A 72,089-nucleotide genomic window follows, 5' to 3' on the forward strand; every position below is an offset into this window, starting at 1 on the left:
AGTTTATTTTTTATTTTTCCTCTTAACTCTGTGCTGTTAATTGACCAAATGGAACAAGCTGACTGACTGGGGAGGGGGAGGGTCATGTGACTGTTTTTTCTGTATAATACCAACACCTTTGCTGCATTGGTCAGGAACTGCATTAGGCAGTGAGGCATTTAAAGTGAGCTTTTAAGTGATAAATACAGTTAGACTACATTTTGACTAGAGGTGACTGGGGACTGGATCTACTGCACACTCTTTAACTCTAGACAACAAACGGTAAGCAATTCAGATCACACTATGATCCCAAGCTTGCTAATCTGCCTATTTCAACCCCCCACCCCTTTACAATTTATTTACTGCAGCCTCTCCCAAAACTGACTGCACAATACACTGAAACCCTGAACTGACTCTAGCATTGCAATACAGCTAAACATTTGACAAGGAACAGGCACACACCTGCTGTTAGTCTGCTCACACTCACTCTGCTCACAACAGCTCCTTGCAGCACTGCCTACCTCTGGCATCATGAACCTGCTATGTATTTTAACTCTTTTCTTTCTCCTGGCCTCATGGAGATGTTACTCCCTCTATCCACTACAAACTCCTCCATCCTGGCCCACACCCAACATCACCATACACCCTGGACTACTCAAAAGCCTTGCACTATCTACTGAATGTTGGTGGAGAACTCTAAAAACCAGCACACCAACCACTGCTCACTCTAATGGCAAACACCACAAATCTACAACTTGCAAACAACTAACCAAATTTCTACTCATACTATTTCTCTCTTTGGCAGGTGATATTGAACCTAACCCAGGTCCTCCCATTGACATTGCAAATGCATTCAATGATTACTTTGTGGGGTGTGCCACTAACGTATTAGCGAAACGCAGCCCAAACCACAAACCTGAATCTCATCCTGGGAGTACCCCTATAGCCCCACCCCCTCCCAACACTGCTCACAATTTTCAATTTAGCCCAGTATCTGAAGAGGAGATTACACAAGCGCTCCTCAAACTAAAACTAAGCAGCCAATGTGGACCCGACTTACTACAATCTAGGTTCCTACGACTTGGTGCCCCAGCCATTGCCAAACCAATTGCGTCCATAGTCAACTCTATCCTGTCTGCAGGCCATATCCCTAAGACCTGGAAAACTGCCAGAGTTGTCCCAATCTTCAAAAGTGGGGACAAAAACACTGTCTCAAACTACAGGCCAATCTCACTTCTCCCAATTCTATCCAAAGTTATGGAAAAATGTGTCCACTCCCAATTAAGCGATTTCTACACCAAGACAAATTTCCCTAGCCAATTCCAGTCTGGGTTTCGTCCCAAACACTCCACACACTACCCTGCTAAAAGTTTGCAATGAAATCCAGTGTGGAATGGAACGGGGACAACTCACTGGTGCAGTATTCCTAGAATTTGCAAAGGCTTTTGACACAGTTGATCCTGCTTAACAAACTCCAGAGCTCTGGAATAGGGAAACATGCTTTAAACTGGTTTCAGTCCTACCTATCAGGAAGATCCCAACATGTGTCCATCTCAGGCTCGAACTCCAACCCCCTGGATATCACCTGTGGTGTCCCGCAAGGCTCTGTTCTGGGGCCCCTACTCTTCTCAGTGTTCATTAATGATCTTCCCACAGCTTGTAAGGAAGCCTCAATACACATGTATGCAGATGACACAATCCTATATGCACACAGCCATAGCCTCTCTGACCTTCAACACATACTTCAGTCTGACTTTTTGAGACTCGAAAACTGGATTTCCCAAAACAAACTGTTTTTAAACACTGACAAGACTGTAACAATGGTATTTGGGACCAAGACTAAATTTGTAAAGCTCCCAGTGACTGAGCTCCTGATTAGAACCAACGCTAACACCACCCTAACACCTGTCACTAGTTTTAAATACCTGGGCTTATGGTTTGACTCCCACTTAACATTCGGGATGCACATTGATACCCTGACAACCAAGACCTATGCCAAACTAGGGGTACTTTACAGGAACAAATCCTACCTAAGTCTCCTGGTCAGAAAGCGTATTGCACAGCAGATGCTAATGCCAATTATTGACTATGGAGACATAGTATATGGCTCGGCTCCTCAAACCCACCTTAGCAAACTTGACACCCTCTACAATTCAATTTGTCGTTTTGTTCTCCAATGCAACTACAACACACATCACTGCGAAATGCTCAAAGAACTAGATTGGTCATCACTAGAGTCTAGGCGCAAAGTTCACCTTTCCTGTCTCACCCTCAAATACTTTCTGGGCAAGCTACCCAGATACCTGAACAAGCTCCTCACCCCTACCACATGCAGCACCTATCACCTGAGATCAGACTCCAAAAGACTATTCATGGTCCCAAGGCTCAACAAAGTATCCGGACGTTCCTCCTTCTCCTTCCGTGCACCCCCAAACTGGAACAACCTACCAGAGACTCTCATATCCACCACCAGCTTAAGTTCTTTCAAATCTAAGGCTGTCTCACACTTTAATCTGGTCTGTAACTGTTTCATACGCTCATAATATATATTTTCTTTAACTGTGCACGCAATGTCTTGTATATAATGTACACCTTGTTCATTTATGTAACTGTACTTGTAACCATGTATTATTTGTTTTACTCTGTGCCCAGGACATACTTGAAAACGAGAGGTAACTCTCAATGTATTACTTCCTGGTAAAATATTTTATAAATAAATAAATAAATAAATAATAATCACATCATTAGTGAAAAACGGAGGGTCACCGCACTCTCACCGCCTCCCCTGGGTCTTCTGAGCCTCTTCTGCGTGTAGTCTTCTGTCGGGGCCTGAATCATTGCGCCCGTCCAGGCGTGTGACGTCACGGCTCCTCAGCTAGAGAACTACGGATCGCCTTCAGGTCCAAAAAGATGCCACTCTACGCATTTCGCCCAGTCTGAATGGACTGTATCCGGCTTCGTCAGGAGTGTATGTGCTAAGGTAAATGGACCCCTTATATACCTTCATAAGTTAATTAAACAATTAAGCTAAAATAATTAGATCAGTCCTAATGGCACAGGTGTCTTTCTTACATAGAAAGGAGATATGAACATGGATATTGTATAAGTATATCACAAAATCCAAATGACTATAATAACAACCCACCCGGAATAATTCACATGATACATAGGATATGAACCGTCATTTAGACCATATAATGTTTGCAGAGAATAGTGTACTTATATCTTATATCAATATAGAGGTATACTTTAAGGTAATAACTCAATGGACAATTCTGTGTCCCTGACACTCTGAATGCTAAATGGGGCAGTGTCTCTGTCTAAGGGTCTGTCCCTGTAGTAGCCACAAACTGAACAGAGGAGTCGGGGTCTAGCTGGGGCCTATGGGGGGCTCTGGCCTAGTACAGGGGTCACAGACACTGCACACACAACCTACCCTATCCTGGTCCCAGCTCCGACTGGCATGGCTTGCAGCGCGTCAAATGTATCTATCTCCCGCAGGTGGAAGGCTGCAGCCCTATGTTTCATGTGTAGCCATCTCCCAGAGCATGCTGGGGCATGTAGTTCCCCCACAGAGCATGTATGTAATGGCCGCCGCTATTTGCATAGTCCTGCGCTCAGTATAATAATACTGAGTTAAGTTATGGTGAGTAAAAAAAGTGACAAAAACCCTCCACAGGAAAGCAAATATGCAAATACAACTGTATGCGCATCTGCATGTCTTAGGCAGGTCTGCAACCCCGCCTTTCCCCATTATCACCCAGCATACAGCACTTACACTGCAGCAAGGGATTCTGGGAAATGACATGCAAATGAGCACACAGTGTCACTTTTTGCCTCAAAAACCATTTTTAACATGGTTCCCTATAGGCTTAAGCTTGCTGCATGGTCACAGCTTTGAGCACAGCCAGGGTTAAGGTGCATACCCAGAAAACCACCCACAGACAGCTGTTTCGACCTTGATGGGTCTCATCAGTGTGGGGTTGATTTTAACTGGATATGCATAAGAGGCTATGGGATAGGGTATACCATAATACTGAGTTAAGTTATGGTGAGTAAAAAAAGTGACAAAAACTCTCCACAGGAAAGCAAATATGCAAATACAACTGTATGCTCATCTGCATGTCTTAGGCAGGTCTGCAACCCCGCCTTTCCCCATTATCACCCAGCATACAGCACTTACACTGCAGCAAGGGATTCTGGGAAATGACATGCAAATGAGCACACAGTGTCACTTTTTGCCTCAAAAACCATTTTTAACTTATTTGCTTTCCTGTGGAGGGTTTTTGTCACTTTTTTTACTCACCATAACTTAACTCAGTATTATGGTATAGCCTATCCCATAGCCTCTTATGCATATCCAGTTAAAATCAACCCCACACTGATGAGACCCATCAAGGTCGAAACAGCTGTCTGTGGGTGGCCTCTCGGCCTTTTGGCTAAGATCAAGTGTAGTGTCTGTCCTGTGAAGGACAGATTCTCCAGACTACACCTGGTCCTCTGGTCATGGCCTGAGAATGCGGATGCAAAGTAGCCGGGCCTATTTTCTCTGCACCCCAGGAGTGGTTAACCTGGGGCAGTACCACTTGCTGCACCTTTGGGTTGTGGAGGTTGAGGATTTGCAACCTCCACTTCAAGAGCACTTGGCACGAGCACTGATTATTTGCACCCCTATTTTTCCCGCACTTGGCCCCCCTTATTGCCTTCCGCTGAGGGGACAAGCCAATTATTTTTGTCACCGCCTGGCCTTGCAAGGGGCCGGGCGTGCACTCGTGCACACCTTTTTGTGTTTGTACGTCTGAGCACCTCCTGCACTGCATCACACAGAGCACTGGAGCACTCGCACTATGGATTTTGTTTCGGTTTTGTGTTGGGTTATCGTCACCCCTCTCTCCGGAGAGCAAAGACTGAGTGCTGGCTAGTAGTCGCCATCCCTTCGGAGGAAGATTGCGGTGGGTTAGTAGGCGTCAGCCGAACACCCTAAAGACTTGGACCCTCCTGCGGCGCCAGCTGCACTAGGAGGGAACAGGATGGACGTCGGAATCCTTCGATGTAACAGCAGGACTCCAAGGCTTCGGCTGGAGAGGACTGTCTATGGCACAGACTGGCCTACTCTCCGGAGCGGACTTTGTCACAAGTTTTGAGCACCTGGTCTCACTGGACCATGAGCACGGATTCAGAGGTGAATCACTTTTTTTCACCGCCCGGGCTACAAAAAAACAAAAAACAAACAAATGCACCTTAACCCTGGCTGTGCTCAAAGCTGTGACCATGCAGCAAGCTTAAGCCTATAGGGAACCATGTTAAAAATGGTCATTGAGGCAAAAAGTGACACTGTGTGCTCATTTGCATGTCATTTCCCAGAATCCCTTGCTGCAGTGGAAGTGCTGTATGCTGGGTGATAATGGGGAAAGGCGGGGTTGCAGACCTGCCTAAGACATGCAGATGAGCATACAGCTATATTTGCATATATATATATATATATATTTTTTTTTTCTTTTTATATATGTATATATACATATACATATATGATAAAAAATCACTGGCACTCCAATAGAAATTCAATAATGAATAGGTGCATGTCCCATATAAATAATAAAAGTATACATTACCGCATAGCAGCAAAAAGGGAGACAGCACTCAGGTGAATGAAAATAAATGTATTAAATACAGCACATAACTCCAACGTTTCGATCCCACAGGGGGATCTTCCTCAGGGTGGTGCATATACATATATAAAAAGAAAAAAAAACCAGGACAGACCGTTGTATTGTTTCTTAACTATCGACCTGTCAGGCGTGATCCCATGTCTGTTATCCACCGCTTCCTCCCCCTCCCCATCTCCCCCCCGTCCTTGGATCTGTAGTGACTCAGTCTCTTGTGACGAGGTCCCGCCCATCCTGATGTCGTCGCGATGCATCTCAGTTCTCGCGCTAGGATGATGCCCTCAGATGACGTCAGCATCCAAGTGCGCAAAATCCAGTAGAGTTCCCGCTCGATACGGGAAAGGATCGGGGAAGATGGCTGCCACTCCACAGTCGCAAGCGGATCTGCTCCTGATCTGATCAGGTATCAAGGGATTGAGGTGAGTCTCCGGGGTGTTCAAATGTGCTCGTGATCCGCATCGGTGCCAATCTTCTCCCTGTATGATTTGAGAGGGCGCGGCCATGTGAAGGAAAATCTCAGACGGAGCCCGAAGCCTCAGGAGCAGCTCCGTTCTTCGGTCGGGCGGTCCCCACTTTGCTACAGGAGGGCTTGGGGGCGCTCGTGCTGGCTGTTGTCAGGTGAGAAGGGCTTTGAGGAATCCCCATGAGTCCTAGCTTGGTGAGGAATCCTTCTCCGTCCTCCGGCCTCCTTAAGGTATGTGCCACTCCGTTCTTTATTATTAATAATGCGCATGGGAATAGCCAGCGGTATCTGATGTTGTGGTCCCTTAACGCCTTAGTAACGGGAGCTAGAGCTCTTCTCTTGGTGAGGGTGGCTGGGGCCAAGTCTTGGTAGATTTGGAGCTTGATCCCTTCAAACTCCAATGTTTTAGCTTCTCTAGCGATTCTGCAGACCTCCTCCTTGGTGCGATAGTAGTGGAATCGGGTCACAATATCTCTGGGGGGATCACCATTTTGAGGTTTCCCTCGTAGAGCCCTGTGGCACCTGTCTAGCAAGAGCTCTCTGTCGGTTTTCTCAGGGAAGAGGTGCTCAAGCCACTTGGCAGTGAATTCTTCAAGGTCAGTGATATTTTCAGGGACTCCCCTCAGTCTAATGTTACATCTCCTGTCCCGATTTTCCGCATCTTCAACCTTTTCCTCCAGGGACCTGACCTTGTCGTTTAGAGTAGTTACTAGATCTTGTGTCTGGGTTAGGGCAGCTATAGTCTCATCGGATTTAGATTCTAGGGAGTCTGTCCGCTCTCCGAGAGCATCAACGTCTTTTCCAAAGGCCCATAATTCCATTTTGAAGAACTTTTTCATTTGTGCACAAAATTCTTTAAGGTCCTTATGCCGTACAACTTCTTCGTCTCCGCCTTCATCAGCAGGGGTATCCATGTCGGGTTCCATATTGGCCGGTTGCGCGGGAATCTCCGTTTTATCTGCCTGAGCTGTTCCTCTTCTCTTAAAATAAGTCGAGACCGGCTGGCTTTTATTGCGGGATGTTTTGCCTGTGGCCATCGCTAGACTTTTTGGGATACTTTGCGGTATAGTGTTCCGCGATGATTGCGTCTCCACTGCTATTAATAGATTTAATTGCGCCGGTGGAAGCGGGGCTCAGTAATTAAGCCTCCATTCGCCTCACCGTCGCGCATGCGCCTCCACTGCCCTTTTAAATATTTGATTATTTGCATTCTACCTGTCATTTCCCATTGTGGGTTCACATAGGTTATTGCTATTGTTCACTTTGTCTGCTTGCACAAGCTCAATCACATGATAAATGCCTCTCCATTCATCAACTCTTTCATAGCTCTGTGTTGAGTTCTGTACGCATTTGCATATTGTTCTTTTATACAGTAGTGTCACTCTATTGCATGTATGACTATTATATTATATGGGAGAAGGAGTGGCTCAGTGAGTAAAGACACTGACTGGCACTGAGTGGCACTTCAGGCACCAACACATAGATTGTAAGCTCTACGAGGCAGGGACTGTCTGTAAAAATGTCTCTCTAAAGCTCTATCTAAAACTAGCAGCGCTATACAAGAATAAACCATTATTATTATTAATATATTTGATTTTATACAATCGACCTGTCAGTATTCATTGTGAGCTCATAGGTTGCTATTGCTCAGTTTCTGCTTGCATGAGCTCAATCACATGATAGTTACATTTTTATTCAATCTCCCTTCTGTTAACATGTTGGCTCTCATTATTATCTTCATATATTGTATTTGACTAGTGACATAGGTATGACTTTTTGTCATTATAACAGATGCATATTTCAATTGTGCGTTTATTGATTTGCTTTAATGCTTGCTCCCTTTCTCTCCCCCCCCCCCCCCCCTCGCCCCCTTTGCTCCTGTGATGTTTGACTACCTGGGTATTCCTGTGTTACACTGACACCCCCAGTCCGTCTCTTGGCATTGAGCAGTCTTCATGACAACTGTCGGAACATCACGGCCCCATCGACATCATCACACAAAGTAACGTGGAGACGTCATCATTCGAGGCCTTTATCATCAGCTCTGGAGACTGCAATTCTTACAGGCATCTTCACATTGTGACGGATGTTTCCGTTTACCTGTACACGCTGCTTTTCTGTTTTGCTGACGCTGTGTGTCTGATTGTTTAGGTAATTGGGGAAGTGGTTAAACTCTGAGGCTTTCTTTTCTGCGAGGGAAATACTTCAGGTGATATTAGAACCCAGAAGAATGGGCCTGAAGATGGGGTTGTCCCCTGAAATATTGCATCCCTTGTCCCTTATTTTGTAAAAATGTCTGTGTTTCCCCCCTTGCCCCCCACACTCGTGTGGTTGCTTATTTATTCCTTAGTGTTTGCATCCTCCTCTTGTTTTGCCTCCTTGAGTGTACCATTCCCATATACCAGCTTTATTTTTGTTAATTTTTTTTCTACAATTTATACCGTGGAACTCACAGATAAGTACTTTCAGAGATATTTCAGGTTTTTGTGTCTTTGAGTGAGTTCTCACTGTTTATTTTAGTGTTTATGGGCCTTATTCAGAAAGCCTCGATAAGGCCCTTATCGAGCACTTATCGACCAAAATGGCTACTGGTATTCAGATAGCCTCGATAAGTGCTCGATAACGGCCTGTATTGACGCAAAATTTTATCTCCGTCCGAAATTCGCTGACTGAGCAGCGATCAGGCCCTTATCGACCATTTTCGGAGGGTTGATAAACTGCCGCTATTCAGAGACCCGCGAGTCGGGTGTCGCGGCCTATCGCAGCCCATCGCAGCCCTAAAAAACGATTTTCTCCCCAAATCCAATTCCCCACAAAATTTTTGGACAATTGGTGGGGAGATGGCCTCGATGAGCTGCGATGGGTCGGGACTTAGAAGAAATCAGGCCCCTTTCCTGCCTCGGATTGATGCCGGGGGTCTCCGGAGCTGATAGCCATTAATAACAGCTCCGGATCCCCCCCGGCATGCATCCGAGGCAGGAAACATGAGTGTACAGCAACTTCATTACCTTAGCGGCTAACCGCTAAGGCAATGAAGGGGTTAAACACCCATGCCAGGCTTACAGTAATAAACATACAGTACAATGCAATACTGTGGCTATCGGGGGTGGGTGAAGGGGGAATTTGGCCCTTAGTGGCTGTTTAGGCATTGCAGGGGGGTTGCGGGGGGAGTTAACCCCTTCATTACCTTAGCGGTTAATACCGCTAAGGTAATAAAGGGGTTAACCCAACCTCTATCCCCCCGCAATGCCTAAACACCCATCCTTAGGGCTAATACCCCCTTCACTCACCCGTGAGGCCTAAGCTTCCACCCCAGACTGACTATACCCACCCTATACCCATTGAGTAGTATAGTGGTACATCATACCCATATAATAATAATATGGGCATGATAAGCCTCTATAGCACTCAATGGGCACCCTAATAAAAATACAGTAATACACAAGACACACAGTAATAAAACCTAACTATACTCCCAAAAAACACACTTCACTAAATAAAATCAGTAGCCAGCTAATCCAATCAATAGAAGCAATTACAACATCAACAATGAATTAATTAAACCATTACCCAATCAAACCAATTAATCCCTAAAGCAACTCAAAATGAATAGTAACACTAACCAATGTAAACAATGAATTAATCCTACATTAATTAATGTAACCATTAAAAGACAAATAAATACATTAAAACTATCTCTGAAGTATCCATAAAACACATTAGCTAACATAATATAACTTTAAGTACAAGCGAACACCAATCGCAAACCTTTTAATACATTAACCATAAACAAACAATCACATCCACATCATTAAATGCAATAACAAGCGAGAAATGCCCCCCAAATATTGGCATAATAATGTATTAATCTGTACCGAAAGAGATACCGATTAATATATTATCAGTCAATGTGCCTCCCCCAAAAAAATCAAAAAATAGACCTGTAAAAAGAGACATTTACAAACATAGAATATCTTACTTACCATTAGAAGCGGTGGCCCTCCGACTCCCGGGGTAACAGGAAGCTCACGTACCTTGAAGGCCTCCAACAGCATCCGATGCCATCATCCATCAGGATCCGGCTCAGGTACCCCAAACTTCTTTTTTCTTTCTTTACTCACCGTCTTCTATCTTCATCTGTAACCATTTCTTGTTGTTCTTTATCTTCTTTCTTCATCTGTCAATCCATAAAACCCCATGTTAAATCCCAGCCGATGCTGTCTCGTTGGCTTCTTGGGCTCAAATGAGGCGTCACGGCCTTAAATATGGCTTGTGACGTCACATTTACCCTCACAATGGTTAACAGCCACCTGATTGGCTGTTAAAACCATGTGCAGACTTAAAAAATTTTTTTTGCTGTGACGTCACTTAAAGGAAATGATGCCAGCCAATCAGAATGGCTGTGCTTCATTTACCTTTAACATGACGTCAGTAAATACAAGATGGCCGCTGTGTCACAAGGTATTTCAGCCAATCAGATCGTGGGAACCAATTCCACACGCTGATTGGCTGAAATACCTTGTGACACAGTGGCCATCTTGGATTTACTGACGTCATGTTAAAGGTAAATGAAGCACAGCCATTCTGATTGGCTGGCATCATTCCCTTTAAGTGACGTCACAGCAACAAATTTTTTTTTTAAGTCTGCACATGGTTTTAACAGCCAATCAGGTGGCTGTTAACCATTGTGAGGGTAAATGTGACGTCACAAGCCATATTTAAGGCCGTGACACCTCATTTGAGCCCAAGAAGCCGACGAGACAGCATTGGCTGGGATTTAACATGGGGTTTTATGGATTGACAGATGAAGAAAGAAGATAAAGAACAACAAGAAATGGTTACAGATGAAGATAGAAGACGGTGAGTAAAGAAAGAAAAAAGAAGTTTGGGGTACCTCAGCCGGATCCTGATGGATGATGGCATCGGATGCTGTTGGAGGCCTTCAAGGTACGTGAGCTTCCTGTTACCCCGGGAGTCGGAGGGCCACTGCTTCTAATGGTAAGTAAGATATTCTATGTTTGTAAATGTCTCTTTTTACAGGTCTATTTTTTGAGTGTGTTTTTTGATTTTTTGAGGGAGGCACATTGACTGATAATATATTAATCTGTACCTCTTTCGGGTACAGATTAATACATTATTATGCCAATATTTGGGGGGCATTTCTCGCTTGTTATTGCATTTAATGATGTGGATGTGATTGTTTGTTTATGGTTAATGTATTAAAAGGTTTGCGATTGGTGTTCGCTTGTACTTAAAGTTATATTATGTTAGCTAATGTGTTTTATGGATACTTCAGAGATAGTTTTAATGTATTTATTTGTCTTTTAATGGTTACATTAATTAATGTAGGATTAATTCATTGTTTACATTGGTTAGTGTTACTATTCATTTTGAGTTGCTTTAGGGATTAATTGGTTTGATTGGGTAATGGTTTAATTAATTCATTGTTGATGTTGTAATTGCTTCTATTGATTGGATTAGCTGGCTACTGATTTTATTTAGTGAAGTGTGTTTTTTGGGAGTATAGTTAGGTTTTATTACTGTGTGTCTTGTGTATTACTGTATTTTTATTAAGGTGCCCATTGAGTGCTATAGAGGCTTATCATGCCCATATTATTATTATATGGGTATGATGTACCACTATACTACTCAATGGGTATAGGATGGGTATAGTCATTCTGGGGTGGGTGCTTAGGCCTCACGGGTCAAGGTGGGTAGGTGATTAAGGGGTTAGGGACCATTAGAATGTATTTTTTTTTCAATATATGCTTTCTGGCAACGGGGACAGAGGGACCTGCTGTTGTGGTAAGTATAACTGTATTTATTTATTTTATTTATGTATGCGACTGCAGTGTTTAATAATGGGCAAATAATATATCATCCATATCTGGATAATAGTTAATTTGCCCATTACTGTACTGTATGGATTTGGGCAGGGGGGGTGGGTGGGGGGCGTGTATTGATGTGTTTTTACATATTAATTTAAATATCCATTTCTCTAATAGTGTAGAGGTGCAGGGGGTCTCCCGGAGCTGAACCACGTTGGTTTTATGTCCGGGGACCCCCTGCTTCCCAAGATACAGGCCTCTTTATGGGATGCCGGTATCCCTCTGCATTGAAATGTCCCGCGTCACGTGACCGGGACATTTCCTTGCATAGGAGATACCGGCATCCCATAAAGAGGCCTGTATCTCGGGAAGCAGGGGGTCCCCGGACATAAAACCAACGTGGTTCAGCTCCGGAGACCCCCTGCACCTCTACACTATTAAAGGAATGTATATTTAAATAAATAAATTTCGGGCGACATTTCCGCTGGGAGAGGAGGCTCTCTCAGAGCTGCTCTCTCTGCAGCAGAAATGAATCGCTGGTTTTTGCCTTTTCAGAGGCTCGAGGCTCTCGCTGGCAGCAACTCACCAGGTTTGGGCATTCTGCTATCACAGGTATTCGAGCCTTTCTGAATACCGTGATAGCAACGGCCAAAAAACATTCATTTTAAATTCCCTGGCGAATTTTTTTATGAATGTTCTCTGAATAAGGCCCTATGTCTCAATTAGTTTATTTCACTCTGTGTTGTTGCTTATATTATGAGCTAATATATTAAGTTTTTGCTTAATACTGTTTGGCTCTTGTGTTATTCTTTTTTCTTTTTCTTTTTCTTTGTGAGTGCAGGCAACCTATTTCTATATTTCCTATGTACTTTAGGGATTGAGGGGTCCCTCTGGTTGCCCGGCACCTCTGCTTATACATCACTATACTGATTTGTTGGAGTGCTGATTATAAATACATATAATGTAATATATGAATGTACTGTACATTAGCATACAGGAGTGGAGAATGGAAGAGGTTTAAGTGTATGCAGTGCTTTAGAAAAGAACATGGAATATTCCCTATAGCCAGGGGTTGCCACCTCTCCGGGTTTGACCCGGAGACACCAGGTTTCGAGAACTTGGCTACGGGTTGCCGTCCTCAATCTCTGGGTGGCAGCGGTGTGGTGCGGCGGAGGCGTCTCCGGCATCCTTCCTTAGCCTAATATAATATAATGCTATGAATTCCCCCTGCAACAGCAGTGAAGATGGCTGTGCGGCGTCAAATGACGCCGCGTTGCCATGGCTACCGGATGCTACGTGATATGCTGCTATGCGGCATCACGTAGCCATGGCAATGTGGCGCCGCACAGTGTCATGACGTCACGTAGCGTCCGGTTGCCATGGCAACGCAGCATCAAGTGATGCCACGCAGCCATCCTCACTGCAGTTGGAGAAATTGTAGCAGGATGCCAGGAGATGCCATCGCACCATCCACACCACACCAAGTAAGGGATTTTCTATTTTCTACGGGTTGGCCTTCAGTAGAAGGTGGCAACCCTGCCTATTGCTGATACCTGCTGCTCCTATCCCTAAGCTTGATTTTCTCCCATGGTTGCGTGTTCATGTCTAGAGATGTTTGCAAGCAATTCGGCATGTAACATTTTCCACGGCCTGAAATATGGGTTATACTCTATCTCTCTCCTCTCCAGCAAACCCCACATTTCAGGGTCTGAAAATAGATTATTCTCTGGCAAAATTACAATACATTTTCACTAGAAAATAGCAAATTCAGACATTTTGCCCAAATGTTTTTGGCTAAAAAGTTCTAGCAAACATTTAAAGCTGCAGACTAAGCAATATCCTATGTGTTTTTGTTTTTTTAATAAATCTATTCTGTACTATGAGTAAATGCTTGTAGCATTATTATTTTTTAACAACTTTGAATGACATTGTTAATGTATTTTAATGTAACAAGCATTTTTTGCTTCTATACCAACCATTTACAAGGTCACATCCCCTTCTTCTTCTGAAAAAGGCTCTGGCACACCCTTTTTTGAGCCCTGCCCTCTCTTTAGCAGTGCACCAATTGAATCTAAGGTCTACCTGTTCACATGATCTTCCCTACATAACTTTGCATCTTTGGTCCTCTTCTGCTGCACTGACAGCCATTTAGTGAACCCCCGAGCCGGATCTTTACCGATCGACCACAGAAGAATAGATCGATCAGCAACTTAGCTAATTACTTATCATTGTGTCGATTGTATTGATACACATATTAATGGGGGGGGGGGGAACGCTGCTTGGACTGCTGCTTTAAGCTTTCACGTCCCTGTGTGTCTTTTTGAGTGAGTTTCTGTGTGCTCACTGATTATATGAACTGGTTTCAGTGAGTATGTGTCTCCATTCTTGAGATTTACATGAGTACATATTTGAGTCATTAAGAGTGTGATGTAAATGATTGTGTATTGTGTAGAGAAAGTTCATGAAGCAGCAAATGTATGGTGAAGTTATGGTGAAACAGAAGTTATGGTACATTTTTAAGACAATTTACCTACCTAGCCTCACATACGCATGAATCTCATCTGCCCTCACGAATTTTCCGACAACATCCACGTGACACACGCGCAGTAGGATTCTCTCACCACACGAGACAGCACGGCTGAGAAATATATGCTCAGCCCAGACATAGGTAGTCACTTTGGTGCTGTTTAGCTGTGGATTTTAGCCTTTGCATATCAGCACATTACATCAGTGCAGGCAGCTACCATACAATCAAGATTTGGCTGAATATCAGTAAACATTTGTATGCATTGATCTTTAACACTCTGTCTCAAAAACTTCCTACTTTGAGCCATTTGACATGAGATCACTATCCCACACTGGCACCGACTAGGGATACTCAGTAGTAGTATAGACTTATCCAGTCTATTTTTATCCAAGTGAATTACACCACACAACATTGTAATATTTAATAAACTTTTTTTATTTTTATTTTTCTTGTGCTTTGTACATATTCATTCACCCCTGACCATAGTATATTATAAGGGTCTGCTGTGCGCCAATATAAGGGACCTTTTGTACCTATCTCAGGTACACTCCCCCATCTCTACATTTTTAAGTACATTACATTCTTCAAGCATTGAAACAAATATACTTTTTATAAAATCCTAAATCTCGTTGGGATATAACATAGTCGTGTGCTTGGTTCACTAGGTAATGTCACACAAGCCCAGCTGATATAAACACTAGTACAATGACACCATGCTTGTTTATAACTTTACACTTTCACCCTTCTGCTCAGGTCTCTTATGTCTGTTAATGGATACAATAATTTCTATACGATTTCAATATAGATATTTATTTATATATTACACACTACAATGATCATATATTTTTTTTAAAGTTTTATTCGTGTTTCTACAGGTATACACTTTAAGCATAAGTATCTGGATATGTTGCACATAAATACCTCTGAGAATAAAATTGACAAGTCATTTCTATATATTTCTGAAATATAACATTCACCATATAGTATAGTTTGTTCATATAGTGCCATGCATCAAACAAGCTTACTTTACATTCTATTTGTTTTCTTCACAGTGAAACTGGTTGAACCCTGATAGCTAAAATAAGCTGGAATTGCTACAGAGTGAAGCAAACATTTTTCGCATTTTTTAATAGATGAAAGTTTGAAACGTAACTGAAAGAGCACTGATTTTGAAAAACAAAAAGGTATAAACATAACAAACTTTTTCAGATTTGCTTACAAAAGTCAAGAAAAAGAACAATGATCTTAATTCCAAATATAAAACAGTACTTAACATGCAGTATTTCTATACATAACATGATTCATTTGTATTAAAATGTACACAGTACACAATATAGTCTAGAAGAAACCTATGTATTTACAGCTGTCCAAAGGCACCATGGTTTTACTGGCTTCTATATTTAGATCTGCAAGTGATTTACTTTTTTAACAGGACTGCAAACCAATTATAGGAATCGCTGAAGTGAATGTAAATAAAATAGTTGGCCCTAGTGAAGGCATACTCTACAAAAACAAAGACAATCTTCCTACAAAAATATCATACCTGGGATATCCCTCATTGGATATATATTAGTAAATATAAAAAGAAAATCTCTTCAGTGCAGTAAAATGCATGTTTCCTTTTTTCCCCAAGCTGTACATTTAGCAGCAAAAATGATGTTAAAACCGAGGCAAGTCACTGCACCGCGATCTGCGGTTTACTGTTTCCGGCGCGGGGGCGCAGCCATTGAACCCGGGGAGGGGTGGAGGAGGTTAAGGGTGAAGACGCAGAGGTTGTGAGTCCGGGAGGAGAGGGATAGATTGCAAACACAGGCACACTTCCCTCCCGTAAGCCGCCTCCCTCCCGTAGCTCCCCTTCTTCCCTCCTCACTGGCTGACTCGTGCACCACGTGACGCGTCAGCGCTTCTGATCACCAGAAGCTTGCAGCACGCAGTCAGCCAAGTCGGAAGGAGCCAGCGGGGACCTCCAGACTGGAGGAAAGGGGCTGGTGGGCCGCACGCGCCGCCGACCGCAGCGGGTCCTTACCCTTAGAATGAAACGTTTAGCTGGATAACAATCTTGGTGTGGGTATATTTTAGTGCTGGGATATGTGTAATAGTAATTGCAGTGTGCACAGTGGTTAGTTCCATTGAAGAGCTTACAATCTAATGTACTGGATCCTGAGACACATAGGGGTCTATTTGTCTATTTACTAAAACTCTCCCAGCTGCATGACTGGGGCAAAATAAGTTCAATAATCAGCACCATATGTATCAAAGAATCCCATTGAAATATATGGGATTTTTTGCTTTACTACGGTATATCTGGTGAAAAATCCTTTGCACTGGTTTTGCCCCAATTTTGCATCCGTAAGACTACAGTAAATAACGACCAAAGAGAAAAGATGGTTTGCTCAAAGCCAAAAAAGGAGGCTCATGAATGCAAATCAATATCTACTTGACTCAATGCACAAGATCTCAGTCAAGTGCCCACACCCAGCCTCCATCAGAAGTATTATTATTATTCACATTATTTGTCGGCATGATTCAAGCTGTACATTCAGGAAACATGTGGCCATTGATATTGCAATATAAGAAAGTCATTGTGATGAGGAGATGTCATTATTTCAGTTCTATAAATAACAAAGGTAGGTCCCATGCAGAAAATGAGTGTCCTACAAAGTTCTTAGTGGAATGACTGCAGACTTCTGCCACATTCCTCTTACAGTGCAGTGAGGTTCTGGGGCGTACAGTCTTGACTTTTAGTCTTGCTGCTTTCATCAGAAATATCCACTGCATTCTCGTGGCATTCCAATGACCGGGGCTTCCCCTCAATGGAGAGCTCTTCATCCTTTTTATCATTGCAGCTCTTACAGCACTTGCATTTTTTACAACAGCAGCAGCAGTATCGTCCACACAACAGAGACATGACGGACATCCCCGCGTCCCAGGGTTTCAGAGAGTGCATCCATTTGGGAAGGAAGTCCCAGGTTTTAAGAAAATCTGGCAGAATTCTTGGACATTTTGACTGCAAAACGTTGATGACAATTGCAACGATGATAAAGAACACGATTGGAACGGCAACTCCTACAAGAACCTGCCAGCCTGCAATCGACAAACCAAAGACCAGCAAAGGCAGCAAGAAGAAGCACAAGATCAGGTACACAATTGCAAACCACCTGTATTTGGCTGTCTTGTTACCAAGTCCTTTAGCCAGTCGAATTGGTATACGTGTAAAAGGAATGGGATAGAACAGGAGGATCCCAGAAATATTGAAGAAAAAGTGACATAAGGCAATCTGAAAAAAATAAAATAATAACTTATTTTAGAAAGGGAAGATAAATATTGGTCATATTTTTAAGTTACGGTAATTATTTGCTATAATGCCTCATGTTACTCTACTTACTGCAGACGTACATTCTGATGTATTTGAAAACGACATGTAATGCAGTTGATAGTATTGCTATGGTTCCACATAAGAATAAAAGATTACGTTAATATATCACTTGTTGCCACTAAAACAAACAAACTGTAAGCCTCTCTGGAAATGGTACGCAGCGACTATAAAATCATATTTTAAGAAATGTCTAGATATCGGTCCTACGTAAAAATATAAAAAGTCAAGTTATAGAAAGAAGTTTACAAGTAAAAGTAATTCATAGATACAAACACAAAAAAGGAGTCTGCACTGCCCAACAGTATTGAATCTATCAAAAGATATATGTGTTGTTAGATCGATTAACAGAATGGAGTAAGGGTGCTACCTACTAATGAAAGGAATACCAGTACTAAACACGAGGTCTGTGAAAAGGTTCACTCACCAACCAAAAGAGGTGCATTATAGGTGCACACCAGAAAAAATGTTAACATATCTTTTAATGAATATATTAAAATGAGATAGCAATATGAAATCAACTGTGTAGTAAGTGTGCAAATAACTGTGAAAGTGGTCAAAAAAGTTAAAAACCAGGATAGAACAGAATGTTCGTATAGTGACCTGTTGTGGCTGTACAAGGACTATTAGAACTATAGTAATAATTAGTAGCCCGAGGGTTAATAACCCCAGTAATGCCAAATAATTAGCAACAGGGACAGAGCCAAAGTAGTGTCTTGATATATATCTCCTAAAAACTTCCCTCCAAATAAATTCACTGACCACTTCGTGGTTGATAGTTTACTGTTCTTTGTGGAGCACACTGGAGATGTGTGTGAGATATGCTAATACAGTATCTAGATTAGCTACATGTGTGAGCAGTGAGCAGCTCAAAAGTATGATGTGACAGTGATACGACCCATCAGGTGGTTAAGCTCAAACTGCTAGAGCTGCTAGCCACAAAAGCAGTGGTTGTGGGTTTACACTTAAATATACTTTGCATAGCATTAGCACATCTGCTACTGTAGTCAGGTACCTCAGGTACGTTCCTTTTTCAGCACAGATGTCTCCCTAATTGAATTGGTGGGAGGTTTAAGGGGATATGCCCCTCTTTAAAGCATTAGTAGGACCACACCTGGAATATGGAGCACAGTTTTGGGCATCACTCAATAGAAAATACATTTTGGAACGATAAAATGTGCAGAGAAGATCCACCAAATTAATTAAGGTGATGGATAATCTGATTAATCTGATTTATGAGGCGAGGCTAGCTAAATTAGATTTGTTTACATTACAAAAAAGGCATCTAAGAGGGGATATGATAACTATATACAAATATATTCGGAGACAATACAAGGAGCTTTCAAAAGGACTATTCATCAAAAGGGCAGTACGAATCACACAGTGTCATCCCTCAAGGTTGGAGGAAAGGAGATTTCACCAGCAAAAAAGGAAAGGAACCTTTACAGTAAGGGCAGTTAAAATGCAGAATTCATTATCCATGGAGACTGTGATGGCAGACACAATAGATATCTTCAAAAAAGGTTGAACATACTTTTAGAAAGGAAAAGTATACAGGGATATACCAAATAAGCAAACATGGGAAGGATGTTGATCCAGACTGGGAGCAGTATTATACTAAAAATACCTTGCAGGCCTCTGCCCAGTAGCGTATGTGAGTCACAGCTTGATGCCAAGTGAACAAAACTATCCAATTCACAAACTGGAATTCATAGCACTCAAGTGGGCTTTAGTTGATAAACTACACAACTTTCTTTATGGGTCTCCTTGGAGGTGCGAACCGACAATAACCCCATGACCTATATTCTGACTTCCACTAAGTTGGATGCCACCGGCCACAGGTGGTTGGCTGCCCTGTCCAGCTACAAGTTCACGCTGAAGTACAAGCCGGGGCCATTGAACATCTTGAACATCTGAGCCGATGCTCTATCCAGAAAGCCTGGACTGATGACAACACCAGGCGATGGCCAGTGGGAAGAAATTCCAGGCCCTGGGATTCGGGCCATGTGCTCCACAGCGGCTATAGTGAAGGACAAAGTTGCCTTTTCCAAACTCAGAGTAGCGGACTCATTGGGGTGTCAGTTAAAGGCACTTCCGGCAGCATACTGCCATCCAGAAGGCATGTCCATCACGCAGGAAACCATAATGAGGTGGAAAGAAATAGTGATACATCAGATGAAAGACTCGGTGGCCAGAGCCATACGTCGAGCTATCCAAGAAAACAACCCTTCCTTAGTGAAGCGTACGGTCGTCATCATCATGAGGGAATGGGACAAGTTCCACATGGACCGTGGCTTTCTCTATTGAGTTGTCCCCTATCTCAACCATCCCAATAGGCTCGTCTTGCCTAGAAGTATGCAGTACGATGTCCTATGATCTTTGCACGACAAGCACGGACACCTGGGGGTGGACAAAACATTCGGTCTAGTAAGAGATAGGTTCTTCTGGCCCAAAATGGGGGAAAAAGTGGAGCGCCATTGCCAGAAATGTCTGCGATGCATACAGTGAAAAACACTACCTACATGCGCAGCCCCAATGGGCCATTTATAAAGCTCTGGTCCCATGGAACTAGTCGGCATGGACTTCCTCTGCATCGAGTACTCGAAGGGTATCAGGAACGTCCTGGTAGTGATAAACCACTATACCCGATACGCTCAAGCGTTCCCACCATGGACCAGAAAGTTCTCACAGTAGTTAAAGTCCTGTGGTAGAAGTACTTCATCCACTACGGGTTACCTAATCAGATGCACTACGATCAAGGGAGAGACTTAGAGAGCAAACTAATTAAACAGCTTCTAAACCTGTTCAACATCGAGAAGTTTTGCACAACTCCCTAACAGAGCTGAGAAGAGTAGAGCACCGTCAAGAACAGGAGTTAGGAGAGGATCCAAATAACAAAAAAAAAAAGCTGTGTGTGCTGTGCACGCGCATAGTAAGTGAAACTTCTTTGACTTTTGTCACAGAAATTGACTTATAACGCGCGTGCTCGGCACACATGTGTCAGTGTGTCAGTCAGTGAGTATGTATGTGTTTGTTTGTGTGTGTGTCAGTCAGTGTATGTATCTGTGCCGGTCAGTGTATGTATCTGTACCGGTCAGTGTGTGTATTTGTGTCAGTCATTGTGTGTGTGTGTGTGTGTGTGTGTGTCAGTGTATGTCTCTCTCTCTCTGTGTTGTGTGAATGTCTCTCTGTGTCGGTCAGTGAGTGTATGTGTGTGTGTCAGTCAGTGTGCGTGCGTATGTGTGTCAGTCAGTGTGTGTGCGTATGTGTGACAGTCAGTGTGCGTGTGCGTGCGCGTGCGTCAAAGTGTGCATGCGTCAGTGTGTGTGTGTATGTGTTTATTGGCAGCAGTACCAGCATCATGAATGTTGAGCGGGTGGGGGAGCTCACAGTGGGGGGGAAGGAATAGGCACATCATTCAGGGGCGGTGTTCGGTACATCACTGGGGTGTGCGTGCGTGTGTCAGTGTGTGTCAGAGTGTGCGCATGCGTGCGTCAGTGTGTGCGCGTGCGTCAGAGTGTGTGCGCGTGCGTCAGAGTGTGTGCGCGTGCGTCAGAGTAAGTGTGTGTGTGTGTGTGTCAGTCAGTGTGTGTGTGTGCGTCAGAGTAAGTGTGTGTGTGTGTGTCATTGTGTGTATGTGTCAGTCAATGTGTGTGTCAGTCAATGTGTGTATGTCAGTGTGTGCGTGTCTGTCAGTGTATGTGTATCTCTCTGTGTGTACACACCGTATGTCTCTCTGTCTGTGTCCTGCCCCCTCTCTCCTGACTCCCCCCAACCCCGACGGAGCTGCGGACCCGGGGGGCTCAGTCTGAGTCTTCTGAGCAGATACCCCCCCCACCCCCTGGCGGCGCACTCAAGCTCCCCCCTTCCCCACCCCCCGGCGGCGCGCTCAAGCTCCCCCCTTCCCCACAACCCGGCGGCGCGCTCAAGCTCCCCCCTTCCCCACAACCCGGCGGCGCGCTCAAGCTCCCCCCTTCCCCACAACCCGGCGGCGCGCTCAAGCTCCCCCCTTCCCCACCCCCCCCCGGCGGCGCGCTCAAACAACCCTATTCCCAGGCGCCGCTGCCAGCCGCTTCTGCGCATGCGTGGCGCGCGGCATGGCAGTGGGCGGGGAACGGCGCCGCTGCCAGCCACTTCTGCGCATGCGTGGCGCGCGGCATGGCAGCGGGCGGCGGAACAGCGGCGCCGTGGCAGTTAGGAGCGGCGGCTATCGCCGCCGCATGTGAGCAACTAGGTGTGGGTGTGTGGGAGGGTGAGGGGTGCGGCAGCGATTAGGAGCGGCGCCGGCGGCTATCGCCGCCGCCATATGTGACAGGGGGGGCGTGTGAGCGGAGCGGTGTCCATTACGTGACGTCACTTCCGTTTCACATTTCGCCCCCCCATCTATCCAGTTTTATCCCATCAGAGGTGCCACTAAAGAAGTTTCACTTCAAAAATCTTTAATGGAGTTTAACACAGCATAGGAAAAACCTCCTACACGTTTCGAACATCTTTTTCTTTGTCAAGGAGTAGAGAAGTAGTGCAGATACATCCTTTTAAATACCCAGCTGATCCGCCTCCGTTTCACGCCAAAAATGCGTGGTGACGTCATGGCGCAACCTCCCGGCGCAAGCGCATCACATAGAGGTGCAGTCGGAGCCACCAGATCCCTGGGGCAGAGCGGCTACGGACCGCCATATGGGACAAAAATAAGGGAAGCAAGGCTATAAGGAACCACAGACAGTGCACAGTCCCAGATAATGTATCAATTCACCTCGATCTGTGATACAGAGGGGGAGGGTTGAAAAAGTGACATCATCTGAATATGGGCAAATCTAATGTTCACAGTAGCTCAATCCCAAATACACATAAGGTTATAAACCATGCATTAATGAGTCATAATTCAAACAAAAAAGGAAATGTATCTGCAGAATACACATTAACCCACAAGGGGTAATAGATAAAAACATGAATTAAAAACAAAAATATACAAAAAAAATCTTAAATAAAAAATAATCTCAAAGAAAATTATTGATGTGTCTAGTAAAAAGAAAACCTAATGCTGATATTGGTGATTCAACATTCATAATGAATATACACTAAAAAAATATAAATTACAAAAATAATTCAAAAAATATATAAAGAAAATCATAATTAAATTAATTCACAAAAAGAATCCAATTTATGATGAATTTATCAGATATAAAGCAGAGCAATAGGAGTAGCCAAAAACTGACATAATTAATTATATGAGATTCCTTAGGCTACAAAGACAATTAATTAATTGGGCCTAAGTAAGAAATCATCAAATTCTGATAAGGATATCCAATATGGGAATCAATATAATTGATATATTATGGAGGCCGGTTTGCCTCCATAATAACAGATCTCACTGAAGTGTTCAATATTGTTTAGATACTTATCTTAGTTAAGTTGTATGTGTATGATATGCATTTTTATTATATAAAACTCTGTACATATGTTGTTCCCAAGCAGGGACGTTGGATTCTCCACCAGAGGGAGGATGTAGCCGAGTCCCCTTCTTACCTGCGGTGGGGGGGGGGGAAAGTCGGGGGGAGGAGGGGCTGCCGGACTACCGGGTTGCTTGACAGAGCTCCGCACTATGCCCGGTGTGCGGGGACTGCCATTTTATGAATCGCACATGCGCAGTACAGGCGATGCACATGCGCTGTGGGTGCCATCTAGATGGCTTCGCAAAGATGCCGCGCGGGACTACAGGTCCCAGGAACCTCAGGGAGGGATATGCTACATGGAGCCAGCCAATAGGGATCAAGGAGCAGGAGGAGAGATATTAGGTTTGGCGCGCAAAGACACAGTGCGTCAGTCGGACGGAGGCAGCGGAGAAGGTAGTGTCCAGGGAGCAGTACTTCCCTGGACTAGGCCTAGTCATTGCCCTTAGGCCCCAGCTAGGCCCTAAGTCACCTCAGTGAAGTGTGCAGGGAAGGCCCCAGATAGGGACGCTTCCCCATTAGCACATAGGGGTGCTGTTGTATCGGTGACCGGACGGCCATGTGGTGCCCTGCAGTCTGGAACCAGGCCACAGGCCGCATAAACATTCACGTGAGAGACTCCAACTGGAGCTCACCCATGAGGCGGATCAGGACTCTAAGGAGGGCTGTTTATGTTGGGATGTAAGGATTTATGTTGCAGGCCCCGCAGCGAGTGACCTGACTGATCCCCACATGACAGCTGCACCTGGTTACAGGAGTGCCCAGGAAGGTGTAAATGCACCAACGGTTCACAGGGGTAGCACTACCTCACACTTGGGTGGGACCGACATTGGGAAGAACACCAGGGTTATTGGTGCCACCGCAGCCTCAGTACTTTGGGGAACTCCCTAAGTGTTCGGACATTGGGTGTACACTGTGGATACAGGAGTACTATTGTTGCATGTGTTTAGTATATGTTATTGTGTGTGTACAGTAAATACTCGTTATATACCTGCATGTGTATTCATGACTGTATTGGTTTCTGTGAGGGGTAATCCTGAAACCGCTGGGATCCCTCATAGGTGGAGGCACTGCACTATAGGAAAAAGAGCTCACCCCAGGATCCAAGTGGCGCAGGCATAGGCCTCCTGTGTGCAACAGGTATAGCAGCATGCGTAGTCGCCCGCGTAATTTCCCTTAGGCATAGGGAAAGGGGGCTACATAAATAAATAGTCAATGATTTCAATGGCAGTCAATGCAGGATTAAGCTCCGATACCACTTTGCCTTAGTTCTTACATTGGAGAAGAATTGTCAGGGGAACTTGCGAAGTTGACAGGTCAGTTGCTAAAAGCTTAAGGCAAGTTAATGCACACACACATTAAAGCTAAAATAACACAACCAATATCAAAATGCTTCAAAATACAAACCTGTACAGAGTTTTGTAAGGTTTCACTTGAACTTGCTAAGGCAGCGAGCAAAGCAGTTGTCGTTGTGCCAATGTTCGATCCAAGCGTCAGTGGGTAGGCTCGCTCTATACTTATTACCCCAATACCTAAAAGAAAACATGCCATGAAACGTTGGAGTTGGCAAATTAAATGTGAAATGAAAATACACTTTGAAGTCAAATGAAAAAAAGACATACCAATAAGGGGTGTCATCGCCGATGTAAAAACCGAACTGCTCTGTACGATAAATGTCATTCCAGCACCAACTACCATCGCCAAGTACCCGGTTACCCATGCGAAAGGGAAGGGAAAATCTACCAAAAAAAACCGACACAAAAAGATAAGTTGTAAAAATCAATGGAAATAGGCACGGAGAGACGGAGAGCGAATATGTTGAGGATCAGTAAGTGTGGCCATGCCTACCATAGTCATCGCGTTTACCCTTTCTCTGCTGACTAACCCCCTTTTAAAGACTGTTTTGTAAAATCCATCTATTTATGAAAGGGAGCAGGTAATAACATATTAAACTGCAATTTGCCTCTTCATAATCACAGTTTATTTCTGGCTCTGTTCTGCAGGTGAGGGCTGCTTAGCACTGAGGATAAATGAGCATTACAGGACCTTTCTTTGCTCATACTTCACTAAGTGCCGAACCCCGATCCGGATTTAACTGCCATTGACTTAAATGCCAATTTGTGGTGTGACACTCTGTATCCGAGCTCAGGGAATCCTGGCGATCTGCTAGGGGCAAAGGATTCAAATGTTCGCTCATAAAGATTCCCTAAAAATGTTAACTACTCTTCTTGTTCTTAAAACAAACAAACAAAAAAAACACTGTTTAGTGTTTCTTTAAACTATTTTTAAAAACGTACTGAAGTTATGAACATTTAAAAACATTGAACTGCCATGATGTCTGTTTGGTGATATAATGTATGACACAATTTCTAGATATTACAGACATCTAATTGTATAAAACTTTCAACTATCTCTAGAGTGCAGGAAGATAGTGTTACTAGCAGTATAGATACTTCTAACAATGTTAATACATCACAAACTCAGTCTCTAATGAAAACTACATTAAAACGGTAAGGCCGCGCCTATAGTGCCGTCAATGGCAACGGCGACACGACGGGCCACCGGCGAAAATTATATTTTGCCGGGCAGCAGCGTCGCAGGTTTCCGGCCATTTGATTGGTTCAAGGGCCGTCACATGAGGCGACAGCCCTTGAAAAATCAAATTGTGACGGCTACCAGTTTTCGCTCCATCGCTCCGTCGCATTGTCGCCGTCGCGCTTACTACAAGCGCATGCGGCGGCAATGCATTTGTTTTCAGGCGACGTCGCGTCGCCGGCACTATAAGCGCGGCCTAAGCTCCTCTCCACTCCCCATCGCTCTCCCCTCCCCCCCCCACTTCCCCTTCTCCACTAGAAGCCCATACAAATTTAAATATTAAATAATGCTAGTAATTGTTACAGAAAAACACTGGGGAAAGATACAAGAACTTGAAGTCTTAATCATTCAGAAAACAGTATTTGTTTTCAATGCATAGTTTAAAGTCATGCTGGGTCTGAAGAAATGTAGATTAATTGTGATACACTATATGTTTTAAAATAATAAACAAAATAACTGTTAACATCACCCACAGTTCAGGATATGCTGATATATTTATCACTCTCTCTCTTTTTTTTTTTTTAATCTTTATTTTAATGCTGAGTTTGTCACTTTATTTAATTGGCATTAACTGTTACCATGACAACCACTGTTTTCCTAATGTGTGTGCATGGCAGTGGTCATTTTAAAAAAGAGTGGGTTTGCTATAAACACCCAAATAATGCTTTGCTATGGCTAAAACAAAGGATTATGTTTATTGATTATATGAATTGCTGCTTTCAACGCGCATTTATTTTTTTAAATTCGCTGGCAAGTACTATTAATTTCATCACTGGGGATCACCCGGCTTGCCGAAATACCTACTGGAGGGGTTCTCAACTCCTGTCCTCAGGACCCCCCCGACAGGTCAGGTTTTAAGGATATCCCTGCTTCAGCTCAGGTGGTTAAATCAGTGGCTCAATCTTCGACTAAGCCACTGATTGAGCCATCCGTGCTGAAGCAGGGATATCCTTAAAACCTGATCTGTTGGGGGGTCTTGAGGATAGGATTTGAGAACCCCAGACATACTGCAAAAAAAGTGAGGAAAAAAAAATAGTCCAGTTCAGGTTCATCTAATTAAAGTAATCAAAAAAATTGTTCTGCAGGCGGTACAAGGAACATGATATAAGCTAGTCATCCCATAAAAAGAAAAAGGGCTTACAGTGATTGCGCTATTTGATTACACATTTATTGGACACTTCATTTGTGCAAAACAGTAGTCAAAAATGGTTAAAAATACCACAATTAAAAGGGTCTGGGGATAATGTACAAGTAGACTTCAGACTTAAATTCACCTACGCAATGTAGTATACATGTATGTTGCACATGCTTCACCTTATTTGCATACAATATAAAGCACTACCTGCTCACAGAGATTGACAGACCGTATCTGGTTACAGTGTTTGCAGTGAATATAAAGTACATTCCTGACACACATTCTAGATTGATTCTATTGTCAAGATCTCATCTTAAAACAATACCCTGCTAGGTCAGACAGACTCCTTATACACACAGGGGAGTAACATACCTCCCAGTGGGTAAAAGGAAATGAAGACACCATAAATTCATCAACTTTACCAGAAGTTCGGAGTCTTCAAAACATCAAATTGGTGTCAATAAAACAGAAACTATGTTTCCAAGTGAAAGGCAGAGGCTGACTGATAGCTGTAAAATTCAGTAGTGCTACTATTTAATGAGGCAAGTGAAAACATATATAGAACCATATGCTGTTGTTGAATCTACAGCAATACGGGGGAGGGGGGGGAATGAGTGGTATAAATCCCATGTTTATTGCCCTATGACTACTCGCAGCAAGAATAAATCATGATACCGCTTTTAAACTGTTGCACAATACATAAAGTATTGATCATACTCATGATTACCACCCTCTCATATGCAGCATCTAATATTCAGCAGTTGATAAAAGAGCTATAAGGTGATTGAGCAAGTCACTCGTTATTAAGGAGTGTGATGAAATAAAATTGAAGCGGTTTAAGTGATACCATAGTCTGCGAGAAACTTGTCAGGTGAGTAGGGAAGGACATCCAAACCAAACATTGTAGGCCTCCAATGTGGAATGTCTATGCGGCTGATATACTACAGATGCTCATGAATGCCGCCCGATGCACGTTTTGCCTTCTGTATCACGGCTTCTTCCAGGGGAATATTTTAGGGGATTTATGCCGCTCATTTCTTTCCCCTATTACTGTAGATTCAACAACAGCATATGGCTCTATATATGTTTTCACTTACCTCATTAAATAGTTACACTACTATATTTTCCAGCTATCAGTCTCCCACGTCCTTTCACTTGTAAACAAAGTGAGGAAAGCAAATACATCTGTGTTGATTTACTTCTGTTTTATTGACACCAATTTGATGTTTTGAAGACTCCGAACTTCTGGTAAAGTTGATGAATTTATGGTGTCTTCATTTCCTTTTACCCACTGGGAGTATGTTACTCCCCTGTGTGTATAAGGCCTCGGCCATGTTACTTGCTTGCTGGCGGAAGCGCGCTGAGGCGCGCTCCCGCTCAGCACTGAGCCCCTACAGCCGCAATTAGAGCGGCTTTAGTAGGGGCTCACCTGCGCTTACGCGCGCTTGCGGAAGCGCAGGTCTTGGGGGAATTTAAAATTCCCCCGCTTGCCGGCGAGACAGGCCGGTCACGTGAGCGGTTCGCCCAATGAGGGCGAACCAGCTCCGTGACGTCACTGGCCCGCCCCCGGCCAGTGACGCGACCGCCCCCGGACCGCCCCCTGACCGCCCCCTGACGGCTGCTGAGAGCGCTTGCGGTAAGCAACCGCAAGGCCAGGGAAAGCACCCGCTTTCCCTGCGCCTCAGCGCGCCTCAGCACGCCAGCAGGGACCGTGGACTCGGCCTAAGGAGTCTGTCTGACCTAGCAGGGTATTGTTTTAAGATGAGATCTTGACAATAGGATCAATCTAGAATGTGTGTCAAGAATTGACTTTATATTCACTGCAAACACTGTAACCAGATAAAGTCTGTCAATCCCTGTGAGCAGGTAGTGCTTTATATTGTATGTGCAATAAACATGTATACTACATCGATTAAGTGAATTTAAGGCTGAATTCTACTTGTACATTATACCCATACCCTTTTAATTGTGATATGTTTAATGATTTGTGTCTGCTGTTTTGCACAAATGAAATGTTTGATTCATTTGTAATCAAAAAGTGCAATAATGGAGCCTCTTTTTCTTTTTATGGGATGACTTTGCGAAATTCTTACCTCTGAAGGTCATGCCGGTAGCAGCCCCGGCTGGGTACGGAATATGGAGGCTCAAATCTCCCGTGGCACAGGAGCCAATAGGAAGCTGCAACGTCATCTGTTGTGGCTTCCTATTGGCCCACTTGATGCGGGACCTTCAAGCATGACGGAGATACCAGCATAACCTACAGAAGTATGTATCTAACGAAGCAGGGTGTCCATGGAGCTGAAATGTGGTTCAGCCTCAGAGACCCCCTGCTTCCCATCTACAGTGGGAAATGCTACTGTAAAGTCCCAATATGTCTCAAACAAAATTAGAATGTCCAGGTCATTGAAAATCTCACTGTTAAAGTGCACACTTAAAAGGATTTCAATTCAATTAACCCATAGCCACTACTTCTGTGACGTTCAGCCACCACCTGTAGACTTATTTGAAACACTAGAATATACACAGAGATCATTATAGCATAAAAATGTAATATTCACCAGTGTTGATGACCTTCTTGATAACAACAGAAACTTGTCCTTTCAGCAACGAGTTCAGAAGTTTGACAATCAATATCAGACAGATGCAAAGAACAAACAGAGACAACGCCAGAAGTATGAGACCCACCGCCAGATCTGGAAGACCGGTGTTTGCAAATATATGTGAACCTGTGTAACAAATAAAAAATATATATTTATTGATCTTTCCTCATCTGTTTCTCCCACCAAAGCGTTCTCCTTTATACAACAAACTTCTGAAGTTGTAATGATCAAGGAAATGATCATGTTGTGTGCTTTGTGGGAAGAGGCATTAATGTCACAGACATTATAATAAGTGAGTGGAATGCTAGACATAGAACCAACAAAAAGGAGGCAACTTTACCCAGCATCCTCTCTGCCTTAGCCACTTGTATAAGCATTATGTGGCTAAAGTACTACTATTTGAGAATGCAGGTTACAGATTGTGTCTGTAAGACTTATATTAACTGTGTGCGTTGGTAAAATATGTCCACCTTTGTACTTACAGCTACTCATTACTGATTCATAAACCTCAGTCACTGACACATTTCCATTCTCCCAGCAAAGTTCAAAAGAGGCGCAAGTTTCGTTGTCTGACAGAGTTCGATTAATCAAAATCTGTAAGTCATAAGAAACACATTTATTGCATTTATAGATTTTTTTCTACGACCTAACTGATTGTTACATAATTTATTTATGTTTCAGGTAAACTATCAATCAATTAATTATTTCTAATGTTTTTCAATTTCCTAAATGAGGACCTTGTCAACTGAAGGATTTGTGCCCAAACTTACTAGGCATCTTGTGGGTCAAATATATGATCACCTGCGCTTCATCCATGTAAGGAGCATGCAGCTAGGTGAAAAAATTGGCCATACAATAGTGAAAAAACGGAAAGTGAATCCCTGCGCTTCTGCCTAATGGGTTAACAATATATGTGAAATAAATATATATACTTGATGTGCAAATCTATGAGATAAAGGAGACTTTTAGTTACATCCTTTTATCAAATAATGCCCAAGCCTGCTACCAAACGCCAAGGTAAGTCTCATAGGCAGGTCCCTACACTGACTGCAACTAGTGTTATGTAAAAATGCCTCAAATGGGGTTAAAATGTACAAGCATTAAAAACTGGTTAATACCAGTGAGAACACTTTCATGTGAAGTGAATGGTGGTAATCCAGGGACCATACTGAAACTCAACTGGAGCTGCACCTTGCAAACCCTTTTTAACATGATCGGTTATTATTGTCAGGAAATGGCTCAGAATGTGTTATTCTTGTTATGTGAATGGGTTTCTGTTTGTTTGATGACCTCAAAACACCAGGGTCATTGAACATAAATACAACCAACACATATTGTAAATATACTGTACATATTTCTAGAGTAAAAAAAAGTGAATCCTGTCACTAACAGAGGAGTTTGTATAAAGGGGTAATATATAAAATGCCTTCGTTTCCTACCTTATCACCAGTTTTACAAAAACTCTTGATCAGACTTTTGTTTTGTGCTGTTTCCACTCCATTTGCAATGTCTTGTATGACACTTTTATCAAGCTACGATACACAAAAAAGGTCAAATGAAATAATACCGTTATTATTAATAACCCATTCTAAGGCGAGGGGGTTATTTCTGAAGATTGATTGTTGGAAACTTAAATAAGATAATAGGCTCATTAACATACCTGAATGATTACTTTTGTGAGGGGCTCTGTGATAACCTTTAGCATGTCTGGTGCATCTTCCCCTGTCTTTATGTTGAACGTTCTAACAATAGCACTCGTAAGGTGTAATAAATACCCAGTGGCTATTTCAAGTGGCAGCAGAATTAACACTGAGAGCCAATTAAAGAAATCATGGACTGTGGCTCCTGCAAATGCTCTGTAAAAATAAACAAAATGCATGTCATTAGTTCCAGAAACCTGCATCCCTTCCGAAAAGAAGTAACTTAGATTGTAAGCTCTCCTTTTTCCTAATGTTACTTTTATGTCTTGAGCGGTTATTCACCTTTTGTGTTATATTATTATGTCACGTGTATTACGGCTGTGACGTGCTATGTACCTGGATGGCGCTATATAAATAAGTCACCACAAAAAATGCTCTTACATCAACATTTCCCCATAAAAGAAAGTTTTCAGGGTGAATCCCAAGTAAGTATTTGCTCATGATGAAAAAAGTAAAAATGTGAGTATTACAGAAAGTATTTGTTTGAACCCGCTAAATGGGCCTACAACTTTAAGCGGAATACATAACATTCTTCATAGCACAATGTGCAATGCAATTACAAGCCCCTTTTCACTAATGTTGGATGTTTTTAATTCTGATGTAGTTTTAATATATAGCTACTGTTTACATTTGACAACGATTTCTAACACATAACATATACTGTATAATACCATTAACACAGTTTAAAATATGAACTCCTTCATATTTGATTTACATTGCCTGTTTATCTGCTCCGCTTAGCCAACATGATCAACGTAGTGATCAGGCACTTTATAGTATCCCATGGAATTACCATAGGACACACAGAAGACCCTGAAATGTATATTTATTGTTCTACGTCTTTATCCATTCCAGATAATTGAGAGAAAACTACAGGACATTGTACCTTCTAAATTCATTCCGATCTCCAGACTGCATAAGAGCCACAATTGTATTAGTAACAGATGTACCAATGTTTGCTCCCATAATGATAGGAATAGCAGCTTTGACTGTTAAAACTGTTAAAACACAGACAAATACATAAATATGTTAACATTATGTTGTATTACAGTAGTTAGAATATTTAATGAGAAACAAAAAATTGCAGAATGTGTTTGTTGCATGAATTCTTGTTGACATCAAAAGCTGTTGAATATTTAGATAAAACTTTTTTAGATCAAAATTATTTAATCCAACAATAGAACAATACTATTGACAATTTGAAAGATATGATTTAGCACTGTAGCATGATGAAGTCGTATAATATTGATGAGTGGCACCAATGTAGGATCTGTAGTGATATTCCATATTGCAGGGGTGCGGACAGCGTGATTATTTTCAGGGGGGTGCAGCGGTTGCAGAGGCCACGCTCTCTTCCCCAAAGCATTAAATGCCGGGGGATCACGTGAGGCCTCTGTAACTTCACTTACCTTTTCTCCGGCGATGACTCGTCATGGCAACGCGGTGCCAAATGACGCCGCTGGGTGATGTCGCGTTGCCATGGCAACGTGACCCTGCGGCGTCATTTGATGCCGGAGACATGGTAAAGAGGGAGGCGCAGACAGGGGAGAAAGTTTGCGCACCACTGCCATATTGCATAATGTAGTCACACTTACTGTTTGATGACACCATGCTGACTACAATAGATGTGGATGTGCTCGAGCTTTGTACCATGACAGTTACTAGGACTCCAATAACAAGTCCAGCAACAGGATTAGACAGCACAGAGTGGTTCTTGAAAATATCTCCTGCAGCTTTTCCTGTGAAAACGCATTGATGTGATTAGACAATCCTTCCCAAATTAATACAATAGCATGCTTCTTCAATGATTTTCAACTTTTGTTTGGCTAAGGAAGCCTATAATTATATTGTGAAATTCCCCCAACCCCAACCCTCTCTAATAGCATGTCTGAGATCAGATGCATTGTAAGGAACCCCAACCCTCTCTAATAGCGCGTCTGAGATCAGATGCATTGTAAGGAACCCTAACCCTCTCTAATAGCGTGTCTGAGATCAGGTGCATTGTAAGGAACCCCAACCCTCTCTAATAGCATGTCTGAGATCAGATGCATTGTAAGGAACCCTAACCCTCTCTAATAGCGTGTCTGAGATCAGATGCATTGTAAGGAACCCTAACCCTCTCTAATAGCATGTCTGAGATCAGATGCATTGTAAGGAACCCTAACCCTCTCTAATAGCATGTCTGAGATCAGATGCATTGTAAGGAACCCTAACCCTCTCTAATAGCGTGTCTGAGATCAGGTGCATTGTAAGGAACCCCAACCCTCTCTAATAGCATGTCTGAGATCAGATGCATTGTAAGGAACTCCAACCCTCTCTAATAGCTTTTCTGAGATCAGATGCATTGTTAGGAACCCCAACCCTCTCTAATAGCACGTCTGAGATCAGGTGCATTGTAAGCAACCCCAACCCTTTCTAATAGCGCGACTGAGATCAGGTGCATTGTAAATTCTTCTGTATTTGCTACAAATTTCAAATGACCTGAAAATTGCAGGGTACCCTTTAGGGATACCTGGGGAACCCAAGGGTTCCTAGGAACTCCTGTTGAAAAACAATGTTCTATAACATAACAAAATGAACCACACGTTAGATATAATTAATCACTTAGCTGTAGATTTGTGAATTACGAGTTCATGGAATTATATAACCAGTATATGCATGCAACCCCTACCACTGAGTATCAAGAGACCTGCCATCTTTAAAAATGTGAAATCATTTATATTTAGTGGTTCCAAGGATATGGAAACCACTCTAATTTCATAAAGAAGAAAATACAATATTTAATATGTACATAAAACATAATAGTATGTATTATAAGTACATAAATATGTGGAATTGTGCATGCCATTTTTGGAGGAATTATACATGTGTATGTTGATGTAAGTCAATGATGAAGTAAGTGGGTGTATCTGATTTTAAAATGTTTAGCCAATACTAAAACCAAGAGAAATGCGCATCTATTTTTCTACTTGTAAAGTTCTCTTACCTCCTACTAACTGAAAAGCTGAGCTCAATACATCCAAGGAGCAGATGAAAAAATACAGCAAAGTCACCAAGAGAATGCCCTTTATTATACCCGTTAGCACAGATAGTATTCGCTGTTTTGTGTTCATTTCTGTGAAAACAGGAAAATAGAAATTATTTATGGGCGAAAACATCCTATTTTCTATTATGCATTTTTAGTTTCGTGTTATGCTGGAGACTTCATTTCCTTGCATGCAACTTTAGGGCCGTTCATTTAAATAGGCCAATGGTATTTATATAGCACTTTCTGAATTCTGTCAAGACAATTATTAAAAATATATCAGCAGTGTAGTGAGCTATTCTAATGCCCCTAATGGTGACTTTATTGCATCAAATCCTGAAACAGAAGAATGATTCCCCTGAAACGATGGGTATTTTCTCTGTTTTGTTTCTCAGTTTTCAACCTATTTTGTACTTGAGGATCCAAGTGTGTTAGGCTAAGGCCCCGCTCCCAGAGTCAGCGCGACCGCACTGCAGACAGGCGGGGCGCTGACATACACAGACCACGATATGCGGTCTGTAGGGAGCCGGAGCGGGAGGTGGGCGGGAGTGGGAGGCTTGAGCGGGAGGGGGGGCGTGGCTTGAGCGGAGGGACCCGCTACTCTCCCCCCCCTCCACGGCTCGGGCTGCTGATTGAAGGTAAGTAAAGCAACACACACACACATACACACAGACAGGCACACACACACGCAGGCACTCATACACACACGCAGGCACTCATACACACACACACACACACACACACACACAGACAGGCACTCAGACACACACACACTCAGACAGAGGCAGGCACTCACGCACTCAGGCACACACATACACACACACAGACAGTCACTCGCGCTGCTTTCATTCCACACTCCTCCCCGCTCCCCGAAGCCTCTCCTCCTCCCGAAGCCTCCCCTCCCCATTGGCTCACAGCCACACCACGTGACGCGTCAATGCTAGGGATCACCATTCTCTTGTATCCCATAGCGGCTGACGCGCCACAGCGTGTAGTAACCTGTGCAGCCAGGGGGGACCGGCTCCGCAGGATTCCCCTGGTGGTGGGGAACTCGCGTGTGGCCGCCCGCGCCACCGAGCGCAGCGGGACCGAGGCCTAAGGCCCCACTGCCTCAGACAGCGCGCCCGCACAGCATACAGGTGGCGCGTTGAGAGGCACTTCATGCTATCTCCGGTCCACAGGGAGCATTTTTGCGTGCAGGGGGAAGGGGGGGCGTGGCCAAAACGGACCGAGGGGGCGCTGCCATGATGAGGGGGCGCGGTCATGATGAGGGGGCGGGGCCAGGACGGACACCGGCCAAACTAATATATGTTTGTTTTCCCCCCTGAGCCTCATACCAGAAATCTTTGCACAAACACTTTCCTTCCCAAACAATTCAGGCATTAACACAGGGTGTTTGCAAAGGCAGTGGGTCTGCAGAGGGGAGAGTGAAACAACACACGCAGTCAGACTAGTTCCTGCTCAGTGAAGTGCCCCTCTGATTGGCCGGCTCAAAATAAAAAAAACACAACACATGGAGCTCAGCATTCACTCCTCCCTCCTCCCTCCTCCCTCCTCCTCCCTCCTCCCTCCTCCTCCCTCCTCCCTCCTCCCTCCTCCCTCCTCCCCCCTCCTCCCTCCTCCCCCCTCCCCCTCCCCCTCCTCCCTCCTCCCTCCTCCCTCCTCCCTCATGAAACTGGGCCGGCCAAAAGTAAAAAAAAAAAAAAAACAAGCCATGACACGCACACAGCTCAACAGGCCGCCTCCCTCCTTCCCTGCTCCCCTCCTTACCTCCTCATTGGCTCACACGCGCACCACGAGACGCGTCAACGCTTCAGAACACCACCTTCTGGTAGCAGTTGCCGGCTGACGCGTCACAGCACGTAGTCAGCCACAGAGGGAGGAGGCAGCGGGGACCAACAGATTGCAGGTAAGGCCTCGGCCAAGGCTCCTGCTGGCGTGCGGAGGGTGCTTTCCCTGGCCTTAAACAGCGCGCCGTCCGGGGGCCTCGGCGGGCGGGCCAGTGACGTCACGGAGCTGGTTCGCCCTCATTGGGCGAACCGCTCACGTGACCGGCCCTGCGCTCCGGCAAGCGCTTGATTTAAAAAATTACCTAAGACCTACGCTTCCGCGCGCTTACGGAAGCGTAGGCGAGCCCCTACTAAAGCCGCTCTCATTGCGGCTGTAGGGGTTCACTGGTAAGTACCAGCGCGCCTCAGCACGGGTCAGCGTGTAAGCACTGACCATGCCCGAGGCCTAAGAGGCTGGTGGCGCACGCGCGCACCGCCGGACGCAGCGGGACCAAAGCCTTATCTTAATTCTGGTACAGTATATTCATTTTGACTGCTGCAGTGCTCATTGTCGGCTGGTCACTGGATTTGTCAGTACACTGTTCCTTGCTAAGATTATTGACTTTTGTGTTCAATTGTTTTGATTATTTCAGACTGCATCCTTGTTATTATTTATTTGTACATAAAGACACAAGCAAAATATTTCCTGTGAAGATGGATTTACTCTTGGAACTTGAGATGCAGGAAGACTATTTATATATGTGTCCTATTCCAGGGATGCTCAACTCCAGTCCTCAACCCCCTCCCCTGGAGCTGGGACTGATTGAGCCACCTGTGCTGAAGCAGGGGTAGCCTGAACACCTGACCCTTTGGGGGGACTTGAAGACTAGAGTTGAGCACTCCTGTCCTATTCACTGCTGAACTTGTTTTTCAAGAGATGCTACATTTTATGCATTTTATATTTTAAAAAGTAATACCGAAATTAAACATGATGCAAATTAAAACTGGTGCTTACTTGTAAGTATTCATATATTTTATCCAAATTAGTCCATCTTAACTGGCAAGAAACACAGAAGGTATAAAAGTAATTTATTAACAGCAAGTTGATTTAGACCTTGTTTAACAGTGAGTGAAAGGATAAGGAAATTCCATTAAAATCCAATAAAGAGTGCCCAATTGATTTTACTAAACACAAATAAATGACAATTTTACTTATCTGATGTCATATTTTTTTTCTTGTATTACAAGAAAACGATTGCTTAATTGTACAGCAATAAAATAACCAGTAATTGCCATACGTGCCTGACCACTTCGGCCCCATACTCTTGAGTTCCGGCATGTCCCAAGGATCCACCTCTTCAGCTTCAGGTGTGTTACTGCATAGGGTAAGAGTGGAGTATGAAAGCGGCAGTTCACTTCCAGTGCCAGTTGAAGCGCTCTCTGCAAGAAGAGACAGAATGATAATAATTATCTGACATACTCAGCAGACCTAGAAAGCCTCATAAGTCATTATAATGAAAGACTTGCCTTCTTGATTTGCATTGCTGTCAGTAGACCAAGTAGGCTGCTTGGAGGCATCTGCAAGATCTTCTGGACGTGGCGCCATTTTCTGTTAACGATACAGAAACATAATACTGTCACGTACAAAATATCCTACAATTACTAAAACGATTATCTGTGTCTTCAAGACCCGGTTAAACACCCAAAGCAATAATCAAGAACCATATCGGCACAGCAGCTCCATACCTGTTCCCTGTCTCGGTGTAACTGAACCTCCATTTAAATATAATTTCCATTTATTTAACACTTTGGTTTTTTTTTAAAATCAGGACAAATTCCTGTCTAGGTAATGTCTTTGTTTTCGTTATCGCAGTGTCAGTGGCACTACCCATTCAACATACAGTACTAGGAGTAGCATTTCTGGTGCTATTGTTTGCATGACACTGCAAGAGGTTACAGTGATGTCATCTCAGTCACAAGAAGACAGATAGTTTTGGTCAAGATAACACAGATCATTGTGTAATTGGCTAAATACACAAAGCTGGATGAATGAAATGCCAAGACAATTGTGCTCCTACTAACACCTGATACATTTGCTGCTGGACCATACAAAGAAACACCAGAATGATTAAACAATGGCAAATTCTATGAATGGGGCTTCAAAAACAATTCTTAAGAGGTCTAAGTAGAAATATTTTATTCAGGTAAAAAAAAAGGTTTTTTTTCACTCAAATGCAAAGCATTTCAGCTGCATGACATTACACGGACAGTATTGTATAGTACTGGGTAGTACTGAGAGGTAGTTTTACGGAAGTTAAATACTACAGTTTCACATCTCAGTGATTAAATTAAAATATTGCAAAGCACCAATATGGTAGAAGTCAAGTTATGTTATTAGTGCAGTTCTGATTGTTATTATTTTAGCATGTTATTAAACATTTGAGTCACCTTTTCTTTTACAGCATAAAAACACAGTATGTTAAGATCTATTAACATTATGCATAACATGGGTACATGAGCAATTATCTATATGCTAAACAAAGGAATCATTGTAAGTTGATATAAGAATTTCAATGAGCTATTGTGAGCAAAACGGAAGACGTCATTGAAGAATATTTTGACATTTCACCTTTTTTGGCAAAAGACTTCTCAACGCAGGATTCAGTTCAAAACTATTTCACAGTGAGGGAATGAATGAATGAAGCTTTGGGGATATTAATCAGCTGGTGATATGGAGACTTGTAGAAAACTTAGGGAAGTTATATAGTGCCGTGCGCGTGCGCGCGCGCAGATTTTTAGTTGGCTGACGGCAGAGTGTGTGTGTGTGTGTGTGTGTGTGTGCGCGCGTGTGTGTGCGCGCGTGTGTGTGCAGAAGTTAAAAAATATATATTTATTAAAGTTTTTTTTTTCTTTAAAAAATCTATCTAGGCATTACATTCACTCACACAACCCATGCACACACATATACTCACACATACACACACATATATACATTACCTGCAGCTCCTGGCACTATATACAGGAAAAGCATGCGGCACGTGCACGCGCATTCGCTTAGGAACGCACGGCCGCATCCTGTATATAACAGCCCTAAGACCGTGCTTCCTAAGAAACATTTGAACGTGAGAAGATGAAATAGTGCAGGGATAATTGGTAATGTTATCTTTTAAGGCAAGACAGTGAGCATTGATCTCATATCTGATAACAAACCACCAAGACACTAAAATAGTTTATTGACCAATTACACATTGTTCTTAGTAGATCCCGGAATGTCTTACAGAAGCAAATCATGAATGGTCTTCCCAGCAGTAATGAGCACAAAAAGGAAATGGCATGTTACAGTGCTATACACTGATTTGTATTCAAAAAGCCACAATGAGTGGTGCTGGGAATTTATTTTGTGCTTGCTTTTTTGTCCTGAATGAAGGATAATATTCTATAGGTTTTTCTAAACCACAAATCTAAGAATCTGGTTAGGTTTAATTGGATAGATTATATTAAACAGTATATAACTCTGTGGTGTAACCTTGTCGCAAAAGTACCGCAGGGCAATGTTTTATAATCACAGTATTGAATTATATGCCATTAATTGAACTATACTTTGCCTGCAATGGGTTAAGTGCTTAGTTACGTAGCAGCTTGTTTTAAGCGTAAAGATCGCATAATTATAATTCTACGGCCTGCGACGTTAATGATATTATTGTGGATTTAAGAACCCATAGCATAACAATCTGCACAACAGTGACATTGTTGTGGAGAACCGATGCTTATATTTATAATCTGCCCATGAAAATAAAGATCCTACAAAAATATGTTACTGTAGGTTTCTTTTTCTACCCTTCACTGCTAGAGAGGAGCGATGCGTTATAGGCCCATTGATCACAAATGAGTTTATTCCTCCTCACAAATGATATAACACACATTTGTATTTTACTTTTTCTTTCCCACAAGAGAAAATAAAGACAGCAACAACATTTTTAACCCATCTGGTCCCTAGAAATGTAAATATTTACACATATGAGTCCAGAATGTTACATCTTGCAAAAGCAAGGTAATAATCACTGTAAGAAGCTCACATTCGTGAAAAATATCTTGTTTATCATTCCGATGCTGTTTTTGTGTCCTTGTTGCACCATAGATGTAACATGTTCCTTTCACTAATGCCCAGATATACTAAATAGTGTTAGCTTAGCCCACCCCAACGCCTATTTGCTCCACGTGGTCATAACGAACCTTGGCAACTAAACTGTGCTAAGCACTAGTACAGCTCACAACATCCCTATCAAAGTATAACAAAGCAGCATATATAAAATAATATGTGCGCACTAAACATAAGTGATTCTTTCATTTGAATCTTACAAGATGCACATCCTGTTTAATGCAATTATTTTTTAAGTACAGCCTGTGCCATCTCCAGCAGAACTACCTTAACCTGCTTGGCCAGCGATACATAATTACTAGCGCAAGAGTTAGGATGAAAGAAATTATAGATCTTCAACAATATATTATCCTTGCACCTCGGAGGAAAAAATAATAAAATCTATCTGCATTCACTGTAATAAACTGGAACATATTTCAGTGAGCAGGTAAACTGTTCAGTAAGTCAGCAAAGCATCTTATCCTCCACCTGCCACCACTGGGTACATTGGTATGAGTTCCCACAGCCATCGCATGCATTATGATAACTAAAAGCATAAATATGCTTCAAGCGCAGAGGAGACCCACATGTTTCCCTGCAAAACAATGCATGCACTTTACAGTACAGTAAGTACCTTTTCATCCATGATAGTTATATTTAAAGTTGCACTGGAGAGAAGTACTGGAAGGCAATAATTGTTAAAATGTCAAAAACTGAAAATCTCATACGGTCGGCACTTGAAATAATAGCTTTCAACATTCATCTTTGAAGAACATACAATAACTATTTGTATTCGCTCTACTACCTGGATAAATAATTATCTTAAGAAACGGAAAGTGTTGTATACATATTATATTGCTAAAGCTATGCACATAGTACTAGAGCTGTTGTTACTTACTGTATTTACTTTGCATTTAATGGATTAAAATGAAAAGCTGCAAGAATCCATGCGTATAAAATGTGATTATTGTAAGAATAAAAAAACAAACACACACATGTAAAAACAGATTACAGGGAATTATTTATCAAATGTTAACGCTACATCAGATATGACAAAAATACACAGTGCAATACCTATATATTCTATTGAAAAATGGTCATTTAGTTCAACCCTTTCGTCAAAGCGTTATAAGCCTGCAAGCCACACCTAGGCATGACCATTAGCAGGTCCTAATTAACCTGATTAAAATTCTCATTTACCTCTATTTAGAGGGAGAATTACCTCATTGGATCTGTCCAAACCCAGTAAAATGAAAAAGGATAGATAACTATGAAAGCTCGCCCCTCCCCACTTTGAAAGTTCGCAGGTCTTTTTAATTTTACTGGGTTTGGACAGATCCTATGTATGTCTTTATTTATATAGCGCCATTAATGTACATAAGCGCTTCACAGCCGTAATATACGCGACAATCATATAAATAATATAAATAGTAGATAAAGGGGAGAAGTGCTTCAGACATAAAAGTAACATTTAGGGGAAAAAGTCCCTGCTCCGAAGAGCATACAATCTAATTTGGTAGGAAGAACGTACAGAGAGAGTAGGGAGGTGTTCTGGTAAGTGCGTCTGCAAGGGGCCAAGGTTAAAGTATGAGGTGTTAATTATCAGCCATGGAGCTACTCATATGCTTCCTTAAGCAGGTGTGTTTTATGGTGGGTCTTAAAGGTGGATAGAGAGGGTGCTAGTCGGATAGAGAGGGTGCTAGTCGGATATTGAGGGGAAGGGCATTCCAGCGGTGTGGGGCAGTCAGTGAGAAAGGTTTATGGCGGAAGAGGGTTTTAGATACAAAAGGGGGTAGAGAGAAGACATCCTTGAGCAGAACGCAAGAGTTGGAATGGTGTATAGTGAGAAATTAGGGCTGAGATGTAAGGCTGAGTCCATGGTGACTCAGCCCGTGTGGAGGCGCCCTGAGGCTGAGGGAAAGAGGGTGCTTTCCCTGGCCTTGGTAAGCGCACCGTCTGAGGGCGTGTAAGCGATGTCACGGAGCTGGTTCGCCCTCATTGGGCAAACCGCTCACGTGACCAGCCCTGCGCTCCCGTGAGCGCTTGAATCTAAAATGTTCTTATGACCCACGCTTCCGCACGCTTGCGGAAGCGTGCGCGAGCCCCTGCTAAAGCCGCTCTCATTGCGGCTGCAGGGGCTCACTGGAAAGCGTGAGCGCGCCTCAGCATGGATCAGCGCCTAAGCGCTGACCATGCCCGAGGCCTAAGGAGGGGCAGAAGAGTTTAAAGCTTTAAAAGCGAGGAGGAGAATTTTGTGTGTGATGCGGGATTTGATAAAAAACCAGGAGAGTGATTTCAGCAGGGGAGACGCTGAGACAGATTTCGGAAATAGTACAGTGATTCTGGCAGCAGCATTTAGGATAGATTGTAGGGGAGACAGGTGAGAGGCAAGAAGGCCGGACAGCAGGATGTTACAGTAGTCTAGATGGGAGAGAATGAGGGTCTGTGTCAGTTTTGCAATCGAGCAACAGAGGAAAAGGCATATCTTGCTAATATTGCAGAGGGAAAAAATACAGTTTTTTGCTACCTTTTTAATGTGAGAAGAGAATGTGAGAGAGGAGTTGAGTGTGACCCCTAGGTAGCGTTCTTGGGCTACTGGGTGAGTGATAGTACTTCCAACAGTAATGTGGAAGGAGGAAATAGGGCCAGGTTTGGGAGGAAGTATGAGGAGCTCTGTTTTTGCCATGTTAAGTTTAAGTCGGTGGAGGGCCATCCAGGGTGATATAGCAGAGGGACATTCAGACACTTTAGTCTATACAGCAGGTGCAAGGTCAGGAGTAGAAAAGTAAATGTGTGTGTCATCAGCATAGAGGTGATATTTGAACCCAAAAGATGTTATTAGGTTACCTAGAGAGTGTGTAAAGAGAAAAGAGAAGAGGTCCCAGGACAGAGCCCTGGGGTACGCCGTCAGAGAGATCGATAGAGGAGGTGTTTGAAAAAGAGACACTGAAAGTACGATGGGAGAGGTAAGAGGAGATCTAGGATAGCCAAGAGTATGGAGAATATGAAGGAGAAGAGGGTGGTCCACAGTATCAAATGCTGCAGAGAGGTCAAGCAATAGAGCAGAATGTGGTCATTCTCCCTCCAAATAGAGGTAAATTAGAATTTTAATCAGGTAGTGTTAAGACCTGCTAATGGTCATGCCTTGATGTGGCTTGCAAGCTTATAACGCTTTGGCCAAAGGGTTGAACTAAATTACCCATTTTCAAGAGAATATACAAGTATAGGTATTTCACTGTGTATTTTTGTCATATTCGATGTAGCATAGGGCTTTTCTGTCTTTTTTTGTATACATTTGGCCACGCTCAGTAGCACTCCTTTTGACACACACACACACACACACACACATATATATGTATATATATGTATATATATATATATGTATATATATGTGGTGGGTTTTGCTGGGATTTTGTACGTTTATTACCAGGAAGTAATACATTGAGAGTTAGGAAAATATAGCATAGTAAACAGTAAACAAAAAGTTATTCAACACATCATAGAAAATATATGTATATCTATCTCATAATAACCTCACCGTATCTATCTACTTAAATATACAAATTCTCTCTCCAACCAAAACACAAATCCAGCCAACATGACTTGGCAGTGAATTGTCAGAGTTACAAAAACAGTAAGTTCAAAATCCCTATACACAGAAGATACCCAATGATCCCAAGGTTTCTGCAGGATACCCCCTTTGTAGCCCTACAGTATGTTAGAGGTGCAACAACAACAAAACCTCAACTCTTGATGCCATAGTAAAGAAACAGAACCCCATTACTGCCACTGGGCAAAAACAGTTTAAACCCTACACTACCAGACGAGTAAAGCAACCCTGTGGTGTATTTCCATGGTGTGCTGCTGCACAGCAGGAATGCAGACACATGATGGAACAGGAGCACACCTAGACAACAGAAGTGCTCAAAACACTGAAGTCCCTTAAAGAGATGGCCATTAGTACATTTACACAACAAACAAATACTGGGGAATGTGTTATGTAGTTGAAGACTACAAACAGTACTTAATACACGTAATTATGAGCAGGGGTACTTTAACAGTTTTAATATTTTAAACTGCCATTTCTTTAAAAAAATAACATTTACAAAAAAAAAGTCTTACATTTACAAAACAGTATTAACTTAAACACATTAAGACAAAGTTTAATGCACGTTTAAAAATTATATATTGTTTGATGCCAGATTTACTGTATCTGACTACACATGAAGTATATGAGATAAATAATAATATCCCTATTCCATTATATTTAACATTAGAAGCAACAGTGCTAAATTAGGTATTTTAAGTCTTAACACTACTTATGTTATTAACCTAAAAAAAAAAAACATTCTGTCAACTTATCAAAAGAGCAACATAAAGCAGTATTAATTTTATTTAAACCACGATCTTGAGGAAACATGGTGTGTTTTTGCCCAAGTAACTGCTGCAAGGAAGAAAACAGGATTTGCAATAGGATTTGTACTATTAATATTTGTTTTACACATACACGTACTGTATAGTAATAGGTTGACAAAAAGTCATATTTCAAATTCTAACATACTGCAAATAAGCCAAAAATGTGGTCACCAAACACTGCTTAGTAAGTTAAATAACTTTTTCTAGTTCAAGAACACCTGCTATTGCAGAATCTCCCCAACACCCAATATAAACATTTTCTGCAGCACAATATCAAATATGTTTCAACTGTAGATTCTGGTCTAGTTCTTTTAAGAGAGTGGGAAAATGCATGGATATTACATTGAAAATACAAGGAGAGCTACTTACCTATTGATCCTGCCAGATAAGAGGCTGTGATGGCATGTGCCCACGTATCCTCAGCTCTTATATACAGGGTGGCAGAGAGTAAAATGGGATGTCATCACACACCCAGGTCACACAATGGCATTCCTCCCCTGCACTTCCAAGGCACTGCCTACCTGTCTGCCTCTTAAACCCAATGATCCCAATCAGCACTTTCAAATCAGGGAGGTAATAATTCCCTAATGTCACCTCATTTCGACTCCCCCTTGTCAGTCTCTTTTCCATGGTGATGAGTGGGAGCAGGAGCTCTTTGTAAACACTTGATAACTGCTCAGTTATCAGCAGTGGGGTCAGGCTCATGCCCCACATGCCTCAGGCACTCCAAGTGGAGAGGGGGCGGTGCTGCTCTGAAGATCGGCAACCTGCATCATACACATTATCAACAAGCTGGATAGCATCAGCAAGTTATAAAGCACAATTCTGTTTCTCTTTACAGTTTTAAAGCAGCAATCCTACCAGGGAGATTTGTTTTAGTTTAGTTTGCATTGTTTTAGTTTGACCTAATTAGAACCATTCTATTTTCTGCTCACCTGCCTCCCCCTCCCTCTCTCCCCTTCCTCTCTTTCCCCTCTCTCCCCTTCCTCTCTTTCCCCTCTCTCCCCTTCTCCTCCTGGTTGAAAGTACTGGGCTTAATGTTTGCTCCTGGAGAAATAATATGGCAGCCAAATCCTGCAGCTTCCTATTGGACGATACTGGCAACCATATAAATCTCCTTGTGAGGGTGCAACGGTACTTTCCCGGTGAATATCTCAGGAACTGGGGTGCTGGAAATAGAGAGGATCAGCTCCGCATGGCCCGAAATTCCAATTATGTATAAAAGACATGGATCCCACCAGTCTCCCCCCCAAATAATGACAGACACGCTTGGTTTGGGGAAAAACACGGCTACAGCTTTACTTATATTGTAACCTGAGTTTTACCAACTCTTCTTTACCACCTGCCGGGCAGCCCGACAGTAGTACAGAGCTCCCAGCGGCATCGCTGTAGCTCGTGCCTTTCACTGCTCACCATACCAGGTGGAACATAATTATTCAAACCAGCCCCAATGAAGGTGCTATTATATGATGTGTATTGTTATACCTCTTAGTCTCTCTGAGCCTGGCAGGCCCACCACCTGCCACGCCCAAGGACATTTACTCCCTAAATTGCCCTGGGCACCACCATAGAGATAGCCGCTCTACGACCTCCTGCATGTTCATGTTAAATACAGTATATTCTCTCTCCGATATCCGACAAGTGTACCTTTTCAAAACCACCCTGGTATTTCCTTCTGTAACTCTAAGTGCCTTGCTGCGTATTCACCCATCCTTTTCTACCTTTCCCGTGGCCTTGTTTATCCTCCATTTTTCCAGTGCCCCTTGGTCCCGGCATCACGCCATGCCCATCACGTATGTATATGCTCACCTCATTTGTATGACAATGTAACCTCTGTTGTTTCACCAATTCCATCAATCCTTTTATCCGATACCAAACTTACTTGGCCAACCTGCTTTGTTTGGAATTCGAGCCAAAAGCCGCGTAGATGCTCCTGTGACTGACCCCAGAAGGCTATACAAACCCACATGATACTGCACCACTCCATACTAGAATGAAAGAAATAACAGTTCAGGTATTGTACACCCGAATCTGTTATCCGATGTCCGTTATGTCGATGGCCACTACTCTCAGTCATTTCCACACATACTGTACCATGCTGTCTTTTAAAAAGAAAGGGCGGAGGGGAGATCAACCCACTCCCCTACTATTGTTCCGCACACCAGTGGTCTGCCCGTAAAATCCTGCAAACAACACCCCTGATCCGTCGAAAGTTTGCAAGTCTCCATCCCACACAGTCTTGTATTCCAATTGATAATTCAGTACGTTAACACCATAATATGCCATGGTTAGGCCGGTTCTATACTGCGTGCGCGTGCTACACCGTGGGCGCGGCAATTTTAGTTGGCTGAGGTTAGTCAGCCATTCTATAATGGTGCCGCGCGCGCACGGCAGGGAGAGTGGAACCGGCCGACAGGGGAGAGGATGAGAAAAAGAATGAATTTGCGCCGCTACCGCCGCTGAAAATTTGTGTGTGTGTGTGTATCTATGTGTAACGGGTGTTTCCTCCTGTCTGACCCACCCAATCTCACATTGGCCCGTGTGGTCTAATCGGGCCCCATTACATGATGGTGTATGGTGGTGCACCTGCAGGTAACAGGACTCCTGAGTCTCCCGCACGATGGTATTAAGGGATGTCATCAGGAACAGGTAGCTGAGGTAGTGGGTGCGAGTCCTACCTATATCATGTGCAGCGCCTCCACCTCATCAGGATCTATGCTTCCGCAGGGAGATGGTCCTGGTGAGGAACTCCTTCTCGGTGGTGACTGCCACTGCAGAGTAATCTCACACTCACACAGTGGGGGTATCTTTGAACAGGGCATCTTTATTGATGTACTCGATGAAGTAAACTGCCCCATGCAGCTTTCAGCTCTAGCCGCACATTTCTCCGTGCTGTCCCTTTGCCAGGTACGCCCTCCCAATTGGAGTGGGATCCCCTCTCCCCGTAGGGAGATCACCCCTGTGCCAGGTCCCTGGACACAGTGTGGCCTTGACAGGCTTGATCTGGAAACCAGTGCCACTAGTTACAGCACTAGTGGACAGAAAGCTATCCTGCAATCCCTTTCACAGGAGCCAAACACTTTAGCAACAACAACCTAACTTGACAGTGTTGTGCCTTATATACCTCAGGGGGCAGGCACATCTCTGATGTCACTAACCAGGGACTCAGAGCATGCAGCCACTCCCATCCATACATAGGGCACCTCACCAGGGTGTGAGGGAAAACCTCCATAACTACTACTGGCATTCCTGTACTTACCAGGGTTTACTGCCAGCAGGGAAGATGTCTGCAGTCCATTATTATGCATGGCTACATATGTATGTACAATGTTATTAAAACATTTATTAAAGTATTTATTTCGAAACTTATTTAAACACACATATACACACACACACACACACACACATATACACACATATACATACATATACATACACACACACATACATACAGTACCTCACTACACACACAAAAAGCGTGCGGCACGTGCACGCGCACGCACGGCCGCACAGAGTATAAAACGGCCCTGAGCTGTATAGAGAAAGACTACTCCCTGAGGAAAATCTGCACCTTGGCCACCAAGTTCCCCACCAGGCTGGAGCATCCAAAACGCCCAATTCTTTACCTTCAGACCTGATGTCATTATAACCCGCAACATGCCACGCTTCACCCTAGGGATCCTATACCCTGTCCCCAATATCTATCTCGATGCCTAGCAAAGAGATAACATCACCATGTTGTATGAATGTTCAGAGATGCCCAATTTTAACCACGTGTAGCAGCCGAAACGCTCCTGGTTCCTTCTTTGGGAGCCTAAAAAGGGGGGAGGGGGGTACCGCCCCAATCTTGCCATCTTGTAATAACTCCTGTTTACTGTCATCGTTTAACAGATTATAGAGTTGAAACGAATATCCCCCTTTCTGATATTATCCCCATAGGTCTTAAACCTGATTTCTATTTTGTAATATAGCTGCATATATACAGTAGTTGCATCAATGGGTGACTCAGAAGTATGTAACCTGTTGCAAACTTTTTTCCCTGCGCCCCCCTGCCGGCGGTCCCCTCACCAAATTTAAAATTTGCCTGTCTGCTGAAATTTTCTGAGCCTCCGCACGCATGTGGAAGCAGCTGCTAAAGCCGCGCTGATGACAGATGCAGGGGGTAAGTGCATCTGCTCAGCGCGGCTCAGCATGGCTCAGCACAGCTTAATCTACTATGTCCCAGGCCTTATACTGCTCAGCTATGTTACCTGCAGCTTCCCATTTATTTCCCCTCTTTGTTCTAAGCCATAACATAAATGTAGAGAGACTGCAGGTTGCTTAATTGAAAAAGAACAACAAAACAAAATGGTCCCTGAAAAAACAAAATGGCCACTCTCGCCATCCCTCATTTAAGAACCTCAGCTAATTTAGTAACCATGTTAGGCACTTTAATTTATTTTTTTATCTTGGACTGCTGTTTAATATGGTGAGAAGCAAGATAACACAGATAATGATGCATGTTAACCTTAATTAAAAGGAATGGAAGTTACTATACTGTTAACTAACCCTATTGTTTATTTAAGGAAGGGAATCGGGGCATCTTCCACGGCTGAACTCTATTTTCAGGGACCCCTTGCTTCCTGAGATACTTACTGGTGAAGTCACCGGCTTTAAATCTCCCTCCAGGGTAAACAAAATGGCTGCCAAGTCCTGTGCAAATAGTAAGTCACAACATCATCACTTTAAGCCCTTTAAGATTCACACCTTCTTGCATGTACAGTATATCACCAGCTCTTAACATAGGGCTTCCCCGCTAGAATAGATTTACCGAATCCCTTCGTTCTCCAGAATCCAACCTGGCGTTCGGTAAAATTGTACTTGGATATTATGCACCAAAAAAGGGTCATAAGCCAATCCATTCTGAGCAATGTATCCCTACAGCACGGCCGCTGCTTTTCCTGTGAACGACATTGTTAACATCCCATCTCTTCACTGTAAATTCAGGGCTGTGGCACATTGCAGGATACCAATACACAGTACCTCAGGTTAAAGCCCGACAGCTGATCCCATAGATCATGAGTGCGCAAACTGGAGGCACGAGATTTTCTGGGGAGGGCGCGGCGGTTACAGAGGCTTCCCCGAAAACATTTCAATGAAATGCTGGGGGACCACGCAAGGCCTCTGTAAATTCCCTTTCCTTGGCTTCGGGTGACGCGTCGCCATGGCTACCCGGAGTCAAATGACGCCTCGAGGTCATGTGTTGCCATGGCAACGTGATGTCACATGACCCCGCAGCGTCATTTTGCGCCGGAGCCAAGAAGGGGGGGCGACAGCATGCAGGAGGTTGCAGGGGGAAAGGTTTGCGCACCCCTGTGACATAGTTCACACATACATTTACCACCCATTACATGTGTATACATCATTTTATGGCAGCATTGCGCTGCAGTGCTACGAGCTACACCTCAGACTGCACACCCTAAACCATGGGACCCTAAGGCTGCGGTCCCAGTCAGCATTGTGGCACGCGCGCCCGGTGGGGGGGGGGGGGCGGCGCGTGCACAGCGCTAACCACGATCTGCGGTCTTCTAGGGAGAGAGGGAGATTGCGACGGGAGGGGGCGTGGTGGGAGTTTTGCGGGGGCGTGGCCACGCCTCCGTCGCCAGTTCTAAACTCAATTTCATGTGCGTACTGGGCCCTGCCCCATTGAGGGGCGGTGCTTATACGTGCGCTGTAGCAGTCACTGGGACCGCAGCCTTACCTGGCCAACCATAGAATGAGATTAAACAAAGCTTGTGTATGCACTTCCTGCTGTTTCCCTCCCTCTCCCTGTCAGACATGAAGTGGCGTTAATCTGTGTGTTTAAAACAAAACCACAGCTACATGCCTGAGGCCTCGTTCAGGGTGCCAGAGGCAGGAGTTGGAGGGCGGGCGTTCGCGTGTGCGAGCGGCAGTCTGCTGGGCGACGTGTGCACATCATCCCCAGCAGACTTTTTCAAGAGTTGAGGGGGCAGGGCTACAGACAGCAGCTTAGGGATCGGAGTTGCTGTCTTGAAATCATTCTCAAGAATGATTTCATTGGCTGCCGAGGTCCCAGTGACGCTGCTGCAGCTTCAAAAAACAACTTGGGTTGTTATTGAAACTGTAGCCAGCGTCAACTCCGTACTTCGGAGACAGGGCAGCTGCTACCCTGACAACCACAATTCCCTTTCAATACATTGTTTCGGATGGCAGCTCGCACGTAAGGCCTTGTTCAGGGTGCAGGCTTCGGAGGGAGGGCGTGCTGCCGTGCGAGCTGCCGTGGGACACAAAGTATTCAAAATGAATACTGGTTGTCAGGGTAGCAGCTGCACTGTCTCCGAAGCCAGGAGTTGACGCTGGCTACAATTTCAATAAACGAAAAAATCGTTTTTTGAAGCTGCAGCAGCGTCACTGGGACCTCGGCAGCCAATGAAATCATTCTTGAGAATGATTTCATGACTGCAGCTTGGATCCCTAAGCTGCCGTGTGTAGCCCCCCCCCGCCCCCCCCCCCTGCCTCCTCAACTCCTGAAAAAGTCTGCTGGGGATGAACACACATCGCCCAGCAAACTGCCGCCCTCCCTCCCTCCCTCCAACTCCTGCCTCTGGCACCCTGAACGAGGCCTAAGCACGCCCTCCCTCCGAAGCCAGCACCCTGAACGAGGACAGAGAAATGAAGCCCAACTACACACTGACACAGATAAACTTCTGATTAGTCCAATTTAAATAAGAGGCGGAGCCAAAATTACAGGTTAAAATGACAGTTTTTCAATACAGATAAACTTCTGCATACAGGTGCAGCTGCTTCATACTGATATATACCACCACTCGATATTACCATGTCAACATTTCAGTGCATGAAGCCGATATATGCACCACATAATGTACTATAATAATTTACTCTAGTAATCGTCTTCTTATCTATCAAGCTCCTGGGAATAAGAAAAATATGACACCTTGATCTTGTATTGTTTTGTAATATTGTATTGTATTGTAATATTGTTTAGCAATATTACATATATAGCTAGGGTGACCAGATTTTGAAAATGAAAAACCGGGACACACAAAAAAAATTATTAATACAACAAATGACATTACTAAAAAATGAATATTATAATGATATTTATCTAATAGTGTCACCATTGATGCTGTATTATTCATTCTACCTCTTCCCATTCTCTCTCTACCTTCTCCCCTTTTCTCTATCCCTCCCCCCATTTTATCTCAATCCCCTCCTCTATTCTCTCTCCCTCGTCCATTCTCTCTCCACCCTCCCTAGTCCATTCTCTTTCCACCCGCCTCCATCCTCTCTAGCCCCCCATTCTCTCTCTGTCCTGCACAGACACACAGCCACTGACCTGTACAGACAGACACAGACACTCACACACACAGCCAGACCAGCACAGACACACAGACACACAGCCACTGACCTGCACAGACACTCACACAGCCACTGACCTGCACAGACAGACCTGCAGACACTCACACAGCCACTGACCTGCCCAGACACACACCTGCCCAGACACACACACAGCTACTGACCTGCCCAGACACACACACACAGCCTCTGACCTGCCCAGACACACACACACACACACACACACACACACGTGTCTGACCTGCCCAGACACACACACAGCTACTGACCTGCCCAGACACACACACACACAGCCTCTGACCTGCCCAGACACACACACAAAGCTACTGACCTGCCCAGACACACACACACACAGCCTCTGACCTGCCCAGACACACACACAAAGCTACTGACCTGCCCAGACACACACACAGCTACTGACCTGCCCAGACACACACACACACACAGCCTCTGACCTGCCCAGACACACACACAAAGCTACTGACCTGCCCAGACACACACACAGCTACTGACCTGCCCAGACACACACACACAGCCTCTGACCTGCCCAGACACACACACACACAGCTACTGACCTTCCCAGACACACACACAGCCACTGATCTTCCCAGACACACACACACAGCCACTGACCTGCACAGACACACACACACAGCCACTGACCTGCACAGACACACACACACAGCCACTGACCTGCACAGACACACACACACAGCCACTGACCTGCACAGACACACACACACAGCCACTGACCTGCACACACAAACACACACACACACAGCCCCTGACCTGCCCAGACACACACACAGCCACTGACCTGCCCAGACACACACACAGCCACTGATCTGCCCAGACACACACACAGCCACTGACCTGCCCAGACATACACACACACAGCCACTGACTGACACACACTCACACACACACACACCAGCTCTGAGGAGCAGCCACAGAGGGGGGGTGTCCTAGTGTGCCCTACCTTGTGGAGCATGGGGGGGGGAAGCCATCTTGTGCCCTGGCAGCAGGCACCTCACTTCCAGCTCTCGCTGCTGAGGCTCCGCTGTCACTAACCCGCACTCACCCTCTGCAGCTAACACCGCCCCCACCCTCTGCAGCTAACCCCGCCCCACCCTCTGAAGTCAGACCAGCCTCCGCCCTGTTGTTTCTCTCCTCTCTGCCTGCATTCTCTGCTCTCTGCTGCCCCCACTGCTCTGATGGCCAAAACCGGGACAGCCACAAAAAAACAAGGACATTTTAAAGTATGCAGGGCAGCCAGGACAGGCATTCAAAAACCGGGACTGTCCCGGCTAAACTGGGACATCTGGTCACCCTACATATAGCCCATAACTGTAAACAAATGTCATATGCCATATTTGTCAAGTGATAGATTCTGTGTGTCACTTATTTCAAGCCTGACTCATTCCTTTTTATTATCTTATATCTATACATGTAATCATACGGGGTATATTATTTACTAGCAGGCTTCACTGGGCCCTTCAGTCCTTGATCCCCTATACCTCACACTAGTTCTATGTCTGAACCCCTCCCCCTCCCCAGCTGGGCAAGGATCATGCTGTCCGAATGCAAAATTAATCCTGCCTCGAGCAGACCTGCAGCAAGATATATATATATATATATATATATATTTTTTGTGAGAGAAAGGGAGGACCCCGCATCCACAAGATAGATAATGGCAACTAATTACCGACAAAATAAATCTATACACAGTGATATGTCGGTGGTGCTATAAGGGCAGGTAAATATTACCTCTAGGAGCAGGTCTAGTAGGCAGGATCCCCTGGTTTGTCCCCCCCTTGGGACACGTCATCATGCTCTGAGCTCTGCTCCTTGTCTCCTCCCTCCATTTTGCTGTGTACCTGACTTTAGGTGATGTATCACTACTTGTTCCTGCAGGCTAAGGTGTGCTTTCCTGGCTTTATATTGTGTGTCTTTCTTTGATTTTTCTTGAAACTGTGTCACTTTTTATATACCCAAGACTCAGGGGGATATAAGTGTGCTGTTATTTTGTGATTTGACCACGTAGCCATAGCCACCTTTGTTTGGCCTGTTGTCAGCCTCACTGTGTTAACCTTGTCAGGTACTCTAGAGTACTTATTTTGTCAATTTTGGCATTTGTATTGTTCCCATTGGGATATACTTGTTGGAGGATTAATCAAGTTCTGCTACGGACAGGGGATCCATGCCCTATTTTAATTTTCTGTGCTTTGTTTTTAACCATTGTTCTGTGACAACCTTCTAATAAAGATTATGTGATTTTGTACTGCCAGGCATACTAGAGTGCTTTTTGTTCAGGGCTCTTTTCTCTCTCATAATATATATATATATATATATATATATATATATATATATATATGTTATTTTTTTTTTTTTTTAGTGCCCCTGCACTAAAGGGGACCTCCCAGCCCCCTGGGCACTCTCCTCCCCTTGCTGTTGCACCAAGGAGCAGATGCCCTGCTCGCCAGCGCTTTCAGCCGTCCTATGCTGCTTGAAGCTCTGCTGAGAAACGCACGCCAAGTGGCTCCCACAGCCAGGCCCGCCGCTGTGCACCGCCCGGTCGGGAAGGCTGCGCTGCAGCACAGAAGGAATCAATCTTCACTCCGGCGTGCCGTATGGAAAGAGGCCCGCTTCCCAGCGCACCCCATACATAACGTCCCTTCTGTATTACATCACTGGCTCCTTCCCCCTGGGCTTATCTCCGTAGCTGCCGGCGGGGAGGAGGGGAGCAAAGGAAGTCAATGTGGAAAGTTCCACAGAGAGGGGGAATGGCGGGAGAGGGGGAATGGCGGGGGGGGGGGGGGGGGGGAGGATCCTGCAAAATTTGAAAGACATTCTTTTCTCAGCAGACAATAAAAAGCACTACACTACATCACACTTTCTAAGTAGCCCAAGGCATGGATGTTATACGTGTTTTGGATGCTCCGTGTGTAACAGTTCTAATACTGGTGATGAATTCTATCATCCTACGAGTGGTCAGAAGTTTAAGATAAAAAGTAGGATTACTTGCACCTCCACCAACGTTGTATATATAATAAAGTGCCCATGTGGGTTAATATACGTTGGAAAGGCAAGTAGGATGTTGAAAACTAGATTCATGGAACACAGAAGCAAGATCAACGGTAAAAAAGAGGAGGCTGCTCTAATTTCACACTGCACAGAGTTTAAACACACTGTTGCCTCATTACAGCTAATGGGAATAGAACAAGTGCAGAAAACATTTTCAGGCTCAGATAAAGATAAGGCTTTATTACAGAGAGAGGCCTTTTGGATGTTCACACTGGATACGGTGTTCCCAAGGGGCCTTAATGATTTTTTGTTCCTTAATTGCTTCTTGGATAGTAGATGATAGGGATGTGTTTGCACATTTATTTGTTTCATTCACAGACCATCCACATGCTGCTGATCTCCTCCTTGCTCTTTTGAGATTAAGGTTAGTGTTGCAATTCACCTAGTATAAATGCAAGTAAGCAAGCCCTCCATTTTTTAATATTTGAATCAGTAATTATTCACTTAGGTTGTAGTGGCATTTAGTATGTTATCTCTCTGACCATTCCTATCTCTTCCCTTATGTGACGACCATCTTCTCCTTCATGTGATGATTTATGCGCATACCCGGCACAATCCCTCCCCCGTGATCCCCATAGTGGAGCCCGGAGGACGCACAATGATACACAACCCTTCTGCGCCTGCGCGAAGATGGATTGAAGGCAATGCGACGGGGGAGAGGACCAGATCCCCCCACAATGACATCAGTGATGAGTAAAACGTCTAAGAGAAAACACTAGGGTTAGGGAGTGATCACAGAACCACACCAATTGAAACAAAATAATGAGTGAATAAATGGTAATCCAAAAAGTGGGTGCAAACTGTGAACTGATTAGTGAATCAGAAAAAGGGGGGAAGGAAAACACAAAATGGATGTGTCTCCTAAAAGAATCCACTATACTGCACTCCTACTTGATTTAAAATTTAACTTTTAATATATTTACATAAAACATATGTTACCAAAACGTCGTGTATTGTGCATTAAGAATAAATTAAATAATCAATACCTAGCGTCCGTGTCAGTGAATGTACGTTGAAATAGTCTCAAACAACAAATTGTAGTAGAGATTACAGGACACAGGGTGCTAATAGTCCGGGTATGAACCCATCTGGGGCACCTATGAGATCAGGTATATATGTAATTATAAATATAACTTACAAACTCAGTGACTGATTGTGTCATGAAAAAACAGCAGTCCTGCTTCAAACTTTAAACAACAGAGCACTTAGGGATGTCTGTTAGAAAAGTATTACCATCCTATATGTATTGAAGTGCTGCTGACAGTATGGTGATGGAGAGTAAAAGATTCACAGCATTGTGAAGCAATTGTTCACAGCATTTGAATCAGTGAATCATTCTACAGCACACTCCAAATAATCATATTATATAAAGAGAGCAGGCAGGCTTGCGCACTGAGTGTTAGTGAGAGTATCAAATGAGTAAAACGTCGCGGGAACTTGGGCCTTTCAGGATCCATGAAGGACAACGTGTTGACATGATGACGTCACCTGGATTGGAGCCTGGACAAGCGCGCACACTCATTCGGCTGAATGAGGAAGAGAGCAGGAGACACGAGAAGATCCTCGTGGGAAGACGGGGGTGATTATTTTAAGCCTTTTCACATGTTTGTTGGACTATATATATTGGACTCTTTATTACCTTGGTATGCCAGTCACTTGAGAAAGACCTCTTAGCAGGTTGAAACGTCGTGCTGTGCTGACATAATAAATCCTTTGAAAAATCCGAAGTGCCCTGGATCATCTATTCTTATTCAAGTTTAGGATTTATTTTAGACAGGTTTCCCTGATCCAGGAGCACCGGTAATTGCAAGGACCTTTGAATGATTTTCTTGGTGTACAGTATTACATGTTATTGTTCATACCTGTGAGGCAACAGGGGGGCTCTAAGTTGCTCCGCGATGGTGTGGGGAGAATCAGGGCAGGCTTTCAGGGTACTTATTCACTGTTGGCAACGCCTCCAGTCAGCGAGGATCCTGTGTCTGCTGGATGGTCCATGCTGACACCTCTCTTATCACAAGGCAGTGAGTCACACAAACTTAGATGGTTCAATGGATGTTTATTCGTGGTCCCAGAACTCACAGCAGTTCTCATTCCCTGGAAGGTTACCTTAAGGCTTGAGGCCCATCTAGGTTCCCTTCTGGTGCTCCTCCCGTATCCCCTAGTGGGATACAGAGTAGATGTTATCACTCCACAGGGGGAGGGAAAGAGACACAATGACTTCTGGGAGAGGGCCAGTATATACCCTGGGGGTTGGGCTTGTAACCCTGCCCCATAACAGTGCAGGTCTGATACTGATAGGCATCATACATTTGCATATGACCCAACCAGTATCCTCACCCAGGCTGACACTCTCAGGGTTGTTGCTAGGTTCGCCCCGGGATACAGCCGGGATACATATATACACAGAAAATGTCTTCTAACAAAGGCTCCAGAGGTTAACCAAGATATTGAGCCAATAAAAGAAAATTTCTGCAAATTGTTGGTGTGCCTATCCCTTTGTTATTTTAGTACAGTATCTTTTAGGTACTCTTATAGTAGCACCCTCTCCAGCAGCCTAGTTTATATCAGTTAATTGTGTACCTCAATAGAAATGCAGTTATGGGTCACACCAATACATAACCTGCCTGCCTTATTTTTACAATTAAATTGAAAATCAAATGATAAAACTGTTCCAAAATTCTCTGATAGAGTACAAGGGCCTCTTTCAAATCCTATGAATTCAACATAATATTACTCTATATTGTGACATGTAGCACCCTGCTATATTTTCCATAGCCTGGCAGATAAGTCCTGGTAATAGCAGGCAGTGTTAGGGTTAAAAGTGCTAACCTGGTGAAGTCACATCCCCTCATGTTGCAAATATTGTAGCAAATCACAGGCACATGTCTGGAGCTAGGAGCTATTGGGACCACATGACAGGATGAGGACTTAGCTACAGTTTGGTTCTGCCCAGTTATTGGAGCAGAATAGCTTGGCCCCTCCTCCTGTATAAAGATGTAGGTTCCTCCAAATTAAGTGAGTCTGCCTTAACCCTTAGGGGGTGTGTTCTGTCCTAGCCTAGCCATGGGCTAGGTGCTCCAGCCTTGCCCCTATGGCAGAGCTTTCCAAACGTTGCATGTTGGTGACACACTTTTTAGACGTGCATCGTTTCGCGACACAGTAAATCTGTTTTACTAGCAAACCGGAGGTTAAACTAACCCCTTATAAGAGATACGGACACATACATAAATTGTAATAACAAAATGTATGGGGACACAACATATCTCATGAAAACCTTTCATTTATATTTTTAAAAATATATGAATTGTAAGATAACATACATTTCCAAAATTATTGTCATTTATGAGTGACACAGAGAGAGGGTGCGAGAGAGAGGGGCTGGGTGACTGACTGTGGATTGGTGTTTGTATTCATTCACACACACTCTTGCACACTATTACACACAAAAGGGAATCGGACACACGGGGGGGCAATCGGAGCATGGGGGCCAAATCGGACGGGGGGGGGGGTGGGGCATGGAGCTATACTTACCTTACTTGCTCCATGCAGGAAAAGGCGCCTCCTCAATGTGCAGCTCGGATAGAGATTGGCTGCACGCCAACCAATCAGATGGGGGGATTTTTATTTATTTATTTTCCCCCAGCACGCGCTTGTCACCCTGTGGTGACCAGCTTTGTCTAGGGGACGGCGTACGGCCCAGCAAACTCCCTTGTTGGTGGCCCTAACCGCCCGTGCCCCCCCCCCCCTAAATAATCATACATTCCTCTAACAGCCAAGGCCTGACCGCACAAAGAGGAAGACCCTGAGATCCAAGGTAAAACCACTGAGCTAACCTCTAAACTCTGTCAGTAACATCAGAGACACTGTTATTCATGTACAGGTGTGTTACACATAAATTTTTCACATGATTTGTGAACAATTTTTTTTTTTACAGATATGGGGATCTCGAGGGTTGCAAAATTGGAATATAAAATTAACCATCTTATTAACTGTAACGCAATTTGTAGTGTATTTAGTGCAGTGCGGATGAGGATTACAGGATATAGGAAAAATCAAAGTAAGAATACTTGAACAATATAGAAACATAAAGAATATTCTAAATGTACTGTCGGAAAAACACTCTTACTGGTTTACTTCACTTTCAAGGAAACATAAATATGAGCCGCAATCTCTGGGTTTTAAGCGGATTTAATTAGTGTCTACTATTGTTAGATCAGGTGATGAGCATCTTATTGTTCACATTTTTAAATTGCAGACAAGGTTCCCACTGGGTTTTAATGAATCGATGGATACAACTCCTTTTCTTAAATAATGTTTTGTTTTTTTAAATGCTCTTTTAGCATTGTTATTGATTACATTATGTGAAGTACTTTAATATTGAATGTTTCATTATATTTTTAACCATATGGGAACGTAGTAAGTGCTGGATAATGTTTATTTATTTTTTATCATTCTAGGTCTATATATACTCTTTATACTATTTCATATGGACTTCATAGATAAGCAATAGATATATCAATATATCATAATTATTCACTTATGAACACATTTCTGTATATTACAATATTATTTAATTATTCACGAGATATATTCACGATGTGGTCACCAATTAAATAATAAATACTTAATAGATAGACCCCCCACTCCCCCCAATACGTATAAAAATGATCCCACTCCCCCCAATACATATAAAAAAGACCCCCACTCCCCCCAATACATATAAAAAAGACCCCCACTCCCCCAATACATATAAAAAAAATACCCCACTCCCCCACATACATATAAAAAAGACCTCACTCCCCCCTAATACATATAAAAAGACCCACTCCCCCTAGTATATATAAAAAGACCCCCACTTCAAAACTCCTGTCCCTGACGGCTTTACCAATGTCTATTATAAAAAATGTCTCCCGATATTGTCCACCCACTTGCTAAACCTGTTTAACTCTTTTACGGAGGGGAATCCGATACAATCATCGATGTCCCTTGCTAATCTAGCCATCATACATAAAGAAGGGAAAGATCCGACGCAATATGGAAGCTACCGTCCAATTTTCCTCCTGAATAACGACCTCAAATTATATAGTAAGATACTGGCGAATAGACTGAATCCTATATTACCTAGGTTAATAAATATTGACCGAGTTGGGTTTGTCGCAGGTAGGCAAGCCTCAGACAATACCCGTAAGATAATTAATATAATCGATCATGTCCACCTCACAGGTACCAAGGCAATTTTGTTGAGTTTAGACGCAGAGAAGGCGTTTGATAGAATTGATTGGCTATACCTTGATAACACCTTAAGGAAATTCGGATTTAAGGACTCATTTCTGGAGGGAGTCCGGGTGCTCTACCAGAACCCGTCAGCCATTGTCAGGCTCCCGGGCGGGAATACCGAGCAATTTAAATGGTACGAGACAGGGTTGCCCCTTATCTCCCCTTCTTTTCGCTCTCACTATTGAACCCCTAGCGTCCAAACTACGAAACAATACAAATATTCAGGGCATAGTAATTGGAAAAACAAATGATAAAATCTTTCTATTCGCCGACGATATTATTTTGAACTTGGCGCGGCCCCAAACTTCCCTCCCTAACCTTCAAAGGGAACTATTAGATTTTGGCAAAATATCCGGCTATAAAATAAATAACGATAAATCTGAAGCCCTAAACCTATCAGAGCCAGAAGTGAAAGTAAACTTCAGCTATAGATGGAGTTCTTCATACATTAAATATCTGGGAGTAAATGTATCAAAGAACTACCAATCTTTATATCAATATAACTATCCAGCCCTCTTTGAGAAAATTAAAAAGATCTGGATAAGTGGGAAGGTTATCAGATCTCATGGATTGGAAGAATGATCTCGATTAAGATGAATATACTCCCTAGATTATTATATTTTTTCCAGACACTTCCGGTCCATGTTCCTAGCTCTGAATTGAAAAACATCCAAAATAGGCCTGTTTAATTTTATTTGGCAGGGCAAAAGACCCAGAGTCGCTAGATCAGTATTGTTGTCATCAAGAACAAGGGGAGGCTTGGGAGTCCCAGATATATCTAAATATTATCTGGCAGCCCAATTAAAACAGGTAGTACTGTGGAATGCAGATCCAAGCCATTGTTGTTGGCTGGAAATAGAGTCTCACCATGCCAAAACGCCTTATTTGCCAGCATGCCTCTGGAACATGAATAGAGGAGATATGCAATCACACAAATTCGAGTTGGGGGCAATGAAACACACCTGGGAGGTCTGGCTGAAATCTAAGACTAGATTCAAGCTCTCCTCCACCAGCTCGCAGCTTACACCAATTTTTAAGAAACCTAAATTTCCCCCTGGATGTGGATCCAAACTATTTGACAAATTCAAATTAAAAGGGATTGAGGCGATCGCTGATCTACTGAACCAAGGGAAGTTCTTGAGCTACCAAGATCTCTGCGCTAAATATGAAATTCCAGAATTGGACACATTTAAATATCTCCAAATTAGACATTTCATACAAAAAATATACCCAAAATCAGAATTTTCCCCTCTCACTAAGTTTGAGAAGATATGTAGAGACGGCGCTCATCAAAAAGGCCTAATAACAAATATCTATGCTGAGCTGGAGATCTCCCAGATCATGAGTACATGCTCAAAGGGCAGCGGATCTGAATATAGATATTGACAGAGAGGATTGGGAAGATATTTGGGAAGCAGCCTCAGGAACTTCCATATGTACCAAAACGAAGGAAAATATTTATAAAATACTATTTCATTGGTATCTTACCCCAGTGAGATTAAAACAAATCTACTCACTGGTATCTGATCTCTGTTGGAGAGGCTGTGGACAAAAAGGGGACATGGCACACATTTGGTGGACATGTCCAGAAATTAATAAATATTGGGCCACTGTTCAAATTCTAATCAAAGAGGTTACAGACCTCGAAATACCTATTGTTCCACTGACCTACTTACTGGCCAGGCCAATGGAGGAAATTGACCGACCTGTGAGGAAATTTAATCTCCTTCATTCTTACAGCAGCAAGATGTGAGGTAGCGGCCTCCTGCAGGAAGGTATCTACCCCCTCCAAGGGAATGATAAAAAAGAGCAAAAGTGTAAAAGTGTAGAGTCCTAGCAGTCATTTTGGGTGTGTTTTTTCTAGTGACTAATATAGCCACTGTGAATAGATCATACCTCCAAGGTACATGTACCTATGTAAATGGTTACTTCCTCCCAATACAGCCCTCCACAGAGGACATAGACTAGCTCACAGACAAGAGTTGGTACTATATCCTCCACTGTAGTAATTTCTCCCTGTTTATTTTAATGGCGTAATTGTTGTCCATTGTATACATGTTTAATAAAGCAAGTTTTTAACACATTAGTGAGAGGCTATTTAGGGGTCACCCTAGGATTGAATATTTCCCAGCCCTCAATTGGTCATAGAGAGTGCACATAGGAATCTTGGTTGATCTATTAACCCCTTCATTCCTTCCACTTTCTTCTGTGATGGCAATCGCTACCCATTGTTATCAAGTAATATGTAAGTGGCTACTAAGTCTTTTTTAGTGTAACGAACGGCATTTTACTTACTTCTGGTGCGCTCGTGTGTCCCTTTCTATTTGAGATTGCCTAATTTGAGGAACTTTTGCAGGGTGGTAGAGAGCCTCACTACACATGAGCTGCAAGGAGATGGACCTTTCAAAGGAGATCCCAGCACGTGGTTGATTCTGTCTAGTGCTGTGAATATCTTTTTGCAAGATTTTGACTCTAACCAGTCTGTGATACAAATAAGACTTGTTTTATACTGAATGATTCAATGGACATTTCATTGTCTTTACCGTGATTAATTTGTCTGTACCCTTATTTACTACAGTATATCATCCATTATATGGCAAAAGCAAACATAAGTGAATTTCTTACTTGTTTGGATGGTAGAAATGAGAGAACCAGTAAATTAGATGTAATGTTTTCTGATAATGTTATAACACTTGATGAAACGGAAGAACTTTCTAAATGTTTTTTAAGATTATCAAGAATGTTGGAGAAAGAAATTAGGTTTTGGTGGGATGTTGTTACACTTGATGAGTATCTTACTGCTCAAAGAATCCCTATGCAACTCCAACTTTTCAAAACTCCTACTATGGGAATTGAGAATTCAAATTTCCTTTTGAAATGCAACAACATCCTAGATAGAGATGGGCGAATTTTTTTTGGCGGATTTGGATCCGCAGTGGATCAGCCGCTGCCAGATTTGTAGAATCTAATCCGCGGATTCAGTAATCCGTTGACGGATTTTTAAGAATCCCCGACAAGTTGCTGAATCCACAGATTGGATTCTACAAATCCGTCAACAGATTGTATCCAATGGCGGTTTGTGATGAATCCGCGCGGATTAAAACCAATAAAAATCAGTATGTGGATTTTACACTGCGAAACAGATTTGGGGGGGAAAATACAAGAAAATTCAGGAAACGGATTTGGGCAGATTCTCCCATCTGTAATCCTAGATCAAAGTCCGATTGAATAAATTAAGTTCTTGGTTGATTAGAGGGAAACGTAATTAAAAGATTTAGACAAAGAAGTAATGCAATTAAAATAAATACTATTGAAAATTCAAGCTTTAGAATAAATACCATGGTCAAACAGCTGGATCTAAAATTAAAGAGATATGAAATTGTGATTAAGAAAAATAGTCAATTGCAAAGAGATAAATTAGACTATCTACTTAATACATATAGGAATGGTAAATAAAAAGATCAAAAGAGTCACCTTAGATCCAATTATAACTTTCTATCTGACTAACAATGTACAAAAGGGTCCCTATAATTATCAAAAATTATTTAAGCAGAATACAGTCAGCTGGAATAATAATTACCACTCTAATGCGGGGAAAGGTTCTAACCTTTATCCTGAACCCCAAGATATAGCGAATAATGAAAATTACTCTTTTCAATAGCAGAAGAAAAATAAATGGGCAGTTCAGCTCTGTAATTGTAGTTTTTCACCAACAAAATGACTCTGAATCCATAAAACTCAGAAATCTATTTGAAGTGTTAAGAACCTCGAATAATATTATTTCATCAAAATGATTTAGTACTAAATGACAGAACTTTGGTCAGGAAATGAGGACGAAATGCCTAAATCATTCAATTTGGAGTTGGGAAGGGCCTCTATTATTGAAACCAAACAGTAACAATCCAAAGCATATAAGTAGCACCGTGGCTAATACTATACACGATACATAAAGCTTGGCCCCCTGCAGACGCACTTACCTGAATGCCCTCCTACTGTCTCTGTTCTCCCCACCAATTAGATTGTAAGCTCTTCGGAGCAGGGACTCCTCTTCTACAATGTTTCTTTTATGTCTGAAGCACTTATTCCCATGATCTGTTATTTGTAATATTTGTTATTTATATGATTGTCACGTATATTACGGCTGTGAAGCGCTATGTACATTAATAGCGCTATATAAATAAAGACATACATACATACGAATAAAAGGAGTCCTATAGAAGGGGCAAGAGAGGTAAGGGTAAGCCCTTCCCCGAAGAGAGGTACTCCAGTCTGGAGATATTGAGACAGTGTTCTTATAAAGAGATTATCTTTTTCTTCTACTAGTTTACCAAATTATTTTGAATAATATGTGGATTTACAAAAATATTTCAGAAAACTCACATTACAAAGACATTTAACGAAATAAGTTGTCTCTTCCATCTTTGATTTCCAATGTGTCATCGCAAACTATTAATCTTATAGAAAATCCAGTGACCCCAGGAAATAAAACTGTGGGAATTTTACAGGGTTTAAACCCAAATCATTTTTCTTTCTCTGCTAATCAAAGGGTCATTTTCTGTAAATGTTTGACAGACTTATAGAGTGTAATCGGGAAAATGTTTGTTCCCAGGTTGCTAGCAGACACACAATCATACTTATATTTAGTTAAGGATCCTACTGACGAATTCAATATTAAACCAAGAAGTATTTTACATCCAGCCACGTTACTGTAGATGATATTTTAGTACAGTCTGAATTTCATTTTCTATTCGCTGCTTCTCCCATAATACACATTTTATATAATTTGCCAAAAGTTCATAAATCTTTCATGAGTCCCCGTGACAGCTCTATTATTCCCGGTATTAATTATATAAAACAAGAAAGGTTCAAGCGCAAATTCCCACTTACAGTATATAATAGCGAATAATAAGTGTGAATGTGACTACACTAATTAGGTACAAAAAGTGCTAGAAGATTAAATATAAAAAATTACAATCCTTGAGAATAGTGCAGCTCCGTAGAAACAAGACTCTTTTCCAATCGTTGACAATTATTGGTAAAATCGGTATTAATTATAGTACATGTAATCTCTCCCTATATTTACATTTTTTATAGCCTTTGGTTCATAAATTACCTTCTTACCTTATGTACACTACAGGCAGTCCTCGGTTATCCGACACAATGTGTTACTCAAAATGGCGTTGGATAGCGAAACGTTGTAAAGCGAAACACGTTTTCCCATAGGAACACTGTTTAAATTAAAGGTTCCGTTCCTGAAGGCATTTTTAATGCTAAAATACACAAAATATTTTACGCAGACAATAAGATATGCAGCACACACAAATTATATAGTGCATATACTGTATTATATATATAATATAACATAATATATAATATAAAAATATAATATATTATATAGTATAATATATATTATATAGACAAACAACTTTGCAAAGCGTCGTAAGAGCGTTGGATAAGCCGTTTTGGCGTTGTAAAAATGAACATAGGTATGCATTGCATAGCATTGGATAAGCCATTCGCTGTAAAGCAAAGCGTTGTAAAACGAGGACTGCCTGTACATCACTACTACAAATAGTGGAGAATGTTCACTGGAGAAATATAGACTGGTAACTCTTGATGTGCAATTTTTATACACGAGTACTCCGCACCCCTGAAGAAGAGACGTTTTCAGTCTTGAAACGCGTAGGGTTAGGTTTTATCAACCACTTAGTAGGACACAGTGTCCTGGTGTATTTCCCCACAGCAGCTAGCATTGAAGCTAACCGACGGGATTGATGAAAAATGGCCGCAGGCAGAGCGGCATACGGAGCATACGGAGCAGCTGATCATGTGTTTCTAGGCTCAGTGCCAATAACAGAGAGAGCCATGACATCACCCGGAGAAGCTGATCAGCTGGAGGCAGTAGACGCAGAGCCGAACGGCGGCACCAACGCGGGTCCTGCCATTTCCGAAGCAAGTGGGAACTATTCAAGCAAAGAATATATTATACCAGGCACATGTCCTAGTGACAACTAGTAAGTAGGGTTTCAATTTTAACCAATCGAGGAGAAGGCATTGTCCTATTCACATGGATGTACCCAATGTTGTTTATTCTGTTTTTAAATTGTTTTATGGTCTCATCCATTATTATAATAATCCTTGATAATAACATTGGCCTCTGATGTTAATCCACCTAGATTCTGTGAGTGTATTTATCAAAGGTAATATACTATTGTGGCCTTTCTTGTCTCCATTTATATTTCCTGCCAGCTACACTTGCAGGTTTGCAAAATCATTCAAGCAAATCCACTTTTGGAGATACAAGAAAAGGGATTGGATTTCATTCATTTTTGTCCTAGCGCCATAGAAGTCTTTTTGCTTTACACTAGTATTCCGCACGCCAAAGATTACCAGTCCGTTGAATATTTTTCTATTCAGGGTAGTTTTCTTCCCTTAAATAAAAGACAATTTATTTTGGATAGCATTAGTTAAATAATCAATACACTACGCCACAAGATACTTCGCTCCTTTATCAATGATTGAATTTGCTTATACAGCAATATAGGAATCATTTAACTGTACTCAGAATACGGCCAGATTCTTATCAATTCAGCACCTGCACCTTAGTGAAGAGTATATTAGATTTAGTAGATTTTTATTGATTAAATGGCATGTTAAGCACATTGATATTGAATGTTTCATTATATTATGAACCATATTGGGATATCCTTAGTTCTGGATAATGTTTTTTTTTTAATCATGTTAGGTGTGTATATACTGTATACACTATTTAATATTTTTATGTCCATTTTGCCAACGCCTCCAGGAGATTGTTACAATAGGTCCCAATACACAGTGCATATTTTTCCCAATGTGTCTTTTGCATAACGAATCAGACTTTCTTCTTTGATCGGCAGTCAGTTCTCATGGTTTTTAATTGATATGTAAGTGACTACTAAGTCTTTGTTTATTGTGATAAACTGCATTTTACTTCCGGCTACCATTCTGCCCCCTCCTGGCAGTAAGCCTTGGTAAGATTTTGCTTGGGGGGCGCGGGCAGTTGCAGAGGTCCCGCACTCTTCCCCCAGGCATTTAAATTAAGTGCCGGGGGATTGCGTGAGGCCTCTGTAACTGTTTACTTTCCTGGATTCAGCCGCTCTGTCGCCATGGCAACGGGGCTTCAAATGACGCCGCGGCGCCATGTGACATGACGTCACACAGGTCAAATGACATCGCGGGTTCCATGACGTTATGTCACATGACCCCGCAGCGTCATCTGATGCGGATGAAGGTAGGTGGGGGGCGCTAGAGCCGGGGGGAGAGAGACAGGGAACGCAGCACTAAAAGTTTGCGCTCCCCTTGTATAAGAGAAGGTGCTCACAAAAATCACATGTGGCTCTATGAAAGAAAAAATCTTTTTTTTCCTTCACCATCCTGCTTGAGCTTGCAATAAATTGATCTCCATACTAGAGTTGCCCTGGCTTTTTATTAATTAATTTTTGTCCGATTTCTGGCTGTTTCCTGCTGTGCTCTGCATCTCTCTACAGTGCCAGGAGTTAGCATGGGCTTTCCCCACTCCCAGTAGCTTCTTGATTGATAGCGGAAGCTGTGCGACTAGGCCTGTGTGTGTCCAATCAGGGACTCAGACCTGGTAGCTACTTCCCTTGTACTTAAGGAGCTGCACTGCTAAATTTAGTCAGTGCCTCTATCTCCTTGAGAGAGGCTGGTCTACCCAAACAATTGTGCATGGCTCTGCCAATCTGTATTCCCTCCCCTAGAGGAGTGGATGGGAGACTATACAGGCATACCCCACATTAACGTACGCAATGGGACCGGAACATGTATGTAAAGCGAAAATGTACTTAAAGTGAAGCACTACCTTTTTCCCACTTATCGATGCATGTACTGTACTGCAATCGTCACATACGTGTGTAGGGATGTGTTAGGTTGCCTTCTGTTGTATGTTGCAGTGCATCTCCGGAGGGAGTGGTGTAAGGTTCCGCGGCGGCCTGACAGTATAGGGCGCCGCCATGTTTATTGCGCAACACCAAGGGCACTGTCAGAACAGAGAGGTCGCGCATGCGCGGTGCAAGCGCACGAACGGCTGGCCAATAAGATAGAGGTTCAACCGGTAACTACAACTCCCAGGAGCCTTAGCGGAGTCACCTGACGCCAGGGAGCCAATGGGAGGGCTGGATTCGCGGGAGGCAGGAAAGGGAAGCGTGGGGGAGAGACCACGCTAGCCAGAGAGCACCGGAGGAGCAGGGAAGGAGGTAGTGCGAGTGCAGGGGGTCCGTGACCCACCTGCATAGGCTAGATCTTCCCTGAGGGCCCTAAGAGTTTCCCTGAGTCACCGTAGGTTGTGTGCTGCAGGGAAGTCCAATAGTGATAGGCACATCACCCCTTACTGTACAACAGATAGGGACAAAGTGTGCGGAGTCAAGGTTGTTGCTAATCGTCTGGGACCAGACGGCTGGACAGTGCGACATCAGGAAGCAAGGCGCTGGATCGGCGGATCCTTTTTGAAGTTGTCACCGGTCACCGCAGTGACCGGAAGGTATTTAACAAAGTGCACCAACACCTGTCAACAGGCGCTGATCCCGCCTTAGGGAACACTCTTTGGGGACACTAAGTGGAGTGGCCAAAGGACTGAGCCTATATACAATGACAGTACATGGACATGGTGTGGGGCACGCGGTGACGGGACAGAGACATTACTCCTTAAGAGAGTGGCCGAGCCACTAGCGTTATAAGTATAAGTTAATGTATGTGATATGTGTTATTGCCACGGTTAAGTATTAGAGGTTATTCTTGCATTACAGTAAACAGTTCCATATATATATGTGTTGCTATGGTTCTTGCCCAGGGGAATCTTTCATGATGGGGATCCTGGGTAAGTGGAGGCGCTGCCGTTAAGATAAGTGTTAGCCCAGGCTCCCAGCTAGCGGAGGCTCAGATCTCCTGGAGCTCACAGGTGTGTGCAGTACCCGTAGTCACTCTAGAGCGTAGGAAAGAGGGCTACACGTGCATAACTGATGTAAATAATGCATTTGTAATAGGCTCTATAGTCTCCCCGCTTGCGCACAGCTTCGTTACAGGTAGGGAGCCTGAATTGCTGTTCAGGACGTGCTGACAGGCGCATGCGTGAGCTGCCGCTTGCCTATTGGGTGATATGTCCTTACTCGCGAGTGTACTTAAAGTAAGTGTCCTTAAACCGGGGTATGCCTGTACCCCTTACTCCACCAGGTAGTAAGGGAAGAGCAAGGACTGCTTCATGGCCCCTTGGCCTGGAGTGGAGGTCCATGGTACATCCTGAGGGTGGAGCCCCAAGAAGTGATCTCTGATGTGTATGCTGTACCAACTGAGTGTGCTATCAGAATAAAGTGATCCTGTTCAGAGATATCTTCCTGCCTGAGATTACAATCTATCAGGGGGAGGGGAAGTAAATTCTCCTGCAGGGATTGTCCCCACATCCCTGGAGCCTACAAGAGATGGAGGCGCTGTCACCGTGAGAAAGAATCAGTTACTACCCCAGAAGCCTGTCTTGTTCTCCCCTACAACAACGTGGGAAGCTCAGATCTACTGTGAGCCAGCAGGTATGCACCACACCACACTGTCTAATGGCAGAATGTCCCAGAGAGGGGGGGAAACACCGTTTTATATATATATATATATACAGCAGGGCACCGGGAATACGGCGGGTTCCGTTCCAGGGTCCTGCCGTATAGTGAAAATCGCCGGAAAGCGGATCCGGCGATTTTCAGTAATTTTGCATGCACAGAACTGCGTTTTCGGCGTTCTGCGCATGCGCGGCCTATGGCCTGTGCGCGCAAACTATGGTATGCGCGCGCAGACGATGGTCTGCGCATGCGCGCCGGGCGCACCCGCCCGTTCTGCCCATGCGCGACTGGAAATCCAAGATGGCGCATGGGTCCATCAAGTTCCATCCCATGACGTCATTCACAGGACACTGCGGAGCGGCGGCCAGAGCTACTACATATAACAGCTGAGACTGCTATTTCACTCCTCAGCACTCCACATGAGCACAAGGAGCAGAGCCACAGGGTTTGATTACTGTTTTCTTTTGCTATTCCCATTAACCCTTTATTGACTGTTGTGGACTCCTGGTGCTTTTTTGCAAGCTGCTTTTTTGCAAGCTGTGTTCAGCCTTTACTGTACTATTGCCAACAGTGTCTTGTGGTACTTGAACTACTGGCATTGACTTTAGTGGATTCTTGCTGCCCTGCTATTAGCTGTATTTAGCCTGATTTGACCAGTTATAGGGGAAGGGAGGCTTAGGGAAGTACCTCTGGGACCTTTTGGACGAGGGGGAATGGGCCAGATGAAGAGGTAGTCCCTCGAAACGTCGCCCCCCTAGCATACTTTCCGTTCTCCATTTTTTGTGTATATTCCTTGTGTTTCATCTTTTTTCCCCTTTTCCTTCCCCCCCCCCCACCCCTCACTTTGTGACATGCCCATTTGTGATACTGGTTTCTGCAAACACATTTGATTTATTTCTGGTTTGTTCTATTATTAAATGTATTTTCTGCATTACAACTGTTTTCATCATTTAGCTATTAGACAGTGAGTGCTGGTACTTACGTAGATTTGTTAGTACTATACAGGGGAATAAGGGTCCCCTTTAGTTCCGTGCACCCTGCAATTGCATAAATTTAACACTATCAGAGTGCTGTCTATCGTCTCCTTTTACCCTTAATGCATTAGGAGTACTTGGAATTCCCTCTCCATTTTATTACACACTGGGTTCGTGAGTTAAAGGCTCTTTCCAAGTTGTCAGGAACAAAGTCCATATTGTCTTTCACAAGTAGATATCCCCGAACTTATCCTTATCATTGAGCAATTATAGTATCTTATCTTGGAATTTTTGCAGCTTAGTTGGTAGACATCATTGTAACACAAGAGGAAAATAGTAAGCGAAGAAAAAAAGACCTAAAACGCACAGGAGAGACAAAAACAAGGACCGAACATGCTGTAAAATTCTACACTAACAAGATAACAGTAAAGTTCAGACAGTAAGGATGATCCAATTTGGTTATGTAGGAGGGGGTCCACTCTGCTGGGCTCAGCTAGGCTCCTCTTTGAAATTGTAGCTGCTGGGCTCAACCGGGAAAATCCTCCTCACATTCAACTGCTCTCACTGAACTGATAGGCTCAGCTGGGCTCCCAGGGTAGGTATTTACAGTAAGATAAGGAAAGAGAAAGGATGTACAATCGTACAAACAAATTTATTTACGCTAAAAACCATAAAAGATATGTCCGCAAATGGAACACTCCGCACGCCAACCGGATCCCTGCAAATATCCTTAACCATCCAAGGAAACGTCCCGTGTCCCTCTCCGCTGGTACCGCCGTGCACTCAGATCCTCTCCGCGTCATGTGAGGATCCTTAGCGGTTCAAGGTAAACGTCCCGCGTCTCTCTCCGCCGGTACTTCCGTGCACTCGGATCACTTCCGTGTCACATGAGGGTTCTACTTGCGTCTTGCGAGATTTCGTTAAGGTAGTCACAGTCCTTCGATAGCAGTGATTGCAAGTCCTCCACAGCTCTATCGCACGTACTCCACAGCTCTATCGCACGTACTCCACAGCTCTATCGCACGTACTCCACAGCTCTATCGCACGTACTACACAGCTCTATCGCACGTACTCCACATCTCTATCGCACGTACTCCACAGCTCTATCGCACGT

General features: G+C 43.4%; 1 protein-coding gene across 4 annotated transcripts; it reads right to left on the reverse strand.

The window, feature by feature from the left end:
- Positions 1–15,304: 15,304 nt before the first annotated feature.
- Positions 15,305–45,319, reverse strand: SLC34A2 (solute carrier family 34 member 2). 4 transcript variants are annotated; one of them, XM_075568332.1, is made up of 14 exons: positions 45,034–45,319; positions 40,883–40,929; positions 37,638–37,719; positions 37,413–37,550; positions 34,303–34,431; positions 32,912–33,055; positions 32,203–32,314; positions 31,277–31,472; positions 31,056–31,148; positions 30,099–30,210; positions 29,575–29,742; positions 24,909–25,025; positions 24,694–24,818; positions 15,305–17,740 (listed from the first exon to the last, which is right to left on the reverse strand). In XM_075568332.1, exons 2-14 carry the CDS (start codon positions 40,892–40,894, stop codon positions 17,165–17,167), a joined length of 2,004 nt encoding a protein of 667 aa, XP_075424447.1. In that variant the 5' UTR covers positions 40,895–40,929; positions 45,034–45,319; the 3' UTR covers positions 15,305–17,164. The 4 variants fall into 4 exon arrangements, with proteins under 4 accessions (XP_075424447.1, XP_075424456.1, XP_075424473.1 ...); XM_075568341.1 differs by lacking the exon at positions 40,883–40,929 and having other exon boundaries at positions 45,034–45,318; XM_075568358.1 differs by lacking the exons at positions 37,413–37,550; positions 37,638–37,719; positions 40,883–40,929; positions 45,034–45,319 and adding an exon at positions 37,126–37,148.
- Positions 45,320–72,089: the final 26,770 nt, after the last annotated feature.

The sequence above is a fragment of the Ascaphus truei genome, chromosome 1 (genome assembly GCF_040206685.1).
Source record: "Ascaphus truei isolate aAscTru1 chromosome 1, aAscTru1.hap1, whole genome shotgun sequence".
In the NCBI taxonomy this organism is placed as follows: Eukaryota; Metazoa; Chordata; class Amphibia; order Anura; family Ascaphidae; genus Ascaphus; species Ascaphus truei.

Coding starts and splice junctions, on each gene's coding strand:
- SLC34A2 (XM_075568332.1), bottom strand. Junction 30,211..31,055: donor TTTGTAAAACTGGTGATAAG/GTAGGAAACGAA, acceptor TATGACTTACAG/ATTTTGATTAATCGAACTCT. Junction 24,819..24,908: donor GGCGATGACACCCCTTATTG/GTATGTCTTTTT, acceptor GTTTTCTTTTAG/GTATTGGGGTAATAAGTATA.